The sequence below is a fragment of the Sphaeramia orbicularis genome, chromosome 12 (genome assembly GCF_902148855.1).
Source record: "Sphaeramia orbicularis chromosome 12, fSphaOr1.1, whole genome shotgun sequence".
NCBI lineage: Eukaryota > Metazoa > Chordata > Actinopteri > Kurtiformes > Apogonidae > Sphaeramia > Sphaeramia orbicularis.
This window is the reverse complement of record NC_043968.1, coordinates 15735691-15805703: the sequence shown is the minus strand read 5'-3', so window position 1 is coordinate 15805703 and position 70013 is coordinate 15735691. Positions and strand designations below refer to the sequence as shown.

Genomic DNA, 70013 nt, shown 5'->3' with positions numbered 1-70013 from the left:
CACTTCCTTGAATTTTTGTCAGTTAACCCTTTCATGCATGAATTATGAAAAAAAGCATCTAGATTTTTTTTAGATTGATTTTATTGCTCAAAATTAGGCTCAAGGTGGAATGCATTTTGAATTTCTTAAAAATATAGTTTTATTACATGTAGAGTTATAATTTGATATGATATCTGTCTTTTTTTGAACTTTTTTTTTCTTTGTTTTTTCTCTCTCTGGGGTTTAATTGTCTGTATGCTATGTATTATTATTAGTCCTATGTATTACATTGTCCTTGTCACACCTGCTTTGCTAAAAAAAAAAGTTCAATAAAAAAATATATAAAATGTATATAATCAAGAAGACCTCCTGAGACCCAGGAAAGTACAAGTTTTGGCTTTTGTTCAGTTAAATAATTGCCTATATTGCAAACATCATGATGCAACAGCTTTTTTCAGATGCATTAAAAAAAAAAAAAAAATGGAATGTCCTTATGTATATGTAACATGGACAGAAAACCCATAGCTGGGTCTTAAGAGGTTAAGTTTATGAGGTCACAGAGCAGTCCAAATTCTGAAACTAAGATGATACTTCTTTTCATTGTACTGCTTAGGGTCTATAGAGACTGCCCTCATGGTTTAGAGAACATTGCCTGTATAACTCTTTGGAAAGTGAACTTAAACAATGTGTCCACAAATGTGGATGTCATGCATGAAAGGGTTCTGTGCTTAAAAGAAAAACAAAAAAAAACAGTATTTGACATTATCTAGCGAGTGATATTTCCTTCATGGTGTCAGTTACGTTCTTCAGTTTTATGTGGGAAAATCATCAGCTTCTACAGAAGAGGATTAGGGCCACTGCAAAAAAAAAAAAAAGCTCCAATATATTTATTTTTTTATTATTATTCTGAGAAAAAACTCAGAATTCTGAGAAAAAAATTCAGAATGCTAACTTTTTTCTCAGAATTATAACTTTAATCTCACAATTCTGACATTTTTCTCAGAATAATAATAATAAAAATAAATATATTGGACCTTAATTTTATTTTTTTTTTCCAGTGGCCCTAATCCTCTTCTGTAAGCTTCATACCCAAAGATACAACTTGAGAACAAACGGTGTAGATCTTCTAATATGCAGGTGAACTCACCTTTTTCTGCTGTGAGTTTTCCCCTTTATATTACATTTTCATGATACAGAGTTTGAATAAATGCACACATACTGCATATGCTCTTAATAAAACACATATTTAACATAATATGGGGTACATGCACTGTATTTTGTTCATCCATCAAAGTCAATTATACAGGTTTGGCTTTAACGGTGGATGAACTCACATCAGTTTCTGAGACATTTTGTTTCATCACAGCAGGAAAAGTACAGGTGTAAATTAATGGTGTGGTCCTGGCAATCTTAGAGGAATTCATCTGCTAATGACATTAATTACACCTGTAATTTTTCAGCTCCGCCATGGTGAAATGTCTGCAGTGAAATTAAGTCAGCAGGAGGTGGTTTTTCTCCCTCATATTATCTGTGCTTCACTGGTAGCAAAACAAGAACTCCAGTCACTTCTGCCCTTAAATCACAGAGTGATACTTTTGGAATATTTGGTTTTTTAGATCAGGGATGAACTCCTGATGACATAGAACTTTTTATGTTTGTCATGTGTTATCACTGTGTCATCATGAATGTGTAGAATATAATGGAGGTCTGGTTAACACACACTGGGAAAAAAATAGCTTTGGACTCACTTTTTAGATGATATCAATGGTAAAAAGAAATAAGTTTCAGTCCCAGCTGTAAATCTGTTACTGAGGATAATAAATATCAATCTCCAATCCAGATGGGTGATGTTTTGTTTTTGTTTTTTTTTTCATGAATAAATCACTAAAGTGAATTTCCGACAAGGCCCAGATTAAAATGCGAATTGGATTTATTTTCATCTGATAACACAAGCAGACAAAAGAAAAAGAACAAAGACTTCATTTTATTCTTTCACTTTGTGTCAACTTTGTGTTAGAGATTTAGATTTCCTCTCAGTATTTAATTTCTTTGTTTCAATGTGACAGGATGACATGAAAATAAAAAATATGTATACAGTTTGCTTGACGCTCATGTGGTTAGGTGTCTTTTCTTTTCATTATAAATGTGTGATGAATATCTAATAACACTTTCAATGATGCCCTTGTCTATAAAACATACATTAATATTCTCAATATTCTATAACCATATAGACATAACATATTATAATGTGTAACACTAAATGTTAACGGCCTATAAGGTCAACACATTTAGATGATGATCATCTCACTGTGACATGTTATTAATATGTTCATAATTCATGATATTATATGTTATATAGGATTATAACACATTATTAGACATTATCTTACTAGTGTGTTATAATCCTTATTGTAAACACTTGTAACTATATCAATTAATGAATCAATCAATTTATTACAAATTATTACATACAGTTAAAATCAACAATTTATCTCTATCTATCTATCTATCTATCTATCTATCTATCTATCTATCTATCTATCTATCTATCTATCTATCTATCTATCTATCTATCTATCTATCTATCTATCTATCTATCTATCTATCTATCTATCTATCTAACACATTGATCGATCGATCGATGTGTTTGATGTTATTTGGACTTTGTATGGCTGCTACCTTGGCCAGGTCTCCCTTGCAAAAGAGATTCCTAATCTCAGTGGGACATCGTGGTTAAATAAATTAAAATAAAATAAAATAAAATAAAATAAAATAAAATAAAATAAAATAAAATAAAATAAAATAAAATGAAATGAAATGAAATGAATTGAAATGAAATGAAATGAAATGAAATGAAATGAATTGAAATGAAACGAAATAAAATAAAATAAAATAAAATAACTGCTGAACCAAGTTTTTTTTAGGAGTAAATATGTGTTTGTTGTGGCACATGAATGAGGATGTAAACTCATCTGATGATCTGCTTATCACTTCTTATCAGTCATAGCTGTCCAAGGTGTGGCCTCTCAATGACTCAAGTCTTAAAAATTTCCACTGCGTCTTAATCTCTCTACCATCCAGCAAAGGTGGCAGTTGTCACCAAAGCATAGCTGTGATTCTGAAGTGCAGCCATGCATGTATGTTTCAGGTACAAAACACAATGTACTTATAGGATAAAACACTTCTAGACCATGTAATGCACAGAAATGTCATCTGGTATGTTAAGCTAAAATTGGATCGCATGACAAGTTTCACAGAGTCGTGTGTATTTAAACCAACTCCATCTACGCCTTCAGTGTGGAAAAGATTCAACATATTTCAAGTGATTATTAAAACAAAGAAAGAGACAAGTGACTGGACTTTTTTTCTAGGCTATCTCTTTAAAATGCACATATTTTACAAAAATTACATTAAAAAAAACTGCTCCACTTGTAGACTGTAATAGACTGTCTTGCTATTTTGCTTTACTAATCTTTTTTTTCCATTTTAGTGCTAATAGACTACTCAAGTAGTGTGATTACACTGTCAGCCACTCTGAGCTAAAAAGGCTGTAACAAATCTAGCTCATCTGAATCATCCAGCTGAGTGTGTTACAGAGGAAAGGAAACCACGCAGCAGGTAGTAACTACAGGTATCGCCTACAGCAGCAGCTTCCTGGTGGGAATTACATCAAGATCCCCGTTGCAGACAGAATAAACCTTAATGCTGTTGGTCCTCTGCACCGCATTATAACCCTGCTGCATTGTGGGAGCGTGTATGCAGAATAACACCAGTTAAGTAATTCTAAATGAGAGTAGGAACACAATGAGCCTTCTGGTTCTGTACTTCATATTACTGTAATTTCACCTGCTTTTCACCTCTGTCTTCAGTTGCTTGAATAACCAGTTGTCCAAGATTGCAAAACAATTTGATCAACAAGGATATAAACCAAGGGCACGCAAATGTTTATTTTAGTAATAGATAATGTGGGAAGGTGTAGACAGATTTCGTTCCTTGCGTTATTCATACACACTGATTAACTTGATTGAAACGTGAGGAAAGATTTTTTTTTTATTGCAGCTGACTCACGGTCACGTTTCTGTGCTTCCTCTGTCAGGTGGGATGTGTTTTACAGTAATTAAAGCCTCTGGAATTTAAAAACAATAGATGATCCATATCTGTAACTTCTTTAACTTGTGTGTGACTAACTTCTAGTGGTTTTAATTTTAACCCTGTAACATATTACATTTGATACATTAGTTTTGAAGCCCTCTACATGACCAGTGTGATATTTAAAAAAAAAACCAAAGCTAATGTATACATGTATGTGTATGTGATGTGTAAGTTTATACATCTTCCTACTCCTTCTCAACCACGCAAAATTCTGACTTGCATGTACTTGAAGATTCTGTTCTGTTATTTTGTTTTTGTCCTAATTTGCTTCGTTTAGTTTTATTTTGTTTGTTTGCATGTTCGAAATAAATAAATAAATGAAATACAATTAGATACATGCAATACACGGATAATCCACCAGGGGGGAGGAATTCATTCACCAGAGGCCTTTCCAGTGACACTACAAGACTGTCATTAATGAGGAAGGAGGCAGAACTTTGCCAGTTTTGAAAATGAATTACTAATTTATTAGATATGTTTGTGTTATATTATGTTTTTGTTTGTTCAAAAATAATAATATTTGTGCATTGAGACCCGATGTATCAAATATGATACAAAATTGAAGCTCATACATGGAAATTGATACTCATAATTATTACTTTTTTGTTTTTTTTTGGTTCAGAAGGACCAATAAAGGCTCCGTTTTCAAAGAACTGGAATTTTCTGTCAATGGTTTAATGGTTCAGAATTTACAGGGTTAAGTGTGACCACTTCATATCTTTACCACACAGTGGAGCTGTGGCATAAGCTTCTATATTACCTTGGCTGCACTGAAAAGCAAGCGTGACATGCCATTAAGATTAGACTGAATATGGCATACAGAAATCCCAAATCTAAAATGAAAACCAGCTATCCGTGTGTTTTGATATTACTTTCTGCAACGCATATGCACTACCAGTGATATGAAGGATGCAACAAACATGTATGTCAATATTGAACAGAGGCTCTTTTGCACCTCATGTTGCTGATTTCAGTATCTCGTTGTGTACTGTATTTCTTTTTTTTTTTGCCACAGGTGTGTATGTTTGTCAACATCCATAGACGACGAACACTGTTGCAAAAGAATGACGGGTGTATTTACTATGCAGGTATGTTCATTTAAAATTAAAAAACACTTTTTCACTGTATGGTTGAATTTGTCTTTTTGTCTGTGACGTCTGCAAAAGTCAAATGCAGTGCCGCTGTTTACTCTGCCTGTCTACAAAAAGGTAAATTCGGATTTCAGAGCCAATTGGGTAGACTGACATTAGACATGTTTGGTGAACTGCTGCAAAGGTCATGCCAAAGAGGAACTCCAAATGTCAAACACCTGCCTCTGAAGTTAAAGCCTTTGTAAGATTGGAAGAACTGATATTCTTTTCTAGATTACAAAAATGTCATTACTGATATTTTGATGCACAATACGCCTTTGCTTCACAGATAATGGCAGAGCACTGGTGGATAAAGACATCGGTCTAGAACGTCTGATGTGCACTATGAGAGTTTATGTGTGTGTGTGTGTGTGTGTGTGTGTGTGTGTGTGTGTGTGTTACTTTGTTACTTTGAGCAAATATCTCCGACCTTTGTCACCCTTAGTGCCCTTTCAAAAAAGAATCGAATTCCTAACAGTGATAGCCACCTGAGGCACTATACCACAAAAGGGGCATATTAACAATCTGAAGGGCATTTATAATGGAGCAAATGTCAATATTTGCATGATGTTGAATCTCTGATACGAACCTCTGCTATCTAACCACAACAATAAAAACACATTCTTGTAATTCTTCACTTGGAAAGAAGCAAAATATTTCCATGACAGTCAGCCTAGAAGTACATATGATCAGACAGAGAATCAACATGACTGAAAAGGCCATAAGACGGTACTTATGATGACCGCCGCAACCCCTCATTCTTCTATGCAAAACCGCTGAATCCTCTACAAACAGTCTCCTTGTGATTCATGTAAACAAGTTTGAGTTTATATCTGAACAAACGCTGTTGGGATTATCCAGCAGATTCTTCTTCTGTGGTGTTCCCATCCCCAGGGTTCCTAGTCTCAAGCTGTACTTAGTGCCATATTATCCACAGGGAGGATCTGGTCCTGTGTTTATTTACAACTTTTCATCCTCAGTCTCTATCCCGTCGCACACCAGCTTCATCATTGCATCACACTCTGACAAAACCACATGTGAATCTGTCGACCCTCCTCCATCTCACAACCAATCACAGAGACATGTAATAGGAAACTGGCACCCGCTCACCACGACAATAAAAAGTCTCATTGTAGATGAATTAATAATGAACAATAACCTGGATTTCTCTGCCTCACTGACTATTTCTCACTCGACCAGACTTCACCTGCAGAAGGGCGGATGCTGGTGTTTTACAGGAGGAACTTAAAGAAAACAACCCTCATCTGTATTGGGGCCCAGGGATGGGAATTGTTAAGAATTTAACAATTCCAATTCCATTATCGATATTGCTTATCGATCCGATTCCTCATCGATTCTCTTATCGATTCTCATTGGGTGAGGGAATAAAAGAGTACAAACGGGAGTGTTTGTATTAACTGTCTTTTATATTTCCATCTCTGCACAGAAAATAGAACATATACAGTATGTACAAATAATAGTAACAGATGATGCCGGGCCCAGTCCGGGGGGCGTACTATGAAAGTGAAACTAAAGACACTTTACTAATTCCTCTATTGCCACACTTCTTCTATGTGGACCCAGTTCGACTCGGCTCGGCTTGTCTCCTGTTGTTGTGCACCTCATTTCCTTTTCCTTCTTACCTTTGGAAACTTGTATTTGAGGAGTTACGACATTTGTTGCCCACACTGGAACCGGAACCGGCCCGGCATTCACTCTGCCGCTACATTCACAAGCGCCGCTAAGTAGCGTATCAGATATGTGACATCCTTGTAAATGAATTACATGCTGTGGACAAATGTTTGAGGATATTGGAGGGATTCCACCCTTTTGAAGACATGGAAGCTTTCCAAGTGTTCCAAGTTAGTGGACCTGGTGTCATCTTTTTAGACTGTTTCTGCCTCAATGCCATGTTGGCTACATTCTGACCAAAACAATGCAGCATACGTGTGACGTCATCGCGCATGCACAACGAAGGCGGAATCAATAAGCAGAATCGTTAAACAGGCAGGCAAGCAATTTCAAGGAATCGAGCTACTGGGAACCGGTTCTCAAAAAGAGCCGGTTCTCGATTCCCATCCCTATTGGTGCCTTGGAGTCAGTTGAACACCTGGCTTTCGTCTACCCCCCTTTGGTCACTGCTATTATCTGTTGCCCAAACCCTTCTATTATAAACAGACTTCTCAGAATTCCTGATTCCAAATATGCATCATCACACCTCCCTTCCTCCTCCTGGGTGATTTCAACATTCATGCTAATGGCACTGACTGTAAATTTGCCTTAGTGTTCTTGGAAGTGTTACAGTTCCATAATTACACACGGCATATCAATTTCTCATTGAGCTTTCCAACCTTGTGGTGAGAATGAAAAATGCAACATGCACTCCAGACCCCATTCCATTCTCTGTGATGTAAAGAAATGTTTTCTCACCTTCTCCCCCACTTATCATGGAAATCACGCACTCCTTTTTCGGCTCCAGTTCTGTCTCAGAACCACTTAAACTGGGCACCATCAGCAAAACATGTCTTTCAGGGCTTTCCCACTGAACTGCTATAACCTCACAAGTATTTTATTTTATTTTATTTTATTTTATTTTGATTTGATTTATGGTGTTTTGTTTTTATTTGTTTTATTTTGTTTGTTTATTTTATTTTGTTTTGTTTCATTTTGATTTATTTTATTTAGTTTTGATTAGTTTTATTTTGTTTTATTTTATGTTTTATGTAGGGACGACTACATTGTTGCCCATAAAGTTGGAATAATATGGTTTTAAGACACATTCGTCTTTTTATTCCTATTTCTACACATCATTAATCACCTTTGACTAGGTGCAATGATTACATACTGAGTTCCAGTTACACTTTTTCTATCAAGAATAAATTACATTGTCATAATCATCTCACAAGAATAGGTAAAAATATTTTATTCCAACTTGATGGGCAACAATGTGTGTAGCATAGATTATTTCCACAAACCAAAGCATTATATATCCTTGGCTAATTTACAATGCCAGTCATTATTTGGGTTTTTAAAGTACATACAACACAACATAAAAGCTGTAGAAAATAAATGCACATTCCAAATAATACACTATATATATAAGCTAAACTACATTAAAATACAATAAAAACAAGAAAGAGTGAGTTATTCATGATAACACAACTGTTTTCCCCTTAAAAACTGTTCCAAATTCAGTTTAACGTGATTCCAGATTTAGTTCTGAAGGCAAATAGCTTGATATATTGATTCCACAAATAGAGAAAGCGGTTTGTCCTAATGAATATTTACGTAAAGTTGCCATCAGAGCGTTCCTCCTGTTACAGAAATAAAAGCCCTTTTCATTCCACACCTCCAAACTCATAGACAGTAACTTTTGGTGCAGTAGTTGTTGTGGCTAATGGTTTAATGGAGGCACTTCATATGGCTATTCCAAAATAGCAGTTCCCAAATTAATTCCCAAATAAATTTTCCTCTCTATTTAACCTTTCTTAAGTGACTTATCAGCATTTATTATAGTATTATCCTGTGTGTTTTGCGTTTTGTCAGAAACAATCATGCACTTTCCTATATTTAATCCACTGATTGTGTATATGTTCATAAAAACTCAGATTAAAGTTGAGGAGTATTATATCAAAAACAGAGAAAACAGCAGAAAAAGTGACTTCTTCAGCAAAGATATCAGTAAGTAGTGCCAGACACAACAAACCCCACCCCTCACACATATTTCACCCACTATAAGTAAATGGGAAGATTTTAAAAATTCATAAAAAAATTTGAACTTTGACCTACTGTTCCCAAAATGTAAAGAGATCCCTTCTGGGTCATTGGCAATCTATAAAGTCAATTTGGTATGAAGTCAACCAACAGTTTTGCTGCTACAGACATGTGAAATTTCACCCATTATAAGTAAATGGGGAGAAAAAAGATTTTAAAAAATTCATAAAAAATTGAAACTTTGACCTACTTTTCCCAAAATAAAATGAGATCCATTCTAGATCACTAACAATCTCTTAACCAAATTTGGTATCAATTCAATCAATAGTTTTGCTGCTAGAGTGTTAACAAACAAACAAACAAACTGAACCAAAGACAATACCCCTTGCGTTTCCACGGCAACTACAGAGCCTCTGAACATCCAAATAGGTCATAACTGATGACCATGAAAAGATGACAAACTACACTTTACCTTAATTATTTAAATGTATTGATTGGATTAGTGGTTCAGAATTTATTAAACATTTTAGTACAGTAGATAATTTTGGTCAGTTTTGGGTTTTTATGGGTTAACGGTGGAACAAGAGAATCCCAAGAGACCGGTTATGTGAACCCAACGGCTAAACGACAGGAAAAACTGTAGAAAGGTCAAAGTCTAAAACTCGTAGATTCCCCTCGGACACTGCTGTGTGACAGTCCTGTGTACAAACCCTTCACTCACTCTTTGTGCTGCCTCCCCTGATTTCTTCAAGCTGTTCTACCACAATGAAAGTCTAGCTTTCCCCAGTGGATGGAACAGTATTGGATTGGATTAGCAAAAGTCTTTCCAATTTTACAGGACCAGAGCTGTGTACACACACTACAGAACGGACAGCTACTGGACTATGAACACATCCTCACACAGTGGATTAGAATCACTTATTCCACCTTTAAGTCTTTTTGAGTACATCTGCTGATAATAACCAGAAACCCAAACTCCCCCAAAACCTTTTCAGAGCTGCTTTGAATACAGTACTTATTAATAAAAAATATGATTCTGTGCTTTGAGTGTGTTTTATTCAATTTTCGCTGAATATATTAAAGTTGAAGCTACACTTAGCCGGAGTTAAGAGGAAGAAACAGACATAACTTGAAAACAATTAGGCAAGAAAAATCTGGTATTTGTTTTGCAGCTTGATGAGATTGGAGACAAAAACAACTTAGGAATTCCACAAAACAAACAGAAAATACTGCAGTAGAAACTCTCCAGTGCCTACATTTTCTGAAATATGCTTCTGTGCAATGCCTGAACTGACCGATGGCTCACTGTGTTTGTCACAATCATACATGAAAATGAGAAGGACTTGGGAGGTGTAAGTAAAAGATGTTATCTAATGCAGGCTAGATGCAGACAAATATTCTGAAAACCTCATGTATCTTCGCTGGATGTCCTGCTGGAGCATCTAAACCTTTCATCCTCTTCATCCTTCATCTGCTTCTTGTGTTTGTCTTCTTCCAAATGGTATCCAATCATTAACTGGTACATCATCACGCCGACGACTGCTCCCAGGAAGGGGGCACAGATGGGCACGAAAAACCAGTAGGTGTTTGCACTGCAACAGAAAAAAAAATAGGATCAGTGGCCTTGTATCTGACCGGCAGGTTCTGTCGAGAATCAATAACAAGTTGAATTTGTGAGGTTGTCAGGTTCTGTCTCTGTTAGTGTCCCGTGGTTTTGATGCAGGAGATCAATCTCACAATAGAAGTGGGCGGGACTTTTACTGGAGGAGAACTCAACTAATTCAATGAAAGTCCACATATGATCAACAGTAACTATATTGATATGTGTAACTTTCCATGTTATAAGTCATAAACATATGGATCATTATATCAATAGAATAGAATAGAATAGAATAGATGACACATGTTTAACCCTTTGTCAGGCAAGTGACTATTTTCAGTCATTTCCACACACATAACAAGACAGTGACAGCAACAGTTTCAGTGAGGACAGTGAGTCAACAATCTCAGGTCCAATGTGGTCTCCAGGGTCTGTAAGGTCCACCTCTGCATGAACAGTGAGTGTACCTGCTTTGTTAGGTACCATGAAGTAATGGTACTAATGTAAGGAATGATGTTCAAAGGGATCATGTGGATGTGGACAGGGGTCTGGATCAGCACTTATGTTGGTCTAATGTTCTGAACGTGATGTTCTTTTCATCTTACATGTGTTTTTCTTGTATTTTTATATATACTTCTTGTATTTATTTATTTTTTTTTTACTTTATTTTTTGCCACCTATGGGCAAGAAACCAAATATGGCAACGTCATTAACCTTGATTTTCTACATGACAATAAAAATTTTGAAAAAATTCACACAAGTTAATAAAGTCTTATGTCCTTCAATAACACACCAAGATTGATTTTTTTTTTTTTAAATTTCAGAGTATTTCTATGAGGGCCCTATAAGGGGTTAATATTTTTTTTAAAAATTGTCAAAAATTCAAATAGCACAATTTCTGAAAACTGTGAACTAACTTTGGACACAAAATAAGTGTCTCCATCCACTGTCATTGATCCAACTCCATGGGTTTTACTGGTGAATCAATATTGTAGTGGATGACGGTGTTTCCATGTTTACTACAGAGCCTCTGAACGTCCATATGGGTCATATCTGATGACCATGAAAGGATGGCAACCTGTATGTTACACCAATTACTTACATGTATTGATAGGATTAATGGATCAACAGGTATTTAACGTTTCATATCAGTGAATGGTTTTGGTCGCCAGTGGATGTTTGGGTCTTTATGGGTTAAAAACTTTTTTTAAACACATGAAACTATAAACCAGGGGTGTCTAACTCATTTTCTTTCAGGGGCCACTTTCAGCCTGATTTGATCTCCAGTGGGCCGGACCAGTACAATAATAACATAATAACCTATAAATAGTGACAACTCCAAATTTTTGTCTTTGTTTTAGTGCAAAAACCCCCCATTAAATTATGAAGGTACTTACTTTTATAAACTATCCAAACAAAAAAATTTTTAAATAACCTGAAAAAAATGAAATTTCTTAAGAAAAATAAGTGCATTTTTAACAATATTATGCCTCAACTTATCATTTCTACAAGTGCAGTTTGGATCGGATCTACAAAGACACTAAACACTTAATAACAGGCAGAAAATTGTTAAAATTGTGTTTCATTTTCTTTAGTCATTTCAGGTTGTTCATATTTGTTCAGATTATTCACATTTTATTGTTACAGGATAGTTTGTAAATGTAAATATTTTCATAATTTAATGTTATTTTTTGCACTGAAACAAAGACAAAAATTTGAATTTGTTATTATTTATAGACATAGTGTAATATAATTTTTTTCACATCAACCCAGAAGAAAGTATAGTCATTATTTTTTGTAGGTTATTATGCTGTTATTTTACTGTAGATCATATTGGTCTGTATGTGGAACCTGAACTAAACTGAGTTCCACAGCCTTGACTGTGGAATTTTTGCACTTTGCAAATTCATCCCATGGGCTGGATTGGAACCTTTGGCGGGCCACATTTGGCCCGCGGGCCACATGTTTGACACCCCTGCTATAAACCATTAGTTGAGAAAATTTGTACATGGTGTCTATGAAACATTTTTTTTACTTACTTACTTTACTTTTGGAGAAAATAATGAATTAAAATGTCAACAAATTCATGTGAAGATATCACAGAATAGAACCTCTGAGAAAATGTGGATGGTAGAAACACAGTAAATACAGCTCTGCATCACTAGAGGTTTGTCCACTCCTGGAGTTGAGGACAAGATCTTGACAGTAAGTGCACAGTGGATATTTTATGGATTACTCTACACCCTGTGACATCTGGATCTAAATGAGTGATGAAGCCTCAGTGCTGGATATGAGAACAACCTGCCCCAGTGTGAGGTATGTTTGCAACATGCTAATGGATATAAATATAAACCTGAGATGAAAGGAATCTATAGTCTTTGCATCAAAAATGGAAAAAAAACCTGAAAAAAAAAAAACCAAAACATTATGACAACTTTATTTAACTCATAAAGACCCAGTGATACTTTTGTGGCAGTTCCCAAATTAATTTTTCTCTGTACTTAACCTATTTAAGTGATTTATTACCATTTATTGTAATATTATCCTCTTTTTTTGAGTTTTTCATTGAAAATTTGGTATTTTCCAATATCTCATTTCTTGGTCGTGTAGACATTCATTAAAGCTTAGTTTAAAGTTCAAGGTTATTATATCGGAAACAGAGAAAACTGAAGAAAAGTAAAACAAAACAAAAAAAAACAAAACAATAGAATTAACAGAACATAAACCCAGTGTATCCATCCACTGTTATTCCAATTCGATGGGTGAATCAATGCTGTAGAAGATGACGGTGTACCTGTTGATCCACTAATCCTATCGATACATGCAAATAACTGGTATAAAATACAGTTTGTCATCTTTTCATGGTCATCAGATATGACCCATTTGGACGTTCAGAGGCTCCATAGTTACAGTGGAAATATCATCATCTTCTACAACATTGATTCACCAGTAAAACCCATGGAGGTGGATCAATGACAGTGGTTGAAAAGACTTGGTTTATGTTCAGTTAATGATATATTTTACAAAAAGAGTCACATTTTCTTCAGTTTTCTCTGTTTTCAATATAATAACCCTCAACTTTATTTTTTAGCTTCATGGACATCTACATGATCACTAAATTAAATATAGGAAAATACCAGATTTTTACTTAAAAATGCAAAATTCAGAGCATAAAATCAGAATTAATTGTGATAAATCACTTAAGAATGGTTAAAAACAGAGGAAGATTCTTTAGTGAACTGCCACAAAAGTAGTACTGGGTGTTTATGGGTGAAGGTGAATGAAATATATATATAAAAAAAGACAAATTTAAACAGAACACCTCCAAATATTGAAGGTAATAAGAAAAACTGCTCCTGAGTGTACCAAAAAGTACGCACAAGTTCAGGGGTGACCGTGCCTTTGCTGCAGCAGCTCCTAAACTATGGAATGATCTGCCTCTCCATATCAGACAGGCTGTCTGTTTTTAAAGCCCTTCTTAAAACCCATCTTTTCTCCTTGGCTTTTGAAACCATGTGAGATGTTTGAAGGTATTACCTTTATTCTATATTTTTTATTTGGTAGTGGTTTATTGTTCTTATTTATCTATTCTATTTATTTGATTATTTTATTTATATTGTTGTTTTTAATTGTATGGCTCTTTAATCTATTCTTGCATTTTATTCTTTTTATTTGGGTTTTATTTATTCTTCTGTATAGCACTTTTTTTTTTTTTCTTTTTTTCGTTTTTGTACAGTTTCTATGTCTTTAAATCTATTCTGTTTTTTTTTTTTTACTTCTATTTTGGTTTTAATTTTTCTTCTGTAAAGCACTTTGGTCCACTGCAGTTGTTTTAAAGTGCTTTACAAATAAAGTTGGATTGGAAAAAAAGAAAAAAAAAAAAGTCACATAATATACAACTATTTCATTCTCCGAAATGGAGTAGGAAGAAGCCTATCTTATATTGTTCTACCCCAAATTTATATGACTAATGTATATGTATGTAATGTATTTTTGTGCATCTTCTTAAAATTCACATCATATTTGATAGTTTGATCCATTCTGTTCCACAAAAGAAGACAGACAGACAGACAGACAGACAGACAGACAGACAGACAGACAGACAGACAGACAGACAGACAGACAGACAGACAGACAGATAGATAGATAGATAGATAGATAGATAGATAGATAGATAGATAGATAGATAGATAGATAGATAGATAGATAGATAGATAGATAGATAGATAGATAGATAGATAGATAGATAGATAGATAGATAGATAGATAGATAGATAGATAGATAGATAGATAGATAGATAGATAGATAGATGTGCCACAACAAACACATATTTACTCCTAAAAAAAAACTTGGTTCAGCAGTTATTTTATTTTATTTTATTTTATTTTATTTTATTTTATTTCATTTCAATTCATTTCATTTTATTTTAATTTATTTAACCACGATGTCCCACTGAGATTAGGAATCTCTTTTGCAAGGGAGACCTGGCCAAGATAGCAGCCATACAAAGTCCAAATAACATCAAACACATCGATCGATCGCTCAATCTGTTAGATAGATAGATAGATAGATAGATAGATAGATAGATAGATAGATAGATAGATAGATAGATAGATAGATAGATAGATAGATAGATAGATAGATAGATAGATAGATAGATAGATAGATAGATAGATAGATAGATAGATAGATAGATAGATAGATAATGTACTTTATTGATCCCGAACAAAATATCTTTTCTGTTGCTCGCATACATACATACATACATACATACATACATACATACATACATACATACATACATACATACATACATACATACATACAAATGAGATGTAAGGTTAAATATGGAGAATAATAATAATAATAATAAAAGCTAAATAAAAGTGACATAGCCATAATATGTGAATAAAATGACATAGCCAGAAAAATAAATAAATAGTTAGCCTACACAATTAAAAACACACATAATAATAGCGCGTCAGTCAGTTTTCTACAATATGTTTTTGTTTCACAAAAAAAGCCTTGTGAAAACATGAAGTTCTGTCTACATGAATATGAGAAGGTGTTTAATTTGAAATACTAACAGGAAGTGATACGTTATGGGGTGAACGGTGGATTTTCTGTCACTATTTTCTCACTTTTCTAACAACCTCTCCCACACGTTTATTACCTGATCGAACTCTCCCTGGCCAAAATCCTACAATGCATCTGGTGAGAGCATTAACAAATCACTTCATGTAGTCTGAAAAGTTTCATGTAGTAGTTTTGATGGTACAAATAAATAATTAAATAAATAAATGAATAATGGTAGAAACTCAAATATTCATTGCTATCACACTCTTTTACTCATTAATGGCTCACATGAATACACAAGATTAAAGAGCCTCCACCTTTGAATAGAATAAAATAACTATTACTCCGATTCTTATGGGAATAGATACAAGCACAGATTTATGTGCAAACAACAACACTGACAGTCTGTGAAACGAGGAAATCAACAAAGTAATCATGCAAACACACAGTAGCACTAAGTAAACTCGCGACATATATAAACACTCAGAAATCAATGAATACATGAATACCAGATGTGTTCTTGAGCTAAGACCTCTTATTTTAGTGCAAATGACACAGTGATGAAACAAAACATAATGTTAGCTTTTGTCAGTGTTTACAGCCCATTCATTTTTCTGCAACATTTTGTTTTATTTCGCTGTGACTGGTGGCCCCCCAGGGACTCCAGATAACAGCTTCAAAAAAAAAAAAAAATGCAGCCATGAATGTTAAAATTGCAGCTGTTTATTGTGTATTTTCATTCAGGGTAGTTTATATATTTAAGCACAGGAAGTAGTACTTGGATGTACACAACACTAACTTACACTGATGGAAATGCTGAATGTGTGCATTTTGAGGGATTTAAAGGGATCTAATTGCATTGAACTGAATTGTTTTTCAAAACCAGAGTCTGGATTCGACCGGCTTGATATGTACAGTGTCATGACATAACATTTGTTATGATTTGGCACTATATAAATAAAATTTGATTGATTGATAATTGTATTTTCATTAGTTCATAATCACCTGAAATAAGAATTATAGTGTTTATGTTATTTAACCCATAAGGACCCAGTGCGACTTTTACATCAGTTCCCAAATGAATTTTTCTCTCTATTTAACCTTTTCTAAGTGATTTATCATCATTTATGATAATATTATCCTCTGAATTTTGCATTGTTTTGCAGTGAAAATCATCTGTTTTCCTATGTTTAACCCTCCGGTATCCGGGTGCGCTTTTTAGGCACACTTTGCACTTCGTGTTAAAAAACTTCATATTATTTTTCACAATTTAAATAAGATTAGAATTCAAAAGTTGTTCATTTGTGCATGATCTTTAAAATTCTGGCCATCAACTAAAATTTGCACAATGTAAACAAAAGAAAATTATAAGACTAGCATCTGTCTCCCAAGTGTGACTAAAACACACTATTTCTTCTATTATAACCACTGTTTTTGATCCGAAAGCCATTAAGGCATAAATCATGCTTTTACTGATATCTGGGCTTCATTTGAGAGGTGAGGGTCTAAATTAATTTATTAACATTGTTAATGTTGTTGTTAATCATTGAAATAGGCCAGGCTGCAAAAATCAAATAATATGTAATCCAATTTTTATGTAGTATTTTGAAAAAGAAAAAAACAAACATATTTTGTGTTTTTTGCGTCAAAAAATGTAGTGACATCATCATGAAAAGAGATCATTTAAAAGGTTAAAAAAATGTAAAATGAATGATTATTTGATATGTATGATGATTAGGGCTGACCTTGATTTACAAAAATAAAATCAAATTAGAGCAACAAAATAAATCAATATATAATATTTAATAGTTTTATTTATAGGTGTGCATTTTTCGTACACTTGGTGACAGATGCTAGTATTTTTGTACATTTGACCTAGCACCAAAAATAATAATGCAAATTAACCAATGTTGGAGTTAATCACTGATATATGCCAGGCTGCAAAAATCAAATAATATGTGATCCACTTTTTATGTAGTATATTGAAAAAATAATATTTTTTTGTGTTTTTTGCATCCAAAAAATGGTTTGTTTACATTACAAACACGGCATTTAAAGGGTTAAAAAATGTGACAATTATTGAGCATTTGGTATTTCTATTTACGGCTCAAATTGATGAAATAGAAAAAAGTGTAAACGATTTAAAAACAAACTGTAAGAAAAAATTTCGACATTATTCCACAAGTGTGCCTTTTTGGCGCACTTGGTGCTTAGTAAGGGCCTTGCTGGACAGGATACCGGAGGGTTAATTGACTGATAATTTGATGTTCATAAAAGCTCAGAGTAAAGTCAAAGGTTATTGTATTAAAACAGAAAAACAGAAGAAAAGGTGACTTTTTCAGTAAACTATATCATTAACTGGACAAAAAACCCAGTGTTATTATTACTGTGACTTCAAATTTTTAATTTTTTTTTTTTTTTTAATTGTATGTTCTTATTCTGGTTTTTATCCCGGATTGTTTTTATCTTTTCTGGTTTTTATTGTGTTTTGTTGCATCTTGTTTTTATTTATTTGATCTTATCTATTTTATTCTTTTACTTATCCATGATGCTATACCAATGAATGGTGAAACACTGTGCACTTTTTGTCCTGTCTTTTTGTCCTGTCTGTAAGCATGATCAAGTGCCTGTCTTGCATGTTCAATGTATGTGTTGTTGTAATGCCAAGGCAATCACCTAGACTGCAAAACAAATCTACCTACGGGTATAAATAAAGTAACCTTGACCTTGACCTTGACCTTATGTCTCCATCCACTGTCATTGATCCAACTCCATGGGTTTTACTGGTGAATCAATGTTGTAGAAGATGATAGTGTTTCCACGGTAATTACGGAGCCTCTGAACGTCCAAATGGGTCATATCTGATGACCATGAACAGATGAATAACTGTTTTTTACACCAGTTATTTACATGTATAGATAGGATTAGTGGCTCAGCAGTTTAGCTCAGTAGATGCTTTTGGTCGACGGTGGATGTTTTTGTCTTCATGGGTTAAAATGAGCCTCTACAGTAGAAAAGCCTGGTGTCTGTCATGGTGCACTACTGTACTTCTACAGAAGCTCAGAACACATTTCCTTTTCTTCTCTATTTTCTGTTTTATAGCAGGTGGCCTTTAGTGTTAAGGTGTACTACTTTTTCTTAAGGCCCTAGAGTGTTGCCTGGTGATATTTCAGGTTTTTTGCAGCTATTGTAGGAGTGGGTGAGTCAAGGGGTGATTGTGTCCCTTGTATAACAATACAGATATTTGGCCGAAAATATTTCTCTTATGTTTGGGCATCTCATTCACATATAAACAGCCTTTTAGTCCAGTTTATATACTTTGTGTAAGGAAGCTGGACCATTAAATATAGGTGTATGTCTAAAAATCTATATAATATACATAATGTGCTTCAGCAACCCAAACACACTCTTCTAAATTAACTTAAGTTTATGATGTAAGTTTTTGTTGCTGCTCAGCTTTGTGACAAACTAAATTCTCTATATAGAATGGAATAAAATAGAACCTTTATTTAGGGGTTCCAACAGGTTTCTACATGTTAAATTTAAGAGGTTTTAGGACATTTTAAAGACTACTTTGGAGAGAATTTAATGCAAATTTGACAGCCATTATGGCAAAAAATTCATGTCTTCTAGAATTTAGGAAAATGTACTGATTCCCACCGTTGCGAGTCATTTCTCAGCGGGGGTTGCAAAGTTAGCGATAACTGGTTCCTAATTTCAACATAACTCGTCGGGTTGGAACTGGTGGAACTGAGCAGACTAACGTTACTTTATTTGCAGCTTGGACATTTAACAGACACATTTAAACACAACACAGCAAACAAGTTTATGGCAAAAGAACTGAAGACTTTCCATATCAAATTTAATACCTTTTAAAGACTTTTTAAGGTATTAAATGCAGATTTATAAATTCAAGACTTTTAAGACTTTTTAAGACCCCGTGGGAACCCTGTTTATTGTCACTGTCACAGGAACAATGAAAATCTGTTTAGCAACAAAACAATTAGTGCAAAAAAGGACTGTATAAAAAATATCACACCAAGTACTGAAAAAGGTAATCAATGTATGAAAACTACAAGATAAAAATTAGATATACATGTACTACTAAAGTAGTACAAAAACTACAGACACATACAAAAAATAACTCCATGCTACAGATGAGAAATATGTACAACAAATACAGGCAAGATAAGATAAGATAAGATAAGATAAGATAAGATAAGATAAGATAAGATAAGATAAGATAAGATAGATAAGATAAAGATAAGATAAGATAAGATAAGATAAGATAGATAAGATAAAGATAAGATAAAATAAGATAAGATAAGAAAAGATAACAACATAACGAAACATAACATAAAATAAGATAAGATAAGATAAGATAAGATAAGATAAGATAAGATAAGATAAGATAAGAAAAGAAAAGATAAGATAAGATAATATAGCATAACATAACATAACATTAAATAAGATAAGAAAAAAATAAGAAAAGATAAGATAAGATAAAAATAAGGATAAGATAAGATAAGATAAGATAAGATAAGATAAGATAAGATAAGATAAGATAAGATAAGATAAGATAAGATAAAGATAAAGATAAGATAAAATAAGATAAAATAAGATAAGATAAGAAAAGATAACAACATAACGAAACATAACATAACATAAAATAAGATAAGATAAGAAAAGAAAAGATAAGATAAGATAAGATAGCATAACATAACATAACATAACATAACATTAAATAAGATAAGAAAAAATAAGAAAAGATAAGATAAGATAAGATAAGATAAGATAAGATAGCATAACATAACATAACATAACATTAAATAAGATAAGATAAGATAAGATAAGATAAGATAAGATAAGATAAGATAAGATAAGCCTTTATTACTCCCACAAGGGGAAATTCCAGGTTTACAGCAGCAAAAGTACAAGTACAGAAGACCAAAGAAGTGCAAAAACAAGATATACACAATAAAGAAAGTTATTTTTTTACAGAAATATAGGATATATACCAGGTAAGATTCAGAAAAAAGGTGCATGGGTTGAGAGTATTGCACTGAGGTTGGGTAAATATTACACTGTCTATTAGACTAGGGGTTATTGTCCAGTCACTGTATGTGTGTGGTGGTGGGGGGGGGCACATTTAACCGCTTGAGTCTGTTTGTTCTTGTTTTTAGGGCACTTTCACACAGCATACCGAAGTCCTTATCCAAGTACGTTTGACCCCAAAATCCACTTAATTTCATTAGTGTGAATGCAAACGTTCCGTGCTTGAGTACTGTACTCGAGTCCAGTTGATAAAGTAGTCCTGGGTTCAGACTGCGTGGGCTCCAGCATGGTATGCTGTCGTGTGAAAGTGATCCGTACCCAAGACCGGAAGTGACCTAATCACCACGAGACCATAGACTACACTCCTGTTGTTTCCTGAAATAGCATCGGACATGTGCGGCATGGGCTCGCCTTATCGACCGAACCACTCAGTGATATATCAGGGACAACGAAGGTCGCTCTCCTTCACTTTTCCTCAAACAGGCTAACAGATAGACAAGTACTGCCGCCATTGCAGACAAATGAACAGAACAGTTGCTCAGTTGATGATGTCAGGTTTATCTTTGTCTGACTTCTGCGTTTGTTGGATAGCGTCAGAACTCCCTCCACACGCTACACGCCACTTACTGTTTGGGCCCTGTAACACCCACTCGTACTCAGGCACAGGTCACGGTACAGGCTTGTGAACGCAACATCTATGGGAAAGGTGTGAACGTGTGAACAAGTACGGTACGGACTCGAGTACGCTGTGTGAAACAAGGTTATAATAGTTTTGGATTTTTCATTATAGTTTAGTTTTATTTAGTTTTGACTTTTTTTCTCTAATTCAGTTAGTTTAATTCATTTTAGAGCAGGTTTGCTAATTTTTATTATTTTAAATTTTTTTCTAAATGCTTAGTTTTTAGTTTCAGTTTAGTATTAATTTTAGTTTTGTCGTATCTTTTATCTTCTTCACCGTCATATTCAAATAAATCCCAGACAGGACTCCCAACTTTTCTCCCAACTTTAGTCTCTGTGTTTCCAGGTAGAGTGGGGACGAGAAGACGACTCTAAACAACAAGTGATGAGAAGTGACGGACCATCAAGTGTCGTATGGTGCCGCTAGCTAAAATTGCTAGAGCGAAATAAATCGATTTCGTATCAGTCTGACATTGAAAAAGACGAAAACGAAGGGAATTTTATCCACAATTTTTTTTATGTTTTAGTTAGTTTTGTAAGCACGCAATACAGTTTCAGTTAGTCATCGTTTTTTTTTTTTTGTTTTTTTTTAATTATAGATTTTATTTCAGTTAACGAAAATGTTTTTTTCAATTCTAGTCTTTGTCATTTTATTAGTTTTCGTTAACGATAATAACCTTGGTGTGAAAACACCCTTAGTGTCTTAAAACTCCTTCTGGAGGGGAGGGGGGAGAAGAGGGGGTGTCCAGGATGTGAAGGTCCACAGCATCCACAGTCTGACACTGTTATGTCTTTCATTTGTATTGATTGTGTACAGAGATACAGGGGTTGGACAATATAATGGAAACACCTTAAAAAATCAACAAAATATAATTTAATATGGTGTAGGTCCGCCTTTTGCGGCAATTACAGCCTCAATTCTCCGAGGTATTGATTCATACAACTTGTGAATTGTTTCCAAAGGAATTTTAAGCCATTCTTCAGTTAGAATACCCTCCAACTCTTTTAGAGACGATGGCGGTGGAAATCGACGTCTTACCTGAATCTCTAAAACTGACCATAAATGCTGAATAATGTTGAGGTCTGGGGACTGTGCCGGCCATACGAGATGCTCAACTTTATTAGAATGTTCCTCATGCCATTCTTTAACAATTCTAGCTGTATGGATTGGGGCATTATCATCTTGAGGTGAAGGTGTTTCCATTATTTTGTCCAACCCCTGTATTTTGTAAAATGCAAATTGTGGGGATGGAATTTTTTGGGGGAACTGGAGTTGGGAATACTTGTTTAGAAAACATATGAGTATGAGTGTGGAAAGGGCATTAGTTACAGGTAGACTCTCCTACATCTTGCTCATTGAACCTTTAATGCACTACCTGAAAGGCACAAAGGAGTCCAAATCAAATACACCCAAAGCACCAGCAATAAAGGGGATGTTTTATAGGTAGTTTTTTTTTTTTTTTTTTTGGCGTATACAGTAGTTGTATCTTTGCAGTGCAGAGACAACCTTGGAGAGTATTTTATCTGAACAAACATCAAGTCGAGTGTTCTGTCTAAAGGGCCTCTTGTATTCTCGTCCCTGCTCTACAACATGCTCATAGTTACAAGCTTGAGATTTGTGATGCTAAGTGGTGAACGGTAGAATCCTCGGTCTGTCTCACATACCAAAATACACACCGAATACAACTGCAGCACCGAGAAAGGCTCCGAGGGTCTGGAAGAAAAAGAACAAAGGGAACTTCCTCCATGGTTCTCTCCCAAGTAAACACAAGGTGAAAGTCACAGCTGAGTTCAGATGACCCGCCTACAAGATGAGAAAAAATTATATAAACATTTGTGTATTTTTACTGTTTATCTATGATGATTTTAATGAGAAAACCAAAACATGGAGGCTGCCTTTATCTTCACTGCATAAACCCCTCTGTGTCCCCTTTTCTTTCAGTTAGAAAAAAAGAAAAAAAGACGTTTCCAACTGCAGTAGATTCAGTAATTGTGGTCTCAGTAAAGTCCTGTTAGGATGGAAGGTCTGTGTGACACAAATTAAATTGGTTGGATGAAAAGATTCAGAGAGTAGTCTTTTTTTTCTAACCTTGAAGGGGAAAAGAAGTGCTCTGATGGCACTCTCATGTGGGTGCCTCGCTTGTATTCACACCTTAATCATGTCAGGGAAAGAGATATCTAATTATAAGAGCTTATTTTCTCAGCTGCGGTGTGTATTAGAGAGGGACAGTCTTATTATAAAGGTATTGAGGAAGTAAGCATAAGTGAACTGCAGATCCCTTTGTAGTGTCGTCGCTTTTGACAGAATATACTCGGATTGACTTGCTCACTTTCCTTTCAATTAGAGATCACATCGTTTGTGGTAAGTGCCTCCTCCTTCTTTCCCGAGTCTCTTTTCAACTCTTCTGTCCAGTCAGCTGCTACACTTTTCTGCCTCTAACCATCATTTATCGGGCAAAACACATCGCTAAGGTAAACCACCAGATTACCTTTTGCTGATGTTTCATGACTGTTACGCTTTAAGTAGTAATGGCTGAGTTATGCTGATGGGAATTGAAGTTTTTCTCAGTCGCTTTGGTACATTTCTAAAATCATCCTCGACATTTGCAAAACAGTATTTCTCGTGTTATGACCCTGGATCATAATATGTCTATTTATGTGTATTTTCTGAGATACTGTTGTATTCCCACCCGAGTCCTGCACGGGTGCTGGGTTTTTTGTGTCTTTTTTTGTTTTCCATGCAGGTGAAGCTGCGGATTGGTGGAGCCAGATTACCCGGCCCTTTAAAAATGGCCCTAGATCTTGCAGTTCTTCCTCTTTTTGCTTCCTGCGAACTCCTAACAAGACATCCTGTGTGTTTTCTGGTTGTCAGTCATCGTGTGTGTTCAGTTGTGTCTGTGTTAGCTTCTAAATTGTAAATAGTGTCCTGGGAGCAATTTACCAATTCAGGACAGATTTATTAAAAAAAAAAAAAAAAAAAAAAAGTGTAATGGAAATGTATAGAAATATACTTGACATGTTATGACAACTTGTTCAACCATTTTGCATGTGAAGTCTTATGCGATGAACTAATGCCTAAATGTTGTAGGGGTGAGACAATTGTAATAAATACTGATCAACATGACATAAGCAGTTGATAATGTAGGAAACAGTACAGAACTTGTTCAAAGAAATGAGAACCTGCTTTTTGATGTGCACAAGTGACACAATGATGTGAAGATTGAACAAGTAGTTTTGAGATTTTCAATTCTGATCAGAGAAATGTACCAAAGCAACTGAGGAAAATTAGCTTGTAGAAGTGACAGGAAGTTCAATACAGTGTGGCAACTGACTTAAGTTCAAATGAAGTTGTATTATACTATTTGGCTTAAAAATAATTAGCATCTGAGTGGATGCTGTCACATTATCTACTTTTAATGAGGTCAAAAGTGCAATAGTCAAAACAAGTTCAATTGTGTTTTCCATTTGGCAGAATCACTTGAATTCTTGAACACTTAAAAAAAAAAAAAAAAACCATTACTGAAAAGTTGGAACTGATGGGCACATTAGCAAGTGTGTCCTTTCTGCATAAGAAGTGCAAAAAAGTATTTTTTTTAAATTTTTTTTTATTTTGGGGTGAGTTGCCAGCTCCCCAGCAACGCCACCACTGATGTGATATAATGGTGGAATACACGCAACAAACAGAACAGCAGGAAACACTTCTTTATTATCAAAATACGTGAGACAGCGAAATTTGTTTATTCAGTTTTGAAGGATAGATAGATAGATAGATAGATAGATAGATAGATAGATAGATAGATAGATAGATAGATAGATAGATAGATAGATAGATAGATAGATAGATAGATAGATGGACGGACAGATAGATACCTTGGGGTTTGTGTGTATAGTTTTGAGAAATGGGGTGCATCTTTCAAAAAAACATGTTTTAGCAATTGTAAAAAAACTGTAATGTAAAAATCAACCTCTGTAAAAAAAAAAAAAAAAAAAAAAAAAAAAAAAAAAACCCTAAGAAAAAGAAAAAAAAAAAAAGAAAACAGGAAGTCTGTTCTGAGCCACTTAAGAAATATAGCAGTGCAACATGGAGATGATTCATTAACTCTGTAGGTATCAACGGCTCATTCTAAAGTAACAAATACACAACTGTTGTTATCTGAAGGTGATTGTACACTAACAAAACAATAATTATCAATATTATAATATTTTTCTGCAACTCAATCCACCAAATCACATAGACTGAACTGACTGATATTTTGTGTAAATGAAAAACATTTACTAAAAAAAAACTGTTTCTGAGGTGTGATTTATTCATTTATTCTGCTTCTTTCCAATCAACAGCTCAGCTGAGGGAGGTGTGGGTGAAGGTGAACAGTCTCACAGTTTAATATTTCTCCTCAATCTTTATCTGCACACCTGCAAGTATCCACATAAGATATGACTTAATCCCTCTTTTAACTGAACCCTGCCTTTTATTGCGATTACTTTTCACTTTCTTGATTGCAATGACATCTTCTTGTGACCTCCTGAATCACACCAATTACAGTAAAAATAGGTGCATTTCAACATAAATGTAATATATGATATGTTCTTACCTGAGATTTGTCCACTCACAAGGATGCCCAATGTCACAGCAAACCCAAAAGCAAAGTTGACAGTGAGGAATGTGCCGTGGGAGCCTCGGCTCAGTACCAGCTGTGCCACCGCTCCACATCCCAACATCTGGATAGAGAAGGGAGCGCTCTGTTATTGAGCATTTTCTGCTATTATACAAAATGTTCCCCATGTATACTTTAAGGTCCAGCTAGAAAAAGACAGTCAAGTGGAAATAAAATCCTGAGATTAACTTTTTTGTTTTTTTGTTTTTTCATTGTTATTATTGTTTTTGATGAAACATAACACAAATACTTACAATAACAGAAAAAACAGACAGCAGGGAGGAGAGTCCAACATTAGAGCAGCATCTAATCCACATATATATCACAAATATACATGTATACCCATATTAATTTTTTCCTTTACAGTAAAGTATAAGAGTCCATTGAAATTATACAAAGTCTGGCCTCACCAGTTCCAACATAACTGAGCCATTTTGACCAATTTTAGGAAAATATCATTTTATATCTCAGTTTTAATGGGATTCTTTCCATAACATATACCACTGTACACTACATCAATCCAGTCATTACTGTAGGTATGTCTCTTTTCAGCCATTTTCTGGTCAGGGCCTTCTTACCTGCTACTAAACATAATCTCAATAAACATTATCTCTCTTAGTGCACTGAGTTCTTCTAAATCATTGAGTTATATGGTTTTAAGTTAAAACAATGAACATGGGAGCCTCGGCTCAGTACCAGCTGTGCCACCGCTCCACATCCAACATCTGGATAGAGGAGGGAACACTCTGTTATTGATCATTTTCTGCTATTATGCAAAATGTTCCCCATGTATACTTTATGGTCCAGCTAGAAAAAAGGCAGTCAAGTGGAAATAAAATCCTGAGATTAACTTTTTTGATTTTGATTTTTATTGTTATTGTTGTTTTTGATGAAATAACACAAATACTTACAATAACAGAACAAACAGGCAGCAAGGAGGAGAGTCTAACATTAGAGCAGCATCTAATCCACACATATATACAATAACATATACGTAAACCAATATTAATTTTTTCCTTTAAAGTAAAGTATAAGGGTCCATTGAAATTATACAAAGTGCGGCCCTCACAGTTACAACATAAGTGAGCCACTTGAGTGACCAGTTTCAGTAAAAATATCAGTTTACATCTCAGTTTAAATGTGATTGTCTCTATAACATATACACTGTACAACTATATCAGTCCAGTCATTACTGTAGGTATGTCTCTTTCAGCCATTTTCTGGTCAGGGCCCTTCCTTACCTGCTACTAAGAGTAATCTCAATTAGGTCAAAACACAGTAATGTCCTGTCAGAGAGCGCACTTTAATTGACTGCCATTCCAACATTATTTCAATATAAAGTAGCTCATTGTTTTGGATAATCCCTCATAAAAAAGGAATTTAAAAGTAAAATGTGGGTCATTTAGCAAGACTAATCTGTCCAATTGTCTCTAAAATGTCCCGTCAGAGGAGATTTCGAATGCGTGTTCTGAACATAAACATTTATCTCTCTTAGTGCACTTGAGTCTTCTAAATCATTGAGGTACATGGTTTTAAAGTCAAAACAATGTGCCGTGGAACCTCTGCTCAGTACCAGCTGTGCCACCGCTCACATCCAAAAATCTGGATAGAGAGGGAACACTCTGTTATTGAGTATTTTCGGCTATTATGCAAAATGTTCCCGTGCATACTTTAAGGTCCAGCCCAGAAAAGGCAGTCAAGTGGAAATAAAATCCTGAGATTAGGTTTGTTTTTTTTTAGAAAGACAGGAGTAGAAATACTTCAAAGAGAATAATAATGCCTCACCGTGGCTTGACCTGGAGTCAGGCATCTAGCTGAGCCTTGCTTTTGGTCTATCCAGGGTGTGTCTTTCTGACCTCAAAGGTTATGTGTATGTTATGGGTGGGCTTTGAGTGTGACTATTGATGCTGACAACACTGTGACTCCTCCTGCAGAGCTTTCATCAATGGATTGCTAACTCTGACCACTGAGGGGATGCGGCTGCCAGCAAAGCCAAAGGTCTGACGGAATTAACAGCTCCATCACAGCTGGAGGATGGAATAACAAATGGCCTGGTGTTTCACTGTTGGCGCCTTCTCCTGATGTTTTTGTTGTCTGTAGGGTACCATGAGAAACAGAGGGATAGCAGGTTGTTTTGTACATATAAAATACCCCTGTTTTAATTTACAAGAATGTAATGGATGCCTATTGATGGGTTTCACATAAGACCACACAACTCATTAGGAGGCGATGTGGGTAAAAAAAAAACTGGTCTGTGTGTAGATAGATAGATAGATAGATAGATAGATAGATAGATAGATAGATAGATAGATAGATAGATAGATAGATAGATAGATAGATAGATGGATGGATGGATGGATGGATGGATGGATGGATGGATGGATGGATGGATGGATGGATGGATGGATGGATGGATAGATAGATAGATAGATAGATAGATAGATAGATAGATAGATAGATAGATAGATAGATAGATAGATAGATAGATAGATAGATAGATAGATAGATAGATAGATAGATAGATAGATAGATAGATAGATAGATAGATAGATAGATAGACAGACAGACAGACAGACAGATTTACTTTATTAATCCCCAAGGGGAAATTCAAAATACAAAATACGCTCCACAAAAACAGTCATACCACATCAACAATCAATCAATCAATAAATAAATGCAGAGTATAAGTAGCTAAGAATAAGTTAGATCAGTGTTTTTCAACCTTAGGGTTGGGACCCCACTTGGGGTCGCCTGGAATTCCAATGGGGTTGCCTGAAATTTCTAGAAATTAATAAAAAATATAACTAATAAAAAATATATGGTGAGTTGAGAGAGACAATCACAATACATAAAAGACATGACAAACTGTGAAGCTGAAACTGGAGCACTGTGGTTCTGTTTATCTGTCAAATGTTCATTGTGGTCGGTTTCAGATGCTGCAGCTCTTTCATAATTCATAGTTTGAGTGTATTGTTTGTTCAGTTTTGATTGTCAGCCTTGTAAATCCAAGCTGGACTGACTGCACATATCCTGACCAAGGAAAATAAAATTTTCACTTTGTGCAGTCATCTACACCTGGCTTTTCTGCCCCCATCCATAATAATATACATTATATAGACTAAATGTCATCTAAAATTAATGTTTATTTGCAACATAGTATAGCAAACTATTACTTGATCAAAAATAAATTAATTTTAGCAAAAAAAAATGTCACTGTTTTGAATGTCTGGGGTCGCCAGAAATTTGTGATGTTAAAATGGGGTCACAAGCCAAAAAAGGTTGGAAACCACTGAGTTAGATTAAAAAGAAAGTAGAATTAGAAGACAAAACGTGTTTTCTACCTATCACATAAAACATAAAAGCATAAAAAATAAAAACAAACAAACAAACAAACAAACAAAAAAAAACAGAGGACAGAAGTGTTCCTGAGCTTCTACCTCCTATAAACCCCACCCAGCTACTCCTCCTCCTGTCTCCTCCCACCTCCCCCTCCCATACATACAGTCTTATTGCTCAAGGGACAAACAACTTTGCATATCTTGTAATGGAGCAGCTCAATGAGCGCAGTCTGTCACTGAAGGTGCTCCTCTGCTGATTTAGGGCACAGCACTGTGGGTGGTTGGCATTGTTCATGATTGCCCTGAGTCAGTAAACGAAGAAAACTGGTAAAAGAAGCTAACTGATCATGATTTTAAGTGCATTAACCCATAAAGACCCAAATATACACCAGTGACCAAAAACATCTACTGATCTAAAATGTTTAATAACCTTAGATTCATTAATCCTATCAATACATGTTAAAAAAAAAAAAAAAAAAAAAAAAACTGGTGTAAAACATGGTTTGCCATCTTTTCATGGTCATCAGATATGACCCATCTGGACGTTCAGAGGCTCCGTAGTCAACGTGGAAACACCATCATCTTCTACAACACTGAATCACCGGTAAAGCCAATGGAGTTTGATAAATGACAGTGGATAGAGACACTGGGTTTATGTTCAGTTAATGATATATATGACTGAAAAAGTCACTTTTCTCTGTTTCGCTATAAGAATCCTCAAATGTAATCTCAATATGATGATTAAAGTCCATTAACAGTAAATTTAATATTGGAAAATACCTGATTTTCCCTGGGAAAAAAATGCAAAACAGAGAGGATGATATTATGATAAATGGTGATAAATAATTTAAGAAAGGTTCAATAGAGAGAAAAATTAAACTGGGAACTGCCACAGAAGTAGCACTGGGTCTTTATGGGTGAACTTAAACATCTTAAAGCACACAGTGAAAAATATTTTTGGGCATCAAAAGGATTAATGCAAGTTTTACACTGTATCCATTTTAAAGATGAGACTAAACCTTTTTTTTTTTTTTTTTTTCTTTACTATAGTGTCTTCAAAACCCTAAAGACTTGCAGGACAAGATTACAAGCTCAACACAAACATGTTAGACAAGAACCATGCAGGATCCCTCAGGGCATTTTTAATAGATCTTCTCTACTTTCTTGTCTGAAAAGCTTGTGGAATGGAGAATTCTCTTTGAAATGGTTTGAAAATTACATATAAAATATTTGCTGTTATGGAAGAAAGACAGTATTCTATCATTTTTATGCCAACCAGTTTCTTTACAATAAAATGCTTCTACTCACTCACACAACCACCTTATTACTATTTCTGTGTCTTTGTGCTCCCATTTTCTATCTATATTTGCTAATAACCACTTGCCCAGCTTGTTCTGCGACTGCCTTCACACCCTGTTTTTGAAGATCCATATGGCCTTCATTAGTCAGCCGCAACCAAAGCACTCAAGGCTGACTTGTATGTTGTAAAGTATTATGAGATGATAATAAATGGGGATATTTTTTATGAAAGTGTCTGGGTGCATGTGTATCTGAGGAAATTTTACATCATCAGTGGATGAGACTTTTTAAGCATGGAGTATGGATAATATAATATAGATGCACATAACCTTCATTTCGTTTTATTTCACTAATTAACAGAATGCACTTGACTTTTATATTACATTGAAATTAATTAAACCAAAGTCAGTGATCAGAATTAAAAAAAAATCTACTGGATCTACTAAAACCAATTAAATTTACCATTTTCTGTTACTAAACATAAATACTGTGCGCTCACCATCAGTATCAGGGTTCCCAGGCATTCTGCCAAGGCCTGGTGAAGGAGCACATGCTGGACAGGAAAGGTCTCTGCCAGTTTCTCCAGAATATCTCTTTGTTTTCCCATGGTGTGGCTATTATAAGATTATCTTGAGGTTGGTTCTGTGGTCCAACAACAAATGCATGTCAGTGACTGTGTATCAGCTTTTTTTTTTTCAAGGTCTCCTAAGGATCCCTCCCTTAAAAAGAAGGGAAAAAGCCACACTACAACACATTTCCACCCATTTTTCACTCATGCTCCTCTTATTCTCTCATTTTTTATCTTCATAACAGCCACTGATGAAGATAAAGCTCCAATATAAATGTGTAAAAGGTAACTGTATGTCTTTCGCAGCATATCAGCCATGTTCAAGATTATAGCATTTCCAATTTCTGTTTAAGACTTTATGGAACAAATGGAACATATATTGACAAAGGCCCTCTTTCCAAACTAATCCCTCTTCACTGGTGCGTCACAACAGCAGAACAGAACACCAAGAAACTCCCACAAAAGTACTCATACTGGAATAAGACAAAAACGTCCTGTGCTATGTTACTTATTTATGATGGGTGTAGCAGTTGCAGGCAATGTAATGCTTCTCCTGCACTTTTGATACTGTAAGAGAGATGATTATTGACTACATTTCTGCATTAAAGGGACACACTGTTATCGCAGTTCCTGCTCCTGCACACTCCCGTTGACTTCTAAAGATCCAGTGCTACTTTGTGTCAGTTCCCAAATCAATTTTATCAATTTTTAACCTTTCTTAAGTGATTTATCACCATTTATTATAACATTATCCTCTGTATTTGCCATTTTAAGTGAAATTCATGTATTTTTCAATATTTAATTCACTGATCAGGTAGATGTTCATAAAAGTTCAGAGTAAATTCAAAGATTATTATATGAGAAACAGAGAAAAGTGAAGAAAAGTAACATTTTCAGTTAAATCTATCATTAACTGAACAAAAATCAAATGTCAGCATCCACTGTCATTGATCCAACTCCATGGGTTTTACTGGTGAATCAATGTTGTAGAAGATGACAGTGTTTCCATGTTCACTATGGAGCCTCTGAACATCCAAATGGGTCATATTTGATGACCATGAAAAGATGACAAACTGTATTTTACACCAATTATTTACATGTATTGATAGGATTAGTGGATCAATAGGTATTAAACATATTAGATCAGTATATAGTTTTGGTCGCTGGTGGGTGTTTGGGTCTTTATGGGTTAGTGCCCTGTGATAAATAGTGAAATGAACTCCCATCCTTCCATTCCACATGAGTCTTGTGACCCATGGGACAAACTCTACTTCTACTTAAGTCTCTTTCAAAACTGTGAAGGCGAATGAGTAAACGAACAGGTAAACTCTGGAAAATAATGTCACTGTGCACCATAAATTGTGAATATCCATCATCTTGGATAGGGCCGAATGTTTTGCTCACTCACCAATGTGTTGTTTTCTTCTAATCTTAATATAATAATGATGTGAGGTCCTCTCAGTGGGTCGGCAGGGGACCAAAAGGGAAATGTTGGCCCTGGGCGGTCTAATATGTTAATCCAGCTATGGATGGCTGGATTAACATCCATATCAAGATAACCTGTGCTGGTACCAATAAAGGTTAAGCTTGACCTTGCTCCTAATTTGTTTTGTTTAATTTAACGCAATGAAAGTGTTGAACCCTCAGTTATTAAAGTGTCTTGGCAGTATTAATTTATGAAGGAAGCAGCAGGGGAGGATAAAGAAGTGTTTACTCCACCTTGCTGTAACATTCACCATTCTTCAGCTATTCTTTTGTGTGTGTGTGTGTGTGTGTTTGTGTGTGTGTGTGTGTGTGTGTGTGTGTGTGTGTGCATGTGTGTGTGTGTTCATTTCTGCATCCCACCACAAGCAGGCTAATGCAAATGTTATCATTATCTCAGGGTGAGCTGTAATTAAGATTTTCACATCTCCTGCTTAGTTCAGCGTATTACTAAGCTGGAAATGGCCAAAGGACGGGACTCTGATGGTTTATCTTAGTGCAAAGTTAAAATCGGACAGACTTGCTGTATGGGCACAATGCAGAGAATACTCCCAAGATAACCCGAATTTACATATTTACTCAAATACTCATTTATTTACTGATCTGCAGTGTCATATTTTTCTTCACTGTCCATAATGTTTTCTCTCACAGGGTTGATTTATGTATTTATGTCATTAGTGTTCTTGTTGCACTTTGCTGCAGTGGAAAGGTAAAACTTTAAAAGTGCATCCATTACTCTTAAAATTACTATAAACTTAGACACCAAACACACCTGCATTATGCAAGAAGGAACAGCCAAGAGTATTTCATTTGAATGATAAATTAATCAAATTTCTGGAAATAAATTTTTCTAAATGCAAAAAAATATTTTAAGATGGTGTCAAATTATGAAAAACCATCCTGTGTGTCCTTCACGGATGCATGCAGGGTTTTTACTCCTACTGTACTCGTTCTTCTGTCGGGATATATAAGCCACAGCATGTTCAAACAGCAGGCTGTCACTTCGACTAAAATACAGGGTTTGTGTAGCCAAAGCCTCACGCATGCAAGATAAATGGATTTTTAGGATAAAAATCACAGTGATGTTCACTCCGGTAACCCCTGTGAGGCTTCTGTCACACTGATTACAATTATTTGTCTTTAATATTGACCTGTCACTGACATCCATATCAAGGGGAAAGCTTAATCTCTTATTTTTTGCTTTAAAAATTTAAAAAACACATGTTGATAATTTATATTTCATAGCCCTGTGCTACATTTATAATGTATGATTCTGTGTTTTGTCGGCAAAATCAAAGGTAGCCTGTACTGTTTTTTGTAAAACAATATGTAATGTGTTTCAGGGGTGCTCTTACAGGTTTATGCGGGTGAGTAAGAGGTGTAATCTTAATATTTACATAGCCATGATTATGCTCGGTGTCCTTCACCGCTCTCTCTGAATAAAATGAGATTCCATTATCGGTGGATCGTATGAAAATTCACGGCTAATGCTAGAGGTGCTCAGTGTGTGTGGACACAGTCAGGAGAGTGGCACTGCATTAACATAACATCAATGTCAAGCTTATATCCCTGAATTGAGCTAATCAGTATTCCTACTGTCATATTACTGTGGCACTAAGAATGTAAAACAGACAGGTGGTATCACAAATCAGTCTATGTATGTGCTGTAGTCACACTGATGGAAGAAAGAAAAAACTCACAGAAGACATGGCTCTGCTGCTCATAAGAGGGAATTTCATCACAGAAAAGTCCAGTGAAAGTCATGTATTGCAATGATATTCCATCACATTCATATAGCGTCATTACTTAAAACTGAAGGGTCGGAATTCGAAATGCATTACAGAGTGGTTTTAATTGCATCACCAATTGGTAGAAAAAATATACAGCAATACAATGATATGTGAATTATTTTTTGTGATTAAAAGTGTTTTCTGAAATAGTTTATTAAGACTGACCTCAACAAAACCATTTAACATACAGAGGTGACGTGGCAAAAACAAGAAGTAAGACATAAAAAGATTACAGTGACATAAAACATTTAGCAAGAGACAAATTATGTATACTGTGGTCCAGATTTACTGAGGCAGGGCAAATTAGCAAGGCCTGCTAATCCTGCATTCACGTTTTGTGTGGGATTTCCTAAAGACTCACACATTTATGAACACAGACGCAGTAAGTTGATTTCTATAACAAGGCTTACGCTGTCGGGGGCTGACAGCAAGGGTATATCCCTGAAATCCTCTGCTATATATAAATCTATCCACGATAATTGTTAGACAATCGATATGAACTCAATTTGAGCTACATTGACATGATAGTGACAGAATAATGGTCAGAGAACACATTTTTCCCCACAAAACTCCACCTAGTGAATGAAAATGACACCATATGAACTGTGGATGGTAGTAAGAAAATGGACATTTGTAAGACCATCAATATGAACCAAATTTTATCTCAATCGGCCAATTATTGCTTGATTTATGTCCAAAAAACTGATGTTCAACTAATGCGCCCCCTTTTGGATGACTTATAATGCTGAAATCAATAGGGGTGCTTCCACTGGGGTCCCCTGTGTTGGTTATCAGGGGAAAAGAAATCCAACCAAATCTGTCCTAGTTATCGCGTTCACATAAAGGATATCAGGCGTTGTTCAGGGTAAAACTATTATATCCCAGAAACTCGATAAAATGACCTATGTTGCTCTACTGGCACCAATCAGCACAGGGCCAGACTGTGCATGGACACCCCTGAGAAAGGTGAGGGGATTCTAACAACAACAACAACAGCACATGTATAACTTGTTGCTGTAATGTAACAAACATAAGTACAGGTTTCATATTTCTGTCTGGAGACAATGACACAGAAAAGAAGAGGCAGCAGAAGGAGGGGTTAGTGGATGAATACAAGCCAGGCTCAAATAGTGGCCAACAAAACTTAAAAATCACAAGGTCTGACCTGGTCTGGATCGCCATGTTGAGGTGAATAGGTTACAGGAGGAAAAGGTGCATTCCATAGAGGAAGTAAAGGAAGATGGTACGGCACATGACGTAAAGGAGACAAATGGAGAAATGACATTTGAAGCCAAAGAACTGAATTCTGATTTATAATCCACAACAATGCAGTCAAACCTGAACAGTGGGTAAGCTATTGTTTCTTTTTTAGATCACTTATAAAGAGGAAACATTGCACCCTGTCTGCGACACAGACAGGAAAAATATTTGGAAATATAAATGTCATTGACCTAAAGAGTTATGGTATTTCATGTGTTTTTGGCCTGAAGCCTCATGACGTTATGTGAAAGTAAAACCTCTGACTTCTTATTGAGCCTCCTGGTGAATTAGTAAAGCTATGTCAGTGGCAGGACCAGGTCAAATCTAAGGACCATGGACAATGCAGGTGAATATATGGACTGTTTTATGGTCGATCTGCTCTGAAACAGCCTTCCTCTGAGTAGTGAAATTCTGTCTCTTTGACCATCCGTTCTCTGTTCTCAGCAGCACCTTCTTAGTGTGCAACTGTCATCTTCATACCAGACATAAAGGCATTAAAAAGGTGCTTTTCTTCAGTGTTAAAACAAAATCTGTAATTAGATATGGGAGGGTCAGGAACAAAAATAATGTCCATGTCTTCCCACCACTAATTTTGCACAACACCCCTTTAGTTAATCTCTCTCAACATACTAAACTGACAGATTTATGACCACAGGACTTAGGTTCTACCTTAGGCACACTTTTAAATACACATGCTCACAGACGATCGTAAACAACAAGAGATAAGACTGTCAATATGGGGTTTCACATAGAGTTGAGGTATCACTTTTTTTTTTTTTTTTTTTTTAATATTTATTTGAACAATTATCATTGAACAGTAAATATACATAATAGTATACAACAACAAGGGTAGAAAGTTCCATAATTCACAAAATCTTTTACATTACATAGAGAAATATATGTAAGTAAAAACATTAGGAAAAATAAATAAATAAAAATATGTAATAAATAAATAAATAAATAAAATTTAAAAAAATTGCCAGAGGAATAAATAGAAATTATATAAATTGAATAAGATTATACATTTGACATATTTTTTTGTTTTATTTGCTTTAGAATTTATACTGTTTCTCAAATTGTCTACGTAATTGGAAAAAAGGGCTTTGAAAACAGTGATGTTTGGATGCTGATGTGCAAATTTGGAGCAATGAATGTGAAATTTGACAAAAATAATCAAAAGGTCGATAATATATCTTTTTTCTGGAGTTATTTTATCAATGTGTGATAGGCCAAATAAAATGTGTTGAAAGTTCAATTTACACAAAGAGTCAATTTTTGTGTTTATAAAATCATTTAAATCAATCCAAAATATATGTGTGTAGGTGCAATCCCAAAATAAATGACATATTGTTTCCTCTGCGTTGCTGCAAAAAGAACAAAGAGTATCAATATTTCTTTTATATTTAATCATATAGGTCTTCACCGGATAACATCTATGGATCAATTTAAAAGTAACGTCTTGTACCTTATTAGTAATAATAAATTTCTTTGACAGGATCCAAGTGTTTTTCCAGTCTATGTCATAGTAAATATTATTCCAATAAAAAACAGCTGCAGGTTTGGAAACAATATCTCTTTGAATAATTTCTCTAATACATTGGTTAGTGGCTTTATCACTCAATAAAGGACAGATATTACCAATATATATGTTTATAGGATTTAGTTCTGGGACAATACAACTTTTACCTTCAGGAGCAGACGAGTTGAGGTATCACATCTGCCTGACTTTATAGTCAGATGACACCAGTCCATTTTCTGTGGCCCCTCCCACCCAGCACAAGGGGTTCTGCTCATAGTTTGGAGATCACTTTACAAGGATTATAAAAGTGATGTGCGTTGGCAGGTCTGGATCCATTTTCCCTGTTTGGGGTGTGGATCCTCAGCGCTGAGTCATACTATGTACTTTGTTTGTGGTCAGATAAGCCCAATTAAATTTATAAAAATGAGACCTAAAAGAATCCGGACTTTTTCTTGGAGCTTCCAACAAAAGAACACGTTAACAGTTAAGTGTGTGATTAATAATGTGTATAAACATGTGACTTGGTTAAAAAAAAAAAACAGGCAAAAGTAAAAAAAAAAAAAAAAAAAGTGCATGAAGGTTAAAAGGGGATTAAATACTAATATAATTCATCATAAATATGTCTGAGTAAATATCTAATTAACTGATTAAAACTATGCACAATTAATGTTGTAAATGCTATTGTATTTTGAAGAGCTCATTGTTGTACAGGAAGTGCTATGTGTCAGTTCAGTAATCCTCATTATTCATTGGTTGAGGTGTTCAATTGACAGGTAGGCGGGAACAGGAAGTAAAATCATTAGTTAGCTTAATGAATAGAGTGGAGATGGAGGGTAAAGTTCATGTAAAGTTGTAGAAACCAGTGTGGAGTTGGTATATGCCACTCGTCAGTCGTCATTATTTGTGGTACACATTTTACAGCTAGATACTTACACTTGAACTGTGTCTTAAAGTAGCTCATGTACATTAATGTGAGCTCATTAGCACACAGCAGGTGTGTTAGCATTCATTAACCAAGTGAATGAATGTTTAGCCTCAATTTAGCTAACTCGGCTAAGCTAACTCCAAAAAGCTTTGGTTGATCATTTCTGGGATGGGAACCCTGAAGATTAACCAAGACTGCTGTCAGGATATATCCCATCGGTTCCTGGACTACACTGGACATCCTGTTCTCCTCCACAGGCCGAGAGACTGTGACCCTACACCCTGGATTCAGACACCTGGATAAGGTTAAACTAACCATAAGTTATTTTTCTACTTGTTTGAGTTGTAAAAATGTTCATAAGTACAATGAGAATTTATAGAACTCTAGGTTTAGCGACTAAAAGAACTCAAGGCTCTTCACTGAGTAATGTAGAATTTCAGTGGGTTTTAGATGTTAAATATAAAAAAGAAAAGAGAATATATATTAAACAGACTTTCAGAAAGAGAGTTTTGACAGCTGATTTGTAAAAAGTCCTCTATGGCAGGGGTGTCAAACTCATTTTAGTTCAGGGGCCACATACAGCCTGATATGATATAAAGTGGGCCGGACCAGTAAAATAATATAAATAATAAGATCATAATAACTTTTGAGTGAAAAAGTTCCGTAATGAAAATGTTTACATCTATGAATTGTACTTGAACCTAACATGAAAGAATATGAACAACCTGAAAATGCTTTAGTAAAATAAGTACATTGTTAAGAATATCACGCCTTAGTTTATCACTTATACGTGTGAATCACAACTTACAGATCACAGTGGATCTACAAATACACAAAACATTAAATAACAGGCAGAATATTATTAAAATTCCACATACTTCTCTTAAGACATGTTAGATATTCACATTTTTGTAAAAGGCTAGTCCGTAAATGTAAATATTCTTGTGTAATGTAGCTTTTTATACATTAAAACAAAGAGAAAAATATACAGTTTTCATTATTTATAGGTTATTACCTCCGCCAAGGAGGTTATGTTTTTGCCAGGGTTTGTTTGTTTGTCTGTTTGTTTGTTTGTTTGTCTGTCCGTTAGTGTGCAACATAACTCAAAAAGTTATGGACAGATTTGGATGAAATTTTCAGGGTTTGTTGGAAATGGGATAAGGAAGAAATGATTAAATTTTGGTGGTGATCGGGGGTGGGGGGGCCCACGGGGGGGGCCACTGATCAGCCTTGGCGGAGGTCTGCGCTCTCCGAGTGCTTCTAGTTTTTAGATTGAATTGACCTACAATGATTTTAACATCCCGTATTGTTAATATCTTCAGTGTAATTTTTGCAATTCCACATATTCATCCCAAGGGCGGGATTGGACCATCTGGTGGGCCGGATTTGGCCCCCGGGCCACATGTTTGACACCTGTGCTCTATGGCAATTCATAAGTACCAAGGTGACACCAAAGCACTCTATTGGGTCTTGACTTGAAAAAGTTTGGAAATCCCTTAAATGTTCAGTGTGTGATTTTTTTTTTTTATTCTTTATTTTTTTTCCACAACATTTAGTAATGATGTTGCAGATTGCAACCAACTGATTGTCTCAACAGCTTTACCTGCACTGGCTGCAAAAAACACAAAGGGCCGGATCTACTAAGATCCCAATTTGCATGTACTAATTTGCGTGCACAATGTAGAATTTTGCGCGTGGGGTTGAACCATGGTTTGCAGGTGATTTACAAAGACTGGTTGCTTGGAGGGGGGGTATACAGCTCAATAATTTTTTCTTCCGTCATTCCAAACTTGTTCACACTAGGGTGAAAAAATGTGTTCTCTGCATCTCGTTTCATCATTTCAACCGCAGCCATGTGTGCGCAATTACGCATACAAACCATTTGCAACTCCCTTTGAGACATGGTAAATATACACACAGTTTCTATAAGCAAATTTGCGTTCGGGTTTGATAAATCACTTTGCGTGTGCTAAATTAATATATTTACATTTTCTCCTCCCACCACACACAGAATTGCATGTAAACGCCTCATATTGCATATTTATTGTGGCAAACGTACAGTCTGTATGCAGACACGCTGTTTTGCACCTTTGAAAGGTGCAACCCTTAGTGCACACTGTTAGTAAATCAGTTTGTACATTTTTTTGCATGTGTACTAAGTTTGCACATGTTTTTATACACACAAACCTATTGTAAATTCGGCCCAGAGTCCCTTATTAGAGTCAGTGTTTGTTTTGTTTGTTTTGGGCTTTTTAGTTAAAGGGATTTTAACTCTGACCGGTCCATAGTCAGACTTGGTAAATGATGGTAAGAAAAAAACACATAAAAAAGAAAAAAAAAGTGCCTTGGAACTACTATACAAACACTATCATCCCATACCCTCTATAGATGTAACCAGATTATTCTAAGGTTACAAACCCACAGCAGTGAGTGAACATAACAATGAATCTTCCTGAATCTCACTAGTTAAAGAGTCTTTAAATCCTGTTTATGATTCATTATTGTGATCCACAAGTTGTAGCATTTGGAAACTATTATAATGTGAGGGTTCACTGGTGGTTAATGGTTCCCTCTTTATAAAATGAGACAGCAGGACGGAGACGGATTTCTTCTTAAACAGTGCTTTACTTTGCACACACGGCAGCTACCGCCACAACCCTTCCTGACACATATCCTCACATGACTGAACTAACCAATCAGCGGCTAACAGTACTTAGATGGGTAAATATAAGTGATTCAGAAATACGGATTCAACAGATTATCTTAGCTGCTTGTATATTACAAATGAGAATATTTAAATGTGTAAATAATAATTCTGAAAACATAAATGTAAATAGTTCATTGGGTAAAGACTGTTAGTATATTTTTAACAAATACACAAATTAATTTATTCCCTGTAGAATGAATTTACTTCACTGTTAAACCTTCCATTTCTTCAACATAAATTACCTTAACTTCTGAGCCTTACTCTATTTAACTGTGCATACATGTTTTTTTCAGGTCTTTCATTTATACACTAATTGCCGTTTCTGTTTCCTCTTTCATGTTTCTCTTACTATTTAGACATTAAAAGAAACACCTCATAGTAACAATACTAATAGTAACAACTACTACTGCATACAAAGAGTAAAAAAAATTCACTTTGTAACTTCAGTGTCATTTGTAATTAATGCTCTATACACCATTATTCATTGCCAAATACAAAGCTGTCTGTGATCTAAGTGTGCTGTTTTTCTCCTTTTATTATGTAAACACAAAAAAAGACGTTTCTCTGATTATGAACTAAGCAGAATTGTACAGCGACTCTTTTCCTGAAGCAGTCATGTGTGACCAACCAACAAGTATTTGCCGTTCTGTCTCTGGCTTAATTCGTTGCAATCGGAAAATAAAATCATTTTTATATGTATGTAATGTGCATATTTTACTCACATATAAAGGTTATTTGGCATGTTGGGAGTCGTATGGAATTCATTACGGACAGTACAGAGAAAATTCATTCTCATACATTTTAAAAACACTGCAGTAGCCCAGCATGACTTTATTAAGCTCATAGAGGTGCAAAGCCTGCTCATTCAGCATCAAACTGATCAATGCATACTGAAATGCAACTTAGTTTACATATGCTTAAAAATCCTAGGTTGATTTCTTAAACATGATTGAGCAAACAAACCACAGAGGAGGCCAGATTCAGTTATATTTGACTATTGTGATGTCCTGTTTTGAGCATGGTCAAGCGGTTATATAGGGTAAAAAAATTGCTCTGATGATAATGAGTCGGCCTACATTTACCTGGCATATAAGTGTAATACATGGATGGAAAGGGTATCTCTAGTACTTTGGGGCCATGCAAAGACATTTGTCACTTTCAGCCATTTTCACTGAACTCTTTCTGAAAAACATCTCAGTTACATAGGGTAAAAAAAAGCTACATAAAAAACTGAGACATTTTTCAGCATATCAAAGGTGCTGTTTTCACTTGAAGTTGCCAAAATTAACATTACCATAGTGTCAGGTACATTGTTGCTTGCAACTACTGCAATTTTGGTAAAAAAAAAAAAATCAGTCTAGGATTTTGGGATATCAATTCAAAGGGAAGTCTGGTTATGTATAGGGTAAAGTGGTTATGGTTATATAGGGTAAATTCTCAAGTCCTCAAGGCTGGTATTCAAAATTGTCTGTCAAGCACAAATGATTTAATATAATCCCAATATCATGCTTGGAATGAATACATATAAATAATGTTGAAAACCTATAATCATTAACCCTTTCATGCAAGAATTATGACAACCATCGTCAAGATTTTTTTCTTTCTTCTTGTTTTTATCCCCCCTTAGGCATGAAAAAAAAAGGCAATTGAGTTTTTTTTAATGAAGTCACAAAAATGTCCAATGCATTTAATTTTTGAAGTAAAGAAACGTGTTTAAAACCCGATATCACAAAGTGAGATAAAAACAAATGAAAAGATTTTAGTCCTACTAATCTGATGTTTTCTCACATTTTAATGTATTTTACTGCTAGTTATTACTCACTTCATGGAGGTAATATGCAAAAAACAAACAAACAAACAAACAAACAAACAAACTTTTTGTCCAACAAATCACAATTGATTTACACTAAAACATGTTACTGCAGATCAGGTTTATGAAGAACAGCAAAGTTACAGTAATGGGATGAACTGCAGTTTATGGGATGATGTATAAGCGTCCACTGTGTTGGCTGATATGAACTAAAACAACAAAACCCATGAATATACAAGAGAACAGCTGTAGAATAGCTGTCCACTGTAGTGACCACTATGCATGAAAGGGTTAAGGTTGAGATATAAACCAGTACTCTCCTGGGCAAGTAAAATATGAGACAAAAAATGTAAATGTGGACGTTAAATATAGTCTTTTAAAACCATGAAAATCAATCGACCCTCTCTCTGTCTTTCTTTTTGGAGACATTATTTAGAAACAGTAAAGTTGGTTTTAGGACTCCCAAACAGTTATGTATCAGCTGCAAAAGTTTTTTTTTACCGAACATGTTCATAGTCCCCTGACTGTGGTCTTTTCTGGCTTACCTAAATCAGCTTTTAGAATATTACAGCTCATACAAAACCCTGCCACTTAGAAAATTAACCAGAACTTGAAAATTTGTTCTTAACATCTGCTGGACCTGAATTTAAGATAGGCTACTACTTTCAACTAATCACATAAACCTACACCATGCTCCCACTTTGACTTTATTTATTATTTATACAGACTTCAGTTTTCTTCTTTTCTTCATAACTGAGCAGATTTGACTTGACAGTAACCACACTGTTTTTTAGGTTTACAGCAAAGGGACTAAGTTACATGCTGCACTCCAAAACATCAGAAGGTGAATATGACAAGACAATTGATTTCTTCTTTTGAAGTCTATTAAATTCTAGTTTTATGTGTTTCCCTCACTAGCTTTGGGGGTAATAGTCATTTTCATGTCTTATGTAATGTAGTTAAACTTGTGTAATTTGGTGGAAAAACTTTAAAACAATGAAACTGAAGGCATGTGAAATGAAGGGAATGGAATTAAAGGCTCAGTGTGTGATATTTTGTGACATCTAGTGGTGAATTTGCAGATTGCAACCAACTGAATAAATTTCACAACTTCTTCATGGCCGCAAAACATGTCACATTCCACTCAATTACTGTAGGTGATGCTAATTCGTCTTAACGCTGTGTACCACCTGCTACAAAATGGAAAAAGAAATGTGGTACTGTAGATACATGGTGGTACAACATGGCAACAAATAATGATAAACAAAGTGATTCATATATTTGTGTGATCATACACTAATAACGACATAATTATGAATGTTATATCCCATTTCTATCATTAGATTCTCCAAAAATTCCATTAATCTTACACACTGGAGCTAGGCTACAAGTTAACTTTAATAGAGGTGGTAAGATATACAGTAAAAAGAACAAGCTATTGGGAGTTTTTATTTTAGATGAGAAAACAAAAAAGTCATTTTCCACATCAGCAGCGTAATCTCAGTGCCACCGATGACAGATTTTTATGGATACCTGCAACCTTAGCATGAAGGGTAACTGGCAAAGGGTTTTTCTTTTTTCTTGCAGCATCAAGGTTAAAAAGCAGATGAAAGACATGAAAGCTATAAGACACAAGCGGGAACAAAAGAGAGCTATGTTGCTTTATATCTGCTGTCAGACGACCACACATGGAAGCTATGTTATGTAATGCATCCTGCATGATTTATTATTTATATGTCATCTATTGTTCTGTAATAGCACTTCATGAATGGTCTTATGTAGCTTAATAATTTACTTGCATAAAGATGAAGATTTATATGTACATTTATATGGTTTTTACATCATGAACAGAGAAATATAATAAAATATATCTCATAATGATATGTGAGAAATGAGTTGCTTAGTTTAAAAAATCCTGTGACATTTCTTACATGATTCATAATTTCGATTCTGCAGCAATGACTCTAGCATTGTCATTGGACTATTCAAAATGATGCCACTGAAAGACTACAAAAACTACAAGAGGAAAAAAAACTTTTTTTCCACAATTTAATGCATGAATAGTGTACACTGCTCTCTAATTTACAATGTACAGGCTTTAGTGTCATTTATGGCAGTGATTTGCAGTGATTTGATTGTATAGTTAGAGTCTTTTTCTATTATCTTGAGGAGCTTATGTTGCTCTTATACTTGAGATTTTGTCATGGGATTCACAGTTTTAGTTGAATGGTAATTTTTGCATTTCATTTTCACTCAGTCAGTGATTTTTCCTAGTGTCTAAACAAGCCTGTTCCCTTATGTCTGGAGAATAGGATTTGTAGGCTGGAGCAGCTCTGCAACACAACAGCGCTTCATTTATAATGGTATGTAGTGACACAAAAAAATTGCAGCTCCTGCATTTTGGATATTGTATTTGGCAATAGGCTACTGTTATTTCAATAATATTTTGATTAATTGTTAAGCCCCCTGTCCTGCCCATATAAAAGATATTTCTCTGCAAGACACAAAGACAGAAACAAAAAAATATGCCTGAAAGTCACTTGTGCAGTCTCACAGGGGTCTGTGTTTCATCACAGAGCTTCTGCACAGCTTGAAGAATACCAGATAAAGGACAAAACATTTCCAGGCAGCAAAGCATGCTGGGGCAGTGCACTGGGCAACAAAATGACATGTCAAGCCACTTTGCTGCCTAAAAGGATCAACAGCTACTTGCGTGACTCCCACTTGTATGGCATCTTTGCCTTCTGGCTGGCAGTGCTTATTGCTTAGCATTCTTTAAGCTGTCCAGAAGCTACATAGCAATGTCTGGCCATTTGCAGAGCTCAGTGTCATTTTGGTGTCCTGTCATATTGTTTTACTGCTTGGCAGGAATCTCAAATTATTCTGCTAAACTCACTGTCGTCTGCCTTGAAGCTGTGCATTATTATTTACTCTACTGAAGATTATGCGAGGATTGTGAGTTTATTGCCAAATAGGGTGATATGTAATATTGTATGGTGGCAGAGATGGCCATTTTTATTTTTATTTTTATGTTACCTTTATTTAACCAGGAAGTCCCATTGAGATCTGGAATCTCTTTTGCAAAGGAGACCTGGCCAAGGTGCAGCCATACAAAGTCCAAACAACAAAAAACACATATATAATACACAATTAACAATAAAACACAATAACAACTAATGACATCAAGAAAAACAGTGGCATTCCTCGTTCACTGCATTCTCCATGGTACTTTTAATAGAAAGTGCTAAAAGCTCATGCGTGAGTGTAGTGCTTCAGTTTTTAAGTATTTTTTTTTATCCCCCATTTTTTGGCAGCAAAATAAATCAATCTTCTTAGAAATAAATTAAAAAAAAACGTTTCAGTGTCAATATTTTGCTATATGGAAGCTGCAGATTCCCAGTACCTGAATAGCTCAACCCCCACCCTCACCTTTGGTGGCTGAAAAAATATCTAGTCTAAGTCTGCAGGCAGTGGGCCTTTTAGTCGAGGGCACTGACTGTTTTTCCACAATCAGACATAATAGGAGACAGAAATGCCTTAATACAGGACTCCACCTGCTAAAAAAAAAAAAAAAAAAGAAGTGGAGGAAGTATATTCAGAACTACTATGGAAACCTGTAGAGACTTTCTCCCTCTATAGACAAAAGGGCTTATTTACATATGATTATACATGAATGAAAACATAATTAAGACTATTATATTCAATTTCTCTAATTATATGCTCTTAAATCCCCCTAAATCTTGCACACACTGGACCTTTCTCTGCTTTAAAGACCTATCAGCCCCTTTACACCACTGTCTCTAAATGAACACATAAATCAAATGTATGAAATAAAATTTAATCGAGAAAAAAAACAAATAAAACAAAAACAGGTAAACTGGCCACTACCACCGGTGAATATCATCTTTGTGGAGCCTGATATTGGCAGAATCACATTTTAAAATTTGTCATTAACATTAAGCAGGACTTGGTTATTAAATTAATTGATAAAATTAGGTTAATAGTAAAATCTTTTGTCAGTTGGCTTTATTTAATGCTGTGGGTTTAGAAGTATGCTTTCATTAGGAGTTGGCAGTGCTCACACATTGACGTACACTGTTACATCACTGCTGCGCTGGGAGTAATTAAGCCACTGGAGGACAGAAAAAAATCTAGATTTTAACTGCTGTGAAGTTGCTCCATATAAAGAAAAATGAGTTCTTGTGTGCTTCTAAATGTTTTTACAAATTGTAAGTCAGCATTTTTAGGCTGCATTTATTGTGATGTTGCATAGTTTGGAGTTGAGCTTTATATTAAAACTCACTGTTGTCCCTCAAAGAAATAATTTAAAGCAGACTAAATACAGTATTTTATTTTACAATAATATTTTAACATTAATATTTTAACTATTTTCCAGGGAATAGTAAAAAGGTAGGCTTCATTTCACTGACTGGTTGAAACCTTATCTTTTTTTTTTTTTGTGATGATATTAATTTATACATTTAGAATTATATGTAGAAGACCTGTTTCAACATAATTTAGCAAAAATTATCATATAATCCTGATCCTGTGTCTTGTATGTTATGTCATATTTTACTGACAAGCAAGTATGTACGTGGCTTCAAAAACTCATGTAGAGTAGGTTCCCATGAGGTTGTACCTTCTCATTTGAGTGGTAAAGATACACCCTTGGGTTGCAATTTTTATTGAATTTTTTTGTCCTTATGCAATTAGATGATTTTTGAACAAATGTGAAGCAAATACTTAACCTGCTCCAGATGTCACAGGTAATAAAGTCCAGTCCTGTTCAGCCTGTTATATGTCCACTTAGCCTTTTCCACCTCTGTGTTTCACACAGTTAGTGCAGTTAAATGGAAGAATGAGGCCAAATGCCACGTGGGTATTCAAGGTAATATAGGACCTACATAACAACAGCTGACTGTGTGGTCAAGCGGATACCTGGTGGGTTTGATGCATGAGGTACATGGGCTAGGGTCCTACATAGAACAACATTTTCCTTTTCCCAAGGAAAAGAGGAAAAAAAGAACACAGATGGACTTAAAGCAGCTTAGGACTTTCATCACAAATTTTTTTTCAAATTTGTAAAACCCCTGTGATAGCCTAATTATCACTAATCCATTAGTCTTTCTGTGCGTACGCACCGAATCACTTCCCTCACAACTTCGAAGATGACTCAGATAAACACAGTCCGCTTGTTACTTAACAACCAAAACATCATCTGGGCCTTTTTGGAAATTTTCTTGGAAAGTGCATTGTGGGAAGTGGAAAGGTGGTTTCTCACAGATTTGGCAAGAAAATGATCCAGACCGCTACAACATAAAATGATACAGTCCACCAAGGTTGTTTTAAAAAATGAGTAGTTTGGTGGATGGAGGTAAGGTGGACTCACATAGAGACAGCAAAATTGCTGCTGCATGGAATTCCCATTCCCTCAAGGCACTTGGCAACAAAATTTCCAAAAAGGCCCGAGTGACGTTTCAGGTTGTTATGTAAACAAGCAGACTGTGTTTATGATGGAGTCATTTTCGAAGTTGTTCAACGAGAGGGAAGTGATTCAGACTAATGGATTAGTGATAATTTGGCTGTCACTGGGGTTTTGCCAATTATAAAAAAAACTTTGTGATGAAAGTCACACATTGAGATCCAATGCTTATGACGAGCATATATTAACAGAAACATTAAAAGTTTGATGCTGCACACACATTCATATCTGCTCTGTTCTTCTTCTCTTGCGTCCTCGTCTTCTTCTGCACCAGCCGTCACTGTGTGACAGCCACAATGACTTCCCTGAACAACAATCTCCTCAAACCCTGCCTCACCACAATGCATAATGTTTCAATACCTGCAGTTAGTCTAGAAGAATTATTCAAGCCGTCTGTTGTATGTGCCATTTTATGTTGACATATTCTGCTAATACACTAGTATTTTTTTTTTCGTGTAGTAGTAAATTGAGTGTATTACTCTATTTGAATGAATAGTCACAGCTGGTCAGCTATTAGTTACCAACGGGAGCCTGAGACTGATGTCTTCCTGAACTCCACATGAATACATTTAACTGCACTGTAAGTCTTTGTGTCCGAGTTCTGTCTGGCTTTTAATGATCAAACACAGTCTGAGCATGTTCATGCACTAACCGAAGTACATGTAGAAGTTTTGATTCTCTCTAACCCGTGGAATCAACTGAGTCAGAAAAGCAGAACAGTGGATCGACGCTGCTCTGCAAAGGAAAGACACCGTCTGACAGCTAGTGTTTAATCTGTCCATGTCAATCCATCACTGCCAGCCATCACTGTCACAGGGTAATACCAGAGGTAGATGATAGAAAACAGCAGTGTGGAAACACAGTAGCACACCCTGTAAATATAGCTTAGACCTAGCAGAATTGTTTTGACCCATTTTGTCCTATAAATGTAAATTTTATTTAGATGTTTCAAGGCTGTTTTTTTCAATAAACCCTTACACCTGACCTGCTATTTATATTTATTGAGTGTTTTGAGGCTCTGAACAAGGAACATGAATCAACTTTGCATGATGAATTGATAACTGACATGTCACTACATCATAGAGGTGTGGAAATTTCTCGATTCTAAGATGTATAATGATGTGGACTTCTGTATCGGTACAGTAACTCAATAATCCAGAGTCTGCAGTGTGAAAAAATTATACTATACTAATGCTCATTATTGATTTTTCCTCCTCAAACCAGACAATAAAGTTGTAGAGTTGCATTGGCTATGTTGCTCTCTTGCATTGAATGAGGGAAACTTGTTTACTACTAGTAACCGGTTAAAATTATTACATTTACTGTTGATGTATTTAGAATTTTGCACAGGTACAGTAACAGACAGATACAGTGGCCCAATCCCAATTCACCCTTTAGCCCTCCCCCTTACCCCTACCCCTCCATTTAGCGAGTTCACATAAAGGGGTAGGGGTGTCCTGATTCTCAATGAGTCAGAGAGGAAGGACTAAGGGGGAGGGCTGTTTGGCCCTCGAAACTGAGATTTTTCAGGACCACACTACAAACGGAGGCGTATGAAATTACTGAAAAAAAAAAAAGCATAAATAAATAAATATGTGCTGTCAAATGAGTAACATTTTTAGTCAGATTAATCACAATTGATTCTGCTTAAGATGTGTTTGGGTTTTATTTTGTCATGGTGACAGACTGAGGTGGCCCACACAGATTCTGCTATGGGAGAATGCTGTTCCTTTTGTTAGTGTTGTTCTCTGACTTTTCCCTATTTCCTGACTTTTCCTTATTGTTTGAAAACTGTTTAACTGATGGAAAAGTAAATGAACAGTGTTTTAGAAAATTGAGAATGCAACCATTTAGATGCACTGTGATTCATCGACAGGTGAATCATAATCAAATCGTGAGACTAGTGAAGATTAACACCCCTATTGCACCAACCTGTAGAAGTAAATTTAGTATTTTCACAGGCTATTGAAAACGTACAGGGGATATAAGTCCTTATACAGGAGATGGATAAAAGCTGTATCATATAATATCTTAAAATGTTTTCATAGTTGTTCCAGTAGTGTACAAACGATAAACAAGCCTTTTACAACAATAGATAGCATTTATCTGAATAAAGTCAACCAACACTTGCACATTTAAAAAGATCCATCATAATGCACAGCTACAAAAGGAGATGACCGCAAATGAAAACCATTCCTAACCTCAGCGAACATGAAGACCCATTTAAGCTTTAACTTTGTAAGAAATTACATTATAGGACTCTGGAGACATTATGTCTGAAGGAAACGTAATGGTAGGAGTGCAGTGATATGAGACGCTTTTGCTTGAGGTAAACCAGTATTATCCACGATCACCCTTTCTGGTGAATATTATATACTCCATCATAGTTAATTGTGAGGCAAAAATATTCAAAAACATTAGAAAGTTAGAAGTCGATGGAATAGATGCTGACTTCTTTTTACAGGTACATTAAGATGTGTGTGTTTTTGTTGGTTGCAAAAATCCCAAATCTGTCATCATAAAATACAGTATTAAAAAGGAATGGCAAAGTTCAAACCTACATGTGTTGATCCTTGTGGCTTTCTCCTACTTAGGGTCATTTCATCAAAAAAATAAATTATAAACACATATTTTAATTTGAAAGGGAAGTATGATCTAACAAAACTCCAAAGGATAAATAGTCTGAACACACCCACACAGAGCAAAGGAAGAGTCAAATCTGAAAAATGAAGCTTTAAAATAAGTAAGAAAAAAATCTGGGTGCATTAAAGGGGCTTCATATATCATCTGTACTCTCAAATATTAAAAAAAACAACCTAAAATTACTGTTGGAGTTTAGAATGAAGAGCTGAAACATTGGACAATATTAGCCTGGTTTATTTTTTTTTTGCGCTTTAGCTCATATATATAGCACTGCAATTAAAGTTGTTATTCACTTGGATTTATCAGAAAACTACATTGTTTTATGTTGCATTCCAGGCAGGTTTTTAGCTCGTAAGTCACAACTTCAAACCACAACTCACGACTTTGTAACGTTCCAGGCAAGTCACGCCAAACTGCCTGAGCGCAAGAAATTGTGATAGCTAGATGTAAACAAACCAGCATGGCGGACTGTATTTATGTTCAGGGAGGGAAACAGAGGAGTAAAAACAACACATAAGACAAGAGAAGCTTTTATACCTTTTATGTTATTTGTATATTTGTATATGTATTTGGTATTAATTTATTCTTGTCCTCAATGGGCTGAAAACTAGCTGACACTAGAGCAGCTGCTGATTATTTAGAACATTTGCAAATAAATAATGTCAGAGCAATACCTTGTTTTAATAAACAGTTTGCATGAACACTTCATCCATGGGGGCTGCCACTGTTGTTTCATGTGCTATATGACGTCAGAGCTCGGAACTGGGAGTACATGGATCTAGTGCGAGTTCACGGGTAGGAAGTCACAGGTTTTATTGTCATTCCAGTGCATTTTCACCGGTAGAAAGTTGGAAAAACACGGGTTACGGGTTGCCTGGAATATACGTAGCATATACTCTGTCACCAACAGGGAGCGGCCATCTTGAAACCCGCTGACTGATGATGTCACTCAGCTGGTTTGTCTCTGTTGTTACCTTGTTTACTGAAGTAAATGAATGATTATTCAGGATAATTGTAGGTCATAACTCAAATTATGTCATTATAACATGTTCATAATATTACAGTGAAATCATATTAAATATAATCATAGTTATTGAGACAGGTCTGAGCAGATCAGATTCAGGGTTGAGGGGAAGTCTGAAGTGGACCTGGTGCAGATGTGTGTCAACAATGAGCTTTATACTTTATTCAGTAAGTGGCACAGTCTTTGGATAATAGTGGTGTGAATTATACAGGGTGTCCCATAAGTCTCCATACATAGGAAAAATAAACGTTTCTTGACATAAACCATTTTTATTTATATAATATGCTCTATATGACTGCCATTTTGTCGGGAACACATTTCAATGTGTCCTCCACTGCTGAAGAACTATAAAGAAGAAATATAAAGAAATACATGTTAGAACCATGTACGTATGGAATGTATTATGTCTCCTATGTATGGAGACTTATGGGACACCCTGTATAGCGCTAACTGTTAGCCCACAGTTAAGTGCAATAGGGTTTTATTATATCGTCTGAAGTGAAAAAAAAAGCATCAGTATAACAGAGTGTTTATGCGTGCTGCAGACTCAATTATTGATTTATTGCATTGATGGAGAAGTCTGCATCGTATTGCATCTTGGAATAAAGAAAGTTCCACACCTCTAGTGGATACATAGCGTTGATTTGTCGGTGATTTGGGTAGTCTTGTGTGTTCTGTCCTGTTATTGACATTGACTGTTTGGAATATCAATATTACATAGAACCTCTTTAAAATCAAAGTAAAGTTTGCTGCAGGTGCCTGTGGCCTGTAGTGTACCCATCTTGCTCTGTCCTCCAGCCCTTGTATTTATCTGCCTTTTTCACAGCAGATTTGTCACATAGCTCAGGTGTAACTGATGACATTGATCATGGCTCCGTTCCACTGAAGTGTCAGGTATACCACTGAGCCACTATACACAATACCAGGGTGTTCATGGCTCACCCAAACAGACTGTATCCATTATCACGCCTTTACATTATTATGTTATTAATCAAACTGAAGTGTTTCATGCTACAATAAGTCAAACTGTCTTCTACAGAAAAGGCCTCTAAACAGCAGGACGAGGACAGTTGGGAACAATTTAGAAGCAATCGAATCCAAACTGATGAAGGATGCTGTAAATGGCTTTTATGACAGACATGTTTTTGACGTGCCATAGCAGGAAAGTCACAGGTAATTGGTAACAACATTACTATCAGATTACCCTTTGTGTTGAAGGCACGGCTCAGGTGAACATTTTAACCTTGAATTTATTAGACAAGTCTATATCTGGCTTTGGGGCTCTAACATTGATTAGAGATGGGCAGAGGCTTTGCATCTCCTATTTGATACATATTTCCATTGATTTTGTATAGTTTTGTCTTTTGCAGAGCCTTAGTGGAATGGGGCACCAGGTATCAGTACCCTTCAGTACCCTGTGCACCAAAGGGAAGGGTATTGTATTCAGTTATGTCCCTCTATGACCACCATAATTCAACAGCATATTTATTAGTTCCATTGTGAGAACTAGTTCAAGAATTAACTGTTTTCTTGGCCTCTACATCATATTCTATGAAATTCATTAAATTTTTAAAACCTGATACACCCTGTACATATCCATTTTGGATGGCTGTAACTCTTTCACTGTTTGTGCAATTGGAAAATTTCAAAGGTTTCTTAAACCTGAGATGTTGCTCTTCATAGACTTTATTGGGTCATTGTGATAATTTCACTCGCACCTGTACTAGAAGCTGGAGCAGTATTATAACACACAGAAAATTGTAACTGACCCCTAATTACTGAAAGTTGTAAGTGCTCTAAGCATATTTTCCTCACCTTTTTATAGTGAAAATAAGAAAAGAAAAGTCCAGACGGATCATTTTAGGCTCAGGGTTTAAAAAGTTAATGTATTTCATCAATTTCAGTCTAATGGTGCCACCTAGTGATGAGTCTAGAGTCCGGTTTCACCTTGGTCATAGTAGAGGAGTATTAATGTAAAATATGTATTGATTCCTCAAAGTGTGTCTTGGTCTGTTTCAACTTTGTTTATCTGCAGAAACAATGTAGTTTGTTTTAATGTGGTTTGCTGCTGTTACAGTGATTACCTTGTGCTAACTCCTGACTACATTAGCCTTATTTTATTGTGACATTAATAGACTGAAATAGTTGGACATATTGTCATGCTTTGATGACTTTGGTGAACATTATGTCTGTGTGTGAGACTAGCATAAATCACAAACAACTATATCAATATTTCCGAGAGTTGATAGGAGGATAGTGACTGAGAGAATATCTAAAAGTCATTGTTTTGGTGCATCTAGCTTAAGTATGAACAAAATAGGTTTGCACTGAGGATTTGACTCCTTATTAGTTGCATGCTTTACTTGCTATGACTTGTTAAAGTACCTGCCAAATTAAAGATGTGTTGACCTGCGATGGTATGACTTTGTAAGAGATGATTGCGCTAACCTTTGCACTGTAAGGTCAGAAAATATGCATCTTTGTATGTATGTATTAGAGTATATTAATTACATGTACATAACTACAGATGTTTTCACAGGTATCTGCCATACATTTACAGCCCCAATTTCCAAAAAGTTGGGATGCTGTCTATAATGCCAATAAAAACAGAATGCAATGAGTTTTGAATCCCATAAACTAATATTTTACTCTTGATACAGCATAAAAACATATCAAATTAGGGGTGTTTAAGGGTTAAAAAAAAAAAAAAAAAAAATAGGAAAGGTAATTGCGAATGTCACAGCAGCAATATGACTCCAAAAAGTTGGGGCAGGGCCATTCTTACCACAGTGAAGCCTCCACAGACCATTGCATGGAGATTTGGGAGAGGGATTTTTTCCCATTCTTGTTTAATATAGGATTCTGGCTTCTCAACTGTCCTGGGTCTCTGTATACTATATTTCCTAGATTCTAGTATGAATAAAATAAAGAATTATGTGGTTTGCAAATCATTACATTCTGTTTTTATTGAAATTTCACACAGCCTCCAAACCTAAGTTTTAGACTTCACTTTGAATCAAACCCAGGAGTAATTCTTTATCCCTCACACTTCATCCTTCTTTAATGAAAACAGTGGAATATGTCAGACCAGGTTAGTGGTTACTTCCCGTTTCTTTAGGCCATAAGACAATGATGCAAGCTGCTAAATAAAACCTCTTCAAAGAGCGTCTGCCTGGTGCTGTCCCGCTGTGCTGGGCCTGAGCTGTGTTCATTAAGAAAAGTCACAGTCTTTTCAAAGCGCAGATGAATTGACAAAAGAACTGTCTTACTAAACAGTTCAAACAGTGCTTTCCTTCTTTTCCAAGGACAAAAAAATATTCTTTTTGTGAAATTTAGTGAGTGCTAATGTTTCATAAGCCTTGATATCCAAGAAAATCTACTGTTACTCGACAATGCATAGAGACGTATTGAGCCTTGAAAAACACTACTTTCACTTCCCTCCATGAAGAAAAATGATAAGTACGAATATTGTAAAACAATGCACACATTAAAGATGTAATTATAGGCCTGTTCTTCTTTGCTTTGACAGTCATATTTTATGGAGCTCTGAGTCATCAAATCTTCCAGTCAAAGCCTCAATCAAATAAAACAAGACGTCGCAGACAGACAATGCATCAGGGGCATTTACATTCATATCTTATTCATTTAAAAGAAAACAAAGGGACAATTAACCTCACCCATGCATTATATTACTGACATTTTTGGCATCATCTTGAAATATTGCACCCATAGACTTCCAGAGATGATAAATGGGTGATGATGGGGAAAAGGATTAGTATGAAAAATGTTTGTACATAACATCTTTGCCTGGATAATTTTCAGTTGAACAAAAAGTCCAAACAGCAGATGCTTCGTTCCCGCGATAGAAAGCCTCATGGCAATGATAATGAAGGTAAACATAGAAAAAAAAAACGCGCATTAAATCTCCTCTGAAGGTGCTTAGATTTTGTGGTCTACCCTGTTAGTGCTTGGTAAATTACTTTCACAACAGATGAATCAGGAAACAGGTGTTTGCAAAAAGCCAGGAAGGAGATATTTAGTAACTAAAGACAGCATTAACATCAGCCGTCACAGTCACACTCATGACTCTGGTCTTTATACCCTTGTTTGGAAAAACTTTTAGTAGAGTAGTGAAGCTTTTGTATGAATGTCCGAGTGTCTGTACGTTTTGTTTCATATAAGTTAAGTGTATTTCATAGTGTATGTCTTATACAGCATAGCATTTGGTCTAATTGTATTTTATGTAATACAGTTAAGTAGTGGATTTTTACAACCCATTTTAATTTTGTTATATTTTTAACTAGTTATGTCACAACATTGGCATATATAAGGTCACGACTTCCGACGAACATTTCTCCAAATATGCCATAATGTAAGTTTGTCAGCAGCAGAGGTTGTAGTCCATACTGAAAATATGTCCAAACTTTGAGCCAATTACCTAAAATGTTCAGTTGTTGGTTGTATTAATGAACACATGTGGCTGAACGGGACAGAGCAGCACAGTCAACAACCTGGAGGGGGTGGGGTGTGAAGTGGCTCATTTGCATTTAAAAGGCCAGGGCTCAAAACGACCTCTCTAGTGTCATTACTCAGAAACAGGATGGATCTGATGGAATCTGGCTGTATCTCAGGGACGGAAGGTCGTAGACATATGGGACCAAGACTGGCATGTTCAGAAGGGCCGAATTATATCCGACTCGACCAACTTCCAAGTCTCTACGAAGTTCAGTTCCGGAGACATTCCAGCTCAAAGCTCGCCCCCATTGGAAATAAATGGAATCTGGAAATTGGAATTGGAAGTTGGACGAATGGAATGGGGACACCAAAATGTACACTCAGAAACCTAATAGGAGCATGTTTCATGCCATTTGGAGTCAGTTGGACCCCACTTTGAGTGGTAAGTTTTGTAAAATTTAGTTCATGCACAGGGGGCAGTATAGAGTCAGAATAGGGCTAGGGTTAAGGGTTAGAGTTGAGTTAGGTTTAGGGTTAGGGTTAGAGGGTTAGGGTTGGAATCTGGCTGTGTCTCAGGAACTGAAGGTTGTAGACACATGGGACCAAGACTGGCGTGTTCACAAGGGCCAAATTATGCCTGACGCGACCAACTTCCAAGTCTCTACGAACTTCGGTTCAGGTTAGGGTTAGCTTAGCATCATAAGTGATATTTTGTTGATTTGTGTACTTACATCTAGCAATGTGTATATTAATCAAATCATGTCCCCTTTAGCTAGCAGTAATTCCTGTTACTTTCAGTTTTTTCATCACAATGAAGTGATGCATATACATTACAAAATGCGATGTGAATGAAAATGTAAGATATCAGTATCACTGAGGGGTAACTGTGAAATCCTCCAGTTGACTAAGTTCAATCTCTCAGTACGTAAATTTAGAGCTTTTATTACAAAAGTTAATAATGGAAGTGATGTAACTGCAGTGTGAAAATATATTGTGCATTTAATGTCCTGACAGCTTTTTATTTTTGCTTGTCACATTTTCACACAAATATTTTCTTCCCCTCACATTTACAAAACCAGACTCATTGCTTTAGTTCTAAGGTAAATTATCGAATGTGTCATTTCAGCCTTATTGGATGGGACATTAACTCATAGAGAAGATGATCCTCAGTGCATCCATCAGTGCATATCACACACGACAAACGTAATAGGACAAAAACAAGGTAATGTTTGTGATAAGATGAGAATGTAAGGACAGATTGCATTGCATATTGCAAAGATTGTAAATTGTGATAGTGATTTGTGATATTGGCCTATATAAATGAAATTTGAGCTCAAGTGGAGTTGATGAAACAGACATGAAAGACAGCATGCAGAATAGGTTTCAAAATATTACTTAAGGTATGTAAAACACTTCTGTTGCTGACATTGAAAATACATTAGCACACTGGAGTGAAGGTAATGTTCATTATTTCGAGTATACTTTTTTATGTTATTTGCAGTTAGAATGGTCTTCATATTATGTGAATATCATATAAGGCTCAGTTAGTTTTGCATACAAACATCCAGTTTTATTGGGTTTCAATGGGCTGCTATTTACTTTAATAATTTTAGTACATTTTAGAGCCTGCACTTTAATGAATGTCTGGACTTCTGCTGAACTGTTTTGCTTTCTTGGGTCTTTTGCCGAGCAGTACTCATGCTTCCAGAGAAAAATAAAGAGATTGCCTGAAAGACAGTCTAATAAAAGGTACCATCTGCAAAGCTATTCATGCTGTAAAGCAACATTTCATATGCTTTGGGAAGAAATTCTTAAAGGGGTTGTATGAAGTATTGATAATCCAGAGTGTACTTCAGTCCAGTGTTTCCCAACCTTTTTGAGCGATGGCACATATTTCACATGAGAAAAATCACAAGGCACACCACCAAACAAAATTGTCACAAAAAGTATATTTATTAAAACATAATGCAAATCTAGTCTGGATTTACTTAGTGTGAAGCCTGGGCCTGTTTAGTTGAACACAAAGCTAGTATTCTTGCAGGAATTGAAGAAAGACACACACAAATCTTCCTTTTTTTGAGGAGGGGTGCACATTGGGGGTGCTCTGGTGACATTGTAGTGTCGGATTGGGAACAAGGAAGCTGAGAGGGCTGCATCAGCGACCCCTTGGACGAACCCCCCCAGCTTACGGATTGAGGTCCATCATATAATAGTATGGGAGGCAAATCTCCCCCGCCCCAACCCAATACCCAGGGTTCGCAGGTAACTCACCAATCCGTGCATCACTAGTGAGGGGGGCTTTATCAACAGAACAAACCCCATAGGGGCCGGTTCATTTTCACTTTTATTTTGCAAAGGGAAACAGGAGGCTGTTGTTGTGAGTGGATCATTGGTGCGTGCAGTCGTATGTATCTATATCACGCTTCTCACTTACAGAACCAATCAGGTGAAATTGGATTATCTTCCACGGAACACCTGATGATTTCTCATGGCACACTTATGTGCCACGGCACCCTGGTTGGGAAACACTGCTTTAGTCTACCAAGACAACTAACAATCAAAGCTACGTATCCACAGGCTGTGTCACTCACTGAATAAAATGTAAAGCAAATTGTTTACACACACATCTACATTATGGTATTATCATGGTTTCTTCAAACAAATATTCATAGCTGCTTATTTTGGCAGTCGTTCACTATCTTAAAATGTTCATGTGCTGTGTCAGCTGATAGTTTACATTATAACTCTGTTAGCATAGCTCTGTTTTTAGACATAAAACAGCTACAATAAAACCACAAATCACCACCATTTTCTGTAGTTTCTGTTGTCTGAATTAAAGATCTGTTTGGAATCATCCAAACAAGGCCAGAACTGTCACAGTGTAGTCTGAACCATGGATCAACAAAAGGTGAACTTAGCAAAGATAATACAATACTATCTAACAACATCACATAATAACTTTATACCTTCATAAACCTCTTAATCAAACTCACCCATGTAGAAGAAACACTGATTTCAGCATCAAACTCCATTCTATTCATTTATATCTGTGTCCAGTGGTAAAAACATTAATGGTGCTTCTAGCTTTTATAACTGTCACTTTCTTAGACTTGATATTAAGTTCATATCTCTACAATCCAGTAAATTAGTAGCTTCTTATTTAACACCCTAATGATAGGTTTAGGCCAGTTTTAGGATTTAAAAGTAGAATTACTACAAATTGCTCTTTTAATTCTAAAACAGATTCCACTACAGGCCATTGTTAATCTATATCAGGAGTGTCAAACTCATTTTAGTTTAGGGGCCATATTCTCCCCTGTTTGATCTCCAGTGGGCCGGAACAAGAAAATAATAGCATAATAACTTAGAAATAATGACAACTCCAAGTTTAATTACAGTATAAAGATGTTTACATTTCCAAACAATCCTTAAACAAAAAATAAGAATAACCTGAATATTCATAAACAACCAGAAATTTCTTAAGAAAAACAAGTGCAATTTGTAACTTATTATTATTATTATTATTATTATTATTATTATTATTATTATTATTATTATTATTATTATTATTATTATTATTATTATTCAGGGTTCCCGTGGGGTCTTAAAAAGTCTTAAAAGTCTTGAATTTACAAATCTGTATTTTTTGCCTTAAAAAAGTCTAAAGTCTAAAAGGTATTAAATTTGATATTGTAGGTCGTAAGTTATGTGGCCATAAATGTGTTTAAATATGTCTGTGAAATGTCCAAGACGGTAATGTTCGTAGACTCATTTCTACCCGTTCCAACCTGACAATTTATACTGAAATTAGGGACCAGTTATGGCTAACTTTGCAGCCCTTGGTGAGAAATGACTCTGAAAGGAAGGAATCAAGGTGTTGGAGTAAATGAATACATTTTTCAAAATTTTAGGAGACATAAATTTTTGCCAGTATGGCCATGAAATGGGCATTAAATTCTGTCCTAAATAGTCTTAAAAAGGTCTTTAAAAGTCTTAAATTTAACTTGTACAAACCTGTAGGAACCCTGTTATTATATTATGCCTTATCTTTTATTTTTACTTACTTTACTTATTGCAGTGGATCAAGAAAAGCACAAAACATTTAGTGACAGACATCTGGAAATGAAAAATATAGCATTTAAGTTTTTCATCAAAACAACTCACTGACACCCTTGACTGTTAATTTCTTCCTTTGGGGCAGATTGGACCCTGTGGAGGGCCGGTTTTGGCCCATGGGCTGTATGTTTAACACTCCTGATCTACACCATCTCATTTCTAGCTGTTGCACTTCGTATAAGGCGGTCTTTGATAATTAAAAATGATGCTGCCATTTACTAGTTGTTATCTCTGGCTTATTTGTCTCCTCAACTCTTTCTGCGTAATAAACCTCCAGCAAATCAACACTCAATCAAAGCTTCTCCAACAGGTTGAAGAGTTATTGTTGTTGCTGCAGTGTTTGGAATATGACTCAAAGAAGTAGAAGAATGAAATCTACACAGCATGTGACAGTGATGAAAACACAGCCCGACAGTTGCTCAGAGACAAAGGCTTAAGGTGCCATTGGCAGAATAAAAGGACACACTTCTCTCTGTCCGCATGTGAGCTCTCATGTAATACTGTGTTTTTCAGACCCAGTATTCTTCAACGGTCCTTTGAACCACTCTCACAATGCAGCGTGCAATTAATGTGCACGGCAGACATCAAATTAATCTCAACCTTATGAATTTCATTTCTGACTTCCTCTCAGAATTAAAGTGGGTGGTTCAAAAAGCCTAATCTTTGGACCATTGACTGATACCTTATTCTTTGTTCAGTTCAATGGAGTTGGGGGTAATCTAACCTGACGGCCACAAGCTGAACATAGTGTGTATCATGTGAGAGTAGGGAGAGTCATAGAACACACTGTGTGAAACGAACAGTGATTAATGTTGAATATGGGCAGCTAGAAGAAAAGGCCAGCAATCATCCAGCCTGGTGCTAATGGGAATATGATTACATTTTTTTTTCTCCTCATGAAGGTTCTTTGTCTAATACAATCAATACTTCAGAGCATTTGGTGCGCTCTGAATGGATGTGCTGAATGAGGTGAATCAAAGCAAAGCGATTTAGAGAGCAAACACAGCCAGTTTAACCTGGGGTCTAGATAAATGAAAAAGGCAGAAGTGTTAGAATGTTTAAGTCTCACAACTCTAACAAGGATAATCCATTCACAGGAAAAGACAAATGTACTTTTGGCAACAGTGTTTCCAAAAAATACTGATGCCTTGCACAGTTATTGGGTTGATATTTGTTGCATTTTGTGCCTCAGAGGAAGGAGAACTTTTCCATACCCTGGAACCCTGTGAAACACACCCCAGTGAGGGCAGCTAGTGTCAGCTGCTACACTCTTTCACAGCAACCTCTTGAACCCTGCCTGACTCCAATTAACTTGCCAAGCCATGTAATACAAAATAGTGACAGCGATGAATGACAGCTCAGCAGAGGTCCATCCAAGGCCTTTTGACAGATTATATCATTAATATATGGTTAAATAACACTGTGCTTATGCACATGTGGCACAGTAACCCTTATATGTATGAAATACAATTAGTAATAATGCCTTATACGAACATCTTAACAATGTATGACAATACACAAAGCACCCTAATAATCTCATTGGGTTATGGATCACATTGTTATGCTCCACATCATTTTTTAAATTTTTTACAAAAATTGTGTCTGATTTCAAGCAAATTGCTTCTAGAACAAAAGTAGAGAAACTTCAACAAAGTTACATCGATGATAAAAATAAAAAAAAGTCAGTCCAAAGTGATAGTCGACTATAATTTAAGATACAGAATGAAGTCAAAATGATTTAATGAGAGAACAGGGTTTACTCTAAAAAAATTTTTGTCTCTGAGGCACTAGTTCCACCTCAAAACACCGTCTGCACATTATAATATATTTGATTCCTTCTTGTGTAGTATTTATGCATCTATTATGTAAATATACATAAAGGTATGTATGTATGTTTGTACAATTTATTATGTACTGTATAAGTACGGTTTATCATTTTGGTACTTTTTTGCTCTTTTTACCATTCAACACTTATATTTGCTCACACTTTCAGGTTCACAATTTCCTTCTGCTGCTTTGTATTTATTGTGCACAACAGTGATTTCTCATCTGTTGATCATTAAACCCAGCTTGTACGTGCTAGATTCAGTGTAATGTTACATGACTGATGTGTAGTATGGTGAAACTCCATCTTGACTTCAGGACCATTCAGCATGATTTTACCTCTAAATAAGAATTGACAGTTGTAATATCTGTGAAATAATAGGAAGCTGCAGCTTTGAAAGGGGTGTTCAATGTGTTTTCTGTAGCAGTAATCAGTCCTGTGTGGTTCGACTTCAACCTCAGTCAATGCGGAGGGGCCAAGTATCCGCGCACATGCACATCACTCAGCTGTTCTCCAACTCTCCTCCCTCAGTAATTGTGTTTTTCTTTGTGCTTCACTTATAAAATTGCTTCAGTTCTGTCTCAGCCTTTCAGGCTCCACCTTTTCCCGTTTTGTTTGCTCCAGATGTTTTATCAATGTCAAGTGACTGTTTTTGGCCTCCTATAAAAACCATGTGATTCTAGAGTTTAAAAGGACTGTGTGAAAGGGAACAATGCACACCTGAAAGACTCACTAAGTAGTGCAAAACTTATGTTCAGGTGTACTTTTCCAAAGAGCATCGTAGGACGTTATTGTAGTCTCTGCTTTCCAGAGATGAGACATTTTCAGATATACTGCCTTAGAAAAGCACGTGAGGATGCAGCCATTTAACCAGACAATGAGTCATGTCAATACTCAATTCACTGAACACTCTGAAATAGACCTGCACTGTAATTCATTTTATGTTCAATGTAGCTTCTTGCTGTCTCTGCATTACTACTCAGATTTCAACTGCTGACATCTCCCGCTTACCGTCTTAGTTCTCATCAGTCCCATAGAAATCCCAGCATCCATCTGTAACGTCTGAAGCTGACTGTGTGCTTGCATTTGGCAGCTTCGCAAGCAGTGAAATATATGCACATCCATTAGACCCTCCATTAGCCAGTATATATCTCTGAATTCTGCACAAGAGAAGGGGTAAACCCTGGTCAGGTTGCTAAGCTGGTCACAGGATGACTAAATGTACGTAACTACATGTCTTTGGTCTGGGGAAGAAGCCAGAGTACCCAGAGAAAACCCACACAGGCACAGGGAGAACATGCAAACTTGAGTTATGTGAGGTGACAGCGCTAACCACCACACTACCCCATTTTATGAATAGAAATGAGTTTTTTATAGAATATAGACTAAAGCTTTAACCACTGTTGGAATGTAATTGAGCACAATTACTCAAGTACAGTGCATGCTTGATGTCCTTTTCCCTGTACTTTTCCGCACTTCAGTCTATATTAATATTGTATTTATTGTATTAAAAATATCAGGTAGTTTTTTTTTCTGTAGCTGAAGTGTCAAATATAGTATATGGCTTGTTTTTTTTCTTAGTCATGTGTGAGAGTAAATCAAGTTTTTCTCTGGTATTTTTTGATTATTCTGCTGACTTCACACCTCTTCTTTAATCTGAAGTGAAAATAACAGTCCTACTTTTCAGATGAAGAGTTACTTGTCACATCCCATATTATACACTATCAATTGTTCATTATATGTAAAACTATGCAACAGCACAGTAAGAAACTATACATGCATATAATCTCGAAGGAACCCATTTGCAAAATGAGGTCTTTTGACATCAGATAGACTGATACTATTAATAGCTACTGTATTTTGGGAAAATGTATCCTTACATTTAAACATGGCATATATAGAAAAAGTCATTTGGGCAAAAAATATCCAGGTTTATCCAATCCCTCTAAAGCTATTGCTATGAAGACGACTTGTTATATGATATAATTAGACAACGAAGAGCATGAGCGTGTCAGAATGAAAGAATTGAAGTAATTGTTTGAAGTTTCCTTTCCCTCCACCACTAAATCCACCGACTGAAGAATTGGACTTATGGATAGATGTCTTAGGAACAGAGCATTTCTTATGTATTTGTTGTTCAGACATAAGAGCTATGACGCACACACACACACACACACACACAAACATATAACTCACACTATGACAAATCACTCCTTGACAAATCACCCCTTGCACATGTACATAGACCCCCATAAGCACATAATGTAAACATGGCAGTGCTGAAACAGCTCTCTGTGTACGCAGATAAAAAGAGTGACCTCTCAACTCCGGCAAGGACTCACACTTCGCCTACTGGAAACTCATCAGCAGGGAGTCAGAGCTGCTGGGCGGCAACATCAGGGAAGAATGCAGGTCACACACAGGCACTCACACACTTAACATACACTGCAGAAACCTATCTGTGAGTAAGAACCTCCATTGAAATTCCTGGCCATGGTCTGGACTCTAAATAAGCACAGAGGTATAAGAAGAGAATCACCGTCTCCTTTTAAAAGGAGCAAAAACTTCACACCTCCAAACGTCATTATGCTTATCCAAGCCCTTATCGCAGCTCAGGAATTACTCAGTCAGATCACAGGAGGCCCCAGATATAACTGTCTAAAAAAGAAGCAAAATAAAAATAAAATGGAATAAAATGCCCACTGCTACTCTACAGCCTTTACTATCAGTGTCTCTGCTAAGCTTCTGCTTTCACCCAGGCATGCTGAGGGTGTTTTGTGCTGATAAATTTACCTAGTGTACATCTGGGTGCTGCAGAGGGAAGGAGTTCAGCACTATCCCTAGAGATTCAGGGGCCCTAAAGAGGATTACAAACCACCACCACCACCACTACTACCACTGTCAGGGCCACAGGCTGCACGGTTGCGATATCCATCATTAAGGGTAACTCAGTGAAACGGCTATTAGAACTGAAATGGAGAGCTAAGCCATCAAAAACAAGAACATGAAAAGCTTGACTGTAATTTTTCTGAACTTCTTCAATGCAAATTTCCTAGTGAGTTCATCATATGATATGATAATACCAGTCCTGCTCAAAAAAGAAAAAAAAAAAAAGATCTGTTGATGCATATTCATTCTTTTCATGCTCTAAAATCTTCCCTGCAGGTAGGAGCTGTGAGGTGCAGAATACTAATATAGTAAAAATGCTTTTCAGCTTCAGGGGTCACAACCTGAGACATTTTAGCCAAGGCTCCAATCAATTCCAATTTGTCACTTCAGGATCCCGGCATCACGTTTGCAGGCACGAAATGGGAGCAAATTGTTGCATTTTGAGAGGGGACAAAAAGGATGTTACAGGTCAAACCTGGCACATTTACATCCCATTGGTTACAAAGCACTGGTTGCAAGGCATTCTGGGTATTAGCTATAATTCTATTTCCACTTTTCAGGGGCAGGTCAGTACAGTACGATGTGGTGTTTTTATTTCTAAAAAAAAAAAAAATTCAGATTTTTTTTTTTCTGTATTTCAGGCTGCTGCTGAGGAACTTTCACTGGAGGACATTTTTTAAATATTAATGGGTGTAACTGTAAGAATTACACAACAAGACATGCACATCATCTCTGCAATGTCATCGAACTAACAGACATACTGCGAGGTACAAAATGTCAAGTCATTTACATCCAGGTCATGCCTCAGCAAAGGAGGAAATAACCCCACACATATGCACATGATTAAACGAATCATCTGTATATTATTCATGCAAAGATAGTCATTCATGATTATAGCAACTCATACACGTGAGATGCACAAAAATACCATTCCTGTCTTCATACACGCGTCCACAAACAAACCTACCAGCGGCAGCACACATAGTGCGGATTAAGGGTCCTCTGTGGTTGTTTGCCTTTTTAATAGTGTCCTAATTATCATTTAACCCTAATTAACCTGCATGGATAGGAGCCGGGCTTGATTAATCCTACGCATTGTTGGTCCACTGTGGGGTAGAAATCAACTTCCTCATTCAGTCTTTAATCAGCTTTCTGCCAAAGCGTTGCACAAATGGTGTGTGTCTGCGTGTGCCTAAATACGCATAAGTACACAAATCCATTCTGAGGCATCTTTGTAGGTGCAAATATCTCTCCACAAGGACAAACAGGGTATTAAGGTTACACAGTTAACTTCCAAAGTAAAGTTTTTTTCAGCAAGTTGCCACATTTTGAAATTTTCCTTCTCCTCAGTTTCCTTGAATAGAAAAAAACATCACTCACTGTTATCAGTTTTTCAAATACAACTTCCTTTGATGCTAGGTGAACATTCATGTTGTGCTATTGCTTTCCAAAAGTTTCCCTGTCGAGCCTTATATTTCAATTTGATGCTGTCATGAGCTGGTGGCTTATTTTGTAGTTTAAGGCACCAGTGCGCCCCACGTGTATTGGGCTTTGCAGAATTGTTTTTGTATCAGTTTCTGGATGTGGGGTATGGGGGGGAGGGTGTTGCATTGCCCTCTGACTGAGGGAGGAAGAGAAATAAACAATTCCAGAATCAGACCAACAAAATCACATGTGCACCGCTGTGTCCCTGTGAGATACAGAACATCCTGCAGGACCAGTCGGAAATGAGTCAGGAGAAATTGAAGAGTGGCAACAAAATCACACTGTAAGAAAGAATAGACACGTTGACTTACCTGTTGGCAAACCTCCAGTAACACTGAAAAAATGTGGTTTATTTCACACAGTATGTATGTCTTGTAATATTGATGACTGATAAATTATACATTAGCTATGATGTAAAATTAAAATATCTTCTGCTACAGTAGGTGAAATGAAGACGCAAAACTGAACACCCTAGTATTCATACATATTTCCATAGTCTCTAATTACTATAACACAATGAGGAAACTCGCAAAATAACATGGAGAAATATTATGTAACAGATGAACTGACTCATTTCTGTTCTTATGTCTCGAGAAGACAACAGTGTTTTAGAAAAATGTCAGTCCACCACGTGACTTCACAACCAGTGGCGGCTGCTCGTCTTTCAGACAGGGGAAGCTCATTGTCGGCTTACATCAAAAAAAAAAAAAAAAAAGCCAAGTTATTTAAACATACATTCGGCCTCCGTTCCTTTTTAAGAAAATGCTCAGTAACCTTATCGTACCAAGTAGGCGTCTTTTCCAGGGACTGGACCAGTGTCCTCTCTGCTTAGATTGCCTTGGCCCATTGTGTTGTGGGTGTAAGACTTCAGCCTTTTTAAACTAAAGATGCTCCTTTCACTGTGACCTAGCCGACAGTATGATTGATTTAACTATCTACAAAACGATATTAAACTCGAACAAGAAATGATTAAATTATGTAACTGAAACAAGAAAACAGTGAAATTATGTTAAATTGAAACAAGGAAGTACAATGAGTGTGTTTTATTTACAGTGCAAGAAATGAACGAGTTATTTCGTAGTGGTTTCTCTCTTGATTTCACAGCAGAATGTGCAATAGTATTAAACTGAACTGTGTCAGTGAAAGAGTAGATCTGAAAACAGCTGTCAATTAAACGGGATTCAGCCTTTCGACTGATCCTCCAATCAGCACGTGGGATTCTGGCGTCCAGCCCGGCCGAGCTCCGCCCACAGCTCCATTCACCCCCAGAGACGCCCGGCGTCCGGGGGCGGGACAACATCGTGGCATTTATCCAATTACCGTCCAGTTTTGAGGCAATGAAAAAAACTGTTCCACTCAGTCCCATTGAAGCCCAGAGACGCCCGCAGTCTACGGACAAATGCACTGAGCAGAGATCGAATGTGAAAACTTAAATATGTACGGTTGTGTTGACATTTTATTGACTATAAATGTGTTAGAATGCATTCATCTTAAAGATGAGTTCGTTCAAATCAGCTTTATCACAAATCAACGGACGCGATGTTGTTCACTTCTCCTCCATTCCCGTGTCTCTCCATTTAATTTTCGTAATTTTAGGGGAAGCCGGGCCTCCCTTGCAGTCTATGAGAAATCGCCACTGTTCACAACCATTAACTGACTCTAGTTTTGCATTTCATGGCGCTGATTCTTGGTCATTACCTGGGCTGGGTGATCGAACAATCTTAGATTAGCATCAATCTTAATTTGCCATATATCTATTTTTCAGAGGGATCATACAAATCATTTCATTAAAGGGGTCATATTTTGCTAAACCCACTTTTATTCGTCTTTGGTACATTTATTTGTGTATTTGGACCCTAATCACTCAAAAACTTCGAATTTGAACCCTCCAGGTGCTGCAAAGCTATCTTTATATTCATTCCAGCAAAAATTTAGTGGATTTTTACAACCTATTTTAATTCCTGCGTAATTTGTTAGATCGATAAATAGTGACGTCACGACATTTGCACATACAGGTATATCTCAAAGAATTAGAATATCATGAAAAAGTTCAATATTTTTTGTCACTCATTTTACTTTCTGAAATGGGTGACAAAAAATATTGAACTTTTTCATGATATTCTAATTTTTTGGGTTGTACCTGTATAAGATCAAGACTTCTGACGAACCAAGTACGCCATAATTGTTTGTCAGCAGCAGCGGTTGTAGTCCATACTGAAAATATGTCCAAACTTTGAGCCAGTTCAGTTGTTGGTTGTATGAACAAACGCAAGTGGTTGAAGGGGACAGAGCAGCATAGTCAACAACCTGGAGGGGGTGGGGTGTGAAGTGGCCCATGTGCATTTAAAGGGCCAGCGCTCAAAACGACCTTTCTGGTGTCATTACTCAGAAATAGGGTTGTAGATGGACCTGTGGAGTTGAATTAATGAAGAATTCAGACCCAAGCATAGCATTTGCAGTTTATGTAGACCACAGGAAAATGTTTTAAAATGCATAATTCCATTTAAAAAAGGAAAATATCACTCCTTTAAAACAATACATAACAGTGCTGTTCATTTTCAGAATTTAATATTAATATATGTTTTTGCTGCTGAAGAAATAATGGGGAGGAATTACCATAAATCTGTCAGCTGCAGGTACGGCTTCTGAATTGATCCAGTGACAGTTTCACTTTTAAAGTTATGAGTTATGCTTGTGTGAAGATATTTTGATTCATTATAAAACTCTGATTGGAAAAATTAGTCCACTGTCTAGGAAACTGATGGCAACACTGAAGCTGTATGTACAGGAAAATTTCAATAGTGTTTATTTCATCTACATCAGGAGTATCAAAATTATTTTAGTTCAGGGGCTGCGTACAGCACAAAATGATCACAAAACGAGTAAAATAATTCACAATAACTTATAAATAATGACAACTCTAAAGCATTGTGTTTGTTTTAGTGCAGAATCATAAAATTAAAGTATGAAAATATTCAATATTCAAACTATCCTTTTATAAAAATGAGAATAACCTAAACAACCATGTAAAACTTGAAATTTCCTCAGAAAAATAAGTGCAGTTTTAACAATATTATGCTTCAGCTTATCATTTTACATGTGCATTACAGATTGCAGTATATCTACAAAGGCACAAAATATTTACATTTTATTGTTTTTAATTTTAAAAAAATATATAGTTTTATTGTTTTATTACTTGTGTACAGCACTTTAACCAACTGTGTTGCTTTAAAAATAAGATTTGATTGGATTAAATTTAGTTAGTTAAACAGACATAATGTTGTTAAAATGTTGCAGTTGTCATTATTTATTAGCTATTATGCTAGGCTATTATTATTTCACTGATCCGTCCCACT

The 70013-nt window shown here is 35.9% G+C and overlaps 1 pseudogene; it reads right to left on the bottom strand.

The window, feature by feature from the left end:
* Window positions 1-10383: 10383 nt before the first annotated feature.
* LOC115430479 (aquaporin-3-like) lies at window positions 10384-31284 on the bottom strand (annotated as a pseudogene).
* Window positions 31285-70013: the final 38729 nt, after the last annotated feature.